This window comes from Scyliorhinus torazame, chromosome 24 (genome assembly GCF_047496885.1).
Source record: "Scyliorhinus torazame isolate Kashiwa2021f chromosome 24, sScyTor2.1, whole genome shotgun sequence".
In the NCBI taxonomy this organism is placed as follows: domain Eukaryota; kingdom Metazoa; phylum Chordata; class Chondrichthyes; order Carcharhiniformes; family Scyliorhinidae; genus Scyliorhinus; species Scyliorhinus torazame.
Window position 1 is genome coordinate 41,924,930 of NC_092730.1, and position 72,089 is coordinate 41,997,018.

General features: G+C 45.3%; 5 non-coding genes across 5 annotated transcripts; 3 read left to right on the forward strand and 2 right to left on the reverse strand.

Annotated features, from left to right (window-relative positions):
- Positions 1–1,747: 1,747 nt before the first annotated feature.
- On the reverse strand, positions 1,748–1,829 carry trnas-uga (transfer RNA serine (anticodon UGA)). Its single transcript has one exon. It is a non-coding gene; the product is annotated as a tRNA-Ser (tRNA).
- A 618-nt stretch (positions 1,830–2,447) lies between these two features.
- On the forward strand, positions 2,448–2,520 carry trnak-cuu (transfer RNA lysine (anticodon CUU)). The gene has a single exon. It is a non-coding gene; the product is annotated as a tRNA-Lys (tRNA).
- Positions 2,521–20,084: 17,564 nt separating this feature from the next.
- Positions 20,085–20,165, forward strand: trnas-cga (transfer RNA serine (anticodon CGA)). Its single transcript has one exon. It is a non-coding gene; the product is annotated as a tRNA-Ser (tRNA).
- Positions 20,166–27,290: 7,125 nt separating this feature from the next.
- On the reverse strand, positions 27,291–27,382 carry trnar-ucu (transfer RNA arginine (anticodon UCU)). The gene is given in 2 exon segments: positions 27,291–27,326; positions 27,346–27,382. It is a non-coding gene; the product is annotated as a tRNA-Arg (tRNA).
- A 16,946-nt stretch (positions 27,383–44,328) lies between these two features.
- trnar-ucg (transfer RNA arginine (anticodon UCG)) lies at positions 44,329–44,418 on the forward strand. The gene is given in 2 exon segments: positions 44,329–44,365; positions 44,383–44,418. It is a non-coding gene; the product is annotated as a tRNA-Arg (tRNA).
- The last annotated feature ends 27,671 nt before the right edge of the window (positions 44,419–72,089 follow it).

Here is a 72,089-nt window from a genome sequence, read left to right on the forward strand (position 1 = left end):
AATGTCGGGATGAGACTGCAAGAAATTTTCTGATAGGTATTTGCTGCAAAGCAAACAGGAACGTGCGTTATGTTTACTTTTCGTGTCAGGGAGGATGTAAATAGCAGAGAATAGCCTCGATTCCTCGACCTCGGGCTAATGGCCCAGCACGCTTCCGCTGCGGCACTCTGCTCCTTAAACCAGGAGCTACAACAGTACTGCCCTGCTGTAGCCACACAACTATTCACTTCCTCATTTTTTCTTTCAACAAGAACACATGTTTGAGCACACTGACTCTGGTCAGCATAGTTCAGATCATTTACTTTCGTGCTGAATGGTTGTTCTGTGAAGGTGATGTGATTTCTTCTGTGACGTTGTTCTGATGGGAAAGTTGGGAGTGACTGGAATCATCTTCATAGTAGGAAGTTCGGGGCGGCAGTTTCACCTCTCTGGGAACATTGATCAACCTGTTACTGAGTTCTTCAAACTTTGCCTCTATATATAGAACGAATACACAAACAATGAAGCGAGAGAATGTATTAAATCAGAGATTGGATATTCTTGTAACCAATATGGCTGTAATGGGAATCCTTCATTTTCCGATAAATCGGGATGAACTGATCGCTCAGTCAAAAATCAGATATCTGGGGATTTAAATGTGATTACTACAATGATAATATTTAACCATGTTAATGTTATTTTGCTCCAATTGAAACGTGTCACGATTACAACGTTACCTTTTTGCACAACTTGCTTTCAGCCAGGAGATGGCAGCAGTGCGCAATAGTTTGGATCTCCTGATTGTGTCCACAGATCTGGAAAGGAATGGAGCTGCTGCTTCCCGGGGAGCTGCCAAGCAAGAGGCACAGATACTGACCAACTGCACCCGCTCCAAATAGATTTCCAAATTACTGAACAAAACAAAAACAAGCACAAATCATATTTTAAGAAACTATGACAGTGACTCTGAAAACAACACACCAACACGTCTGAAAGAATCGATTTGCTGTAACTAATTACAGATGAACTGTCTCAATGTCAGCCGTAATTCCTTGCCAGTTCTCAGACAGGCACCGACTGGTTAGAAGTTTGCTTCACTTTTCAAGGTCCGGCTCAATAAAATCAATCACAGGCCCATGATCTGCTTTCCTCCTGTTCTCAGACACATCCACTTTGTACAAGGGCGCACTAACTGGTTTTCAGAGTAAGAGTCAGACTGCAGTCACCTCGTTCTCTCTCGATCCCTTTATCCCAGAGCCACCTCACAACCAGGAATGGAACTTCTCACAGAGCCAAGAATGGAATAGTTTGTCGATTCTTCCACTGATTCAGGACCGTCCATCACCAGGATGTATTCGTCCAAAAGAGTTGGGGTGAAATAGGGCTGAGTTTCACTGTATCCAATCAGTCCCCGGAGAAGCACAAAAACAATGAGTGAGGGAGAGAGAAAGAAACAAAGAAACAGATAGAGAGATAAAATATGTTCCATTTCTAACACGATCTTTTTACCCAAAAATACATTCAGCTGAATGAAACCAAACCACGTTTCCATTCGCTGCCGTTGCTGCTTCTCCTTCCAAACATTGCAGGAAACGTTATTATTTATTGATTGTTGTTTTGAGTGCGAGCTTCTTTATATTTCGTTCAGTTTCCCCAAAAAACATTAAATATCTGACTGAGCTCGATATAGGTTCATTTACAAACATTCCGATTCATTCTCGAGTCAGCGGCTTGCGCGGGTAGTTCAGCAAACACTTCGAATCACAGTCGGTGCGAGCAGGACTAGAACCTGCGCGGGGAAACCCCATTGGATTTCAAGCCCGACGCCTTAACCACTCGGCCATCGCAGCTGTGCCCAGGGTGTCATTCATTAGTAATTTGTTCGATAGAATACATTCTAAAACCAGCCTGGAATCTTTCCAGGAAGTTATCGCAATCAAACGATCAACGGGGCCCCGGGGTTTATGTGAGGAGGGATTGAACCTTCGTGGAAAATGACCATTGGATTTGGAGAGAGGCCTTGAGAGACTCGAAAACCTCAGCTCCCTAAACGCACAATTCCACCGATTAAATAGATTGTGGAACAACATCAGTTACATTGGAAATATATTAGAAATTCAAATGGAACAGGACCACACTTTACAGTCTGGAGGGAAATTTAAATGATGAAATCTAGAAATTACAGCACAGAGGGAGACCTGTGCAGGTCGAACGGTCACCTGATGACCTGATGACGCAACTAAAATGGTCACGTGTCGGGATTCCGGCAGTTCCCCGGATCGCGGTCAGAGCACAAGCCAGGAGGAGCTGCTCAATTATTAAGTCAGTTATTTTTTATTACATGTCATTGGTCGCCAGTCATTGAGAGACGAGCATTTCTACATGGTGTCAGGAGTGGGAAGTATGGCAGAAGGACTTAACCGCAGCAACTCTCTTCAAGAAGACGCTTAATAAATAGTGCACCAGCAGCCCGGCTAGCTCAGTCGGTAGAGCATGGGACTCTTAATCCCAGGGTCGTGGGTTCGAGCCCCACGTTGGGCGCTTCCGTGTTATTATCTGAAAATATTGATGCTGAATGAACTTTCTTCGTAACAGGAACGCAAGGTTATGACTGGGAATCCAGAGGTCTAAACGAACATTTCGTGACAAAATTTAATAAATATGGAATTAAAATGTCGTCTCAGTAACGGTTCTGCTTCCGATGGATCTTATTTCCACAACTGGGACCACATTACACAACAAGTAATGATTTGGCACAAACACAGATCTGTCACCGGCAGTGTCACGGTTCCACGGCAGAGAGCACGGTTACACAGCAGAGAGCTCAGTGACACAGCAAGATATAATTTTACAAACAGGGCCTCTCTGTGTGCAGCAGAAAACAACATTTTCCGAAAAAAACAGTTTCTCCATCTCGGCACCTTTTCTGTGTGTCATTGTGTGTGTCCTGATAGTCTCTTTCTGATTTTTTGTGTCTCTTTCTCTGTCTGTCACAGCCGTGCTGATGTTACGCATTGATCTCACTTTTCCCAAACGGTAATTGTGATTGATAGATACAGAAACATTTCCAAACTGACATTCAGTACCAATGTCTAATAGAGACTGAATCCCACCCTCACATACAGTCCCAGACATTGACTCATAATGAAGGAATTCTGCTCTCGCAAACTGTTGAGACTGAGGTGCAGAGTGTTCCCTCCACTCGCGAACACTACCTGTGATTTACAGATACAGAACAAATCTCAGTCAGGTGAGTAGCAGAGTTTGATGGGGACGACATGTATTCCACAATCACCTTCTCTGCGCCAGATAATCAGATGCAGACGACATGCGGCGTCTGTGTTGGTTTAACAAGGGTTTTACCCAAGAACAGGAACACATTTACACAATATCAGGGTATAAGACGTAGGAGCAGAAGCAGGCCATTCAGCCCATCGAATATGCTCCGCATTTCAATGAGATCATGCTTGATCTGATATATGACGTGTTATGACCTCATACGGTGGCACGTTGTCACAGTGGTTACCTCACAGCGCCCGCGATCCGGTTCAATTCCAGCCTTTAGCCACTGACTGTGTGGAGTTTGCACTTTCTCTCCGTGTCTGTGTGGGTTTCCTCCGGGTGCTGCGATTTCCTCGCACAGTCCAAATGTGTGCGGGTTAGGTGGACTATCCATGCTAAATTGACCCTTAGTGTTCAGAAAGTTGGGTGGTCTTACAGGGATGTGGTGGGGACACAGAGGCTCTTTCAGAATATCGTTGCAGAGTCCATTGGCAGAATGGCCTCCTTTTACATTTTAATGATCTCATGATAATACTCATGTCCACTTTCCCGGCTTTTTATCTCTAGATTTCATGATGAACCTTTAAAACCAGCAATCCCACCAAGCCTCAGGTAGCGGTAACTCCTCAATGGTCGTTAATGTCCCGGCTGTCAGTCATTTGGCCAGTCTTGAGTGAAGTCACATCCTGGAAATGTCATACATTGATCCAGTTCTAAAGTAAATTAAGTCACTCTAGTCCCTGATGACCATAGGCCCTTTGAGGGTAAGATCTGACTGGTGGTGATTTAACCTGAGGATCACCATACCTCAGGCGAGGAGCAATAATAATAATACTAATAATCTCTTATTGTCACAAGTAGGCTTCAATCGAGGTTCTGTGAAAAGCCCGGAGTTGCCACATTCCGGCGCCGGTTCGGGGAGGCTGGAACGGGAATTGTGAGATGGCGGGGTTTTCATGTTTCAGGTCTAGTATAACCGTGTGATCTGAATCTAATTAATTTGGTTTTCCTTCTGCTAATCTTGTCTCACAGTGAGGCCAACCTCACTGATTGGATAGACGAGTGATCGTTCTTCAGTCTTGTCATTGTCGGACCCGCTGAATATGGAGGCATATCCTGTGTGGCAGGATTTAGCTCCAACTCAATCTATAAGTTTGTGGATGATACCACTGCGGTAGGTCGTATCGCAAACAATGACGAATCAGATACAGAAGGTAGATAAATCACAAGGTGATTGTACCTTTAAGACCTAGCTGTTTAAGCAATGTACATTTAAGAAAACAGTGAGGTCAGAGAGTGGGTGGAGCTCGGTTTAGGTCAGCCATTTTGCAGATTTTTACTTTCAGTTTAAAAAGCACCTTGTGTGTGTCTGTGTGTTTCCAGAGAGCTGCAAGTTTGAAAAGAGATTGGGAGTGTCTTCGTTTGCAGGGAGCTGGATCTCTGGCATAAAAGACCATCTCTGGATCATTTGGGTGATTTAAACTGATAATTATAAAACCTTTAACCTGATGTGATTCTGTTTAAAGGTGTTAAGTCTCTTGGAAGTTTGAAGGAACATTTTAAGGAATTATTTACTGTTGCAATATTTTCTGAGTTATCTTTGAAGTAAGGGGTGTTAAGAGATCCTATGTTTATTTAAGATGTGAAGTTGAGTTCATGGAATAAACAGTGTTTTGTGTTTAAAAGCCCACGTGTCCATAATTGTATAATAACAATACACCTAGGGAAAAAGCCGTGTGCTAGGAAAAGCAACAAATCCATTAAAGGGAGAGGTTGGTTGAACTCCATGATACATTTTGGGGTTCTGAAAACGCCTCACCCATAAAAATTGGGGGCTCATCCGGGATAAAAGTCTATCTATTGGATTGGCTTTTGTGAACTTAAAGACAGTGAAGGATTGTTGCTTTTCCGGTGTGGTATTTTAGTTTACGTGGGGAGAGTGTTGTGAACAATGTCTCTTTCAGAGGCTCAGAAGTTTTTGGGGGTGGAGAATGTCACACGTAGTACTTTACGGGCAGAAACGAAAAGCAGACTGTTAGATTTGGCAAGAACATTGCAGTTAACCTTACCTGACAAAATGCGAAAAGATGAAGTAATTATGGCGGTGGTTAAGCATTTAAAGTTGCATGCGATAGAGTTTGACTCATTGGAAATGGCAAAAATTCAGTTGCAAATTAAACAAATGGAACATGAGAAAGAATTAAAGCGGCTTGAATACGAGAGGGAGAGAGAGGAAAAAGAAAGAGAAAGAGAGAGAGAGGAAAAAGAAAAGGAGAGAGCAGAAAGGAGAAAAGAAAGAATAGTCCTAGCAGAAAAAAAGAAAAAGAAATGGAAATACAGAGGAGGGAAAAAGATAAAGAGAGCGAGTTTGAACTTCAGAAAATGGCCATGAAACATGACAATCAGTTAAAATTGGCAGACGTAAAGGGAAACGTACAGTTGGATGATAGTGATGAGGATAGTGAGAAAGCGCGTCATAGTCAAAGGCTTGGTGGGAATCTATTTAAATACGTCCAAGCATTGCCACGGTTTGACGAGAAGGAAGTGGAAGCATTTTTCATTTAATTTCAGAAGGTAGCTAAACAAATGAAATGGCCACAGGACATGTGGGCGTTACTGATTCAAACAAAGCTGGTAGGTAGAGCTAGTGAAGTGTTTGCATCACGACCGGAGGTGGTATCTGGAACGTATGAGCAGGTGAAGAAACCCATCTTAAGTGCATCTGAGCGAGTGCCTGAAGCTTACAGACTAAGGTTTAGAAATTTAAGGAAAGAATTTGGTCAAACATACATGGAGTTTGAAAGGCTGAAACAGAGTAATTTTGATAGGTGGATAAGGGCTTTGAAAATAGACCAAATGTATTAAGTTCTCAGAAAATTATACTTTTGGAGGAGTTTAAAAATTCATTTCCTGATGTAGTGTGAACTCATAGAATCATAGAAGTTTACAGCATGGAAACAGGCCCTTCGGCCCAACCAGTCCATGCCGCCCAGTTTGTACCATTAAGCTAGTCCCAGTTGCCCGCACTTGGCCCATAACCCTCTATACCCATCTTACCCATGTAACTATCAAAATGCTTTTTAAAAGACACAATTGTACCCGCCTCTACTACTACCTCTGGCAGCCCATTCCAGACATTCACTACCCTCTGAGTGAAGAAATTGCCCCTCTGGGCCCTTCTGAATCTCTCCCCTCTCTCCTTAAACCTATGCCCTCTAGTTTTAGACTCCCCTACCTTTGGGAAAAGATGTTGACTATCTACCTTATCTATGCCCCTCATTATTTTATATACCTCTATAAGATCACCCCTAAGCCTCCTACGCTCCAGGGAAAAAAGTCCCAGTCTATCCAGCCCCTCCTTATAACTCAAACCATCAAGTCCCGGCAACATCCTAGTAAATCTTTTCTGCACTCTTTCTAGTTTAATAATATCCTTTCTATAATAGGGTGACCAGAACTGCACACAGTATTCCAAGTGTGGCCGTACCAATGTCTTGTACAACTTCAACAAGGCGTCCCAACTCCTGTATTCAATGTTCTGACCAATGAAACCAAGCATGCCGAATGCCTTCTTCACCACCCTGTCCACCTGCGACTCCACCTTCAAGGAGCTATGAACCTGTACTCCTAGATCTCTTTGTTCTATAACTCTCCCCAACGCCATACCATTAACTGAGTAGGTCCTGGCCTGATTCGATCTGCCAAAAGGCCATTCGTCGGCCCACTGGCCTAATTGATCAAGATCCCGTTGCAATCCTAGATAACCTTCTTCACTATCCACTGTGCCACCAATCTTGGTGTCATCTGCAAACTTACTAACCATGCCTCCTAAATTCTCATCCAAATCATTAATATAAATCACAAATAACAGTGGACCCAGCACCGATCCCTGAGGCACACCACTCCACAGGCCTCCAGTTTGAAAAACAACCTTCTACAACCACTCTCTGCCTTCTGTCGTCCAGCCAATTTTGAATCCAATTGGCAACCTCACCCTGGATCCCGTGAGCTTTAACCTTCTGCAACAACCTACCATGCGGTACCTTGTCAAAGGCTTTGCTAAAGTCCATGTAGACAACGTCTACTGCACTGCCCTCATCTACCTTCTTGGTCACCCCCTCAAAAAACTCAATCAAATTTGTGAGACATGATTTTCCACGCACAAAGCCATGCTGACTGCCCCGAATCAGTCCTTGCCTCTCTAAATGCTTGTAGATCCTGTTTCTCAGAATACCTTCTAGCAACTTACCTACTACAGACGTTAGGCTCACCGGTCTGTAGTTCCCAGGCTTTTCCCTGCTGCCCTTCTTAAACAAGGGCACAACATTCGCCACTCTCCAATCTTCAGGCACCTCACCTGTGGCTGCCGATGATTCAAATATCTCTGTTAGGGGACCCGCAATTTCCTCCCTAGCCTCCCACAACATCCTGGGATACATTTCATCAGGTCCCGGGGATTTATCTACCTTGATGCGCTTTAAGACTTCCAGCACCTCCTCCTCTGTAATATGCACACTTCTCAAGACATCACTATTTATTTCCCTTAGTTTCCTAACATCCATGCCTTTCTCCACCGTGAATACCGATGAGAAATATTCATTCAAGATCTCACCCAACTCTTGTGGCTCTGCACATAGATGTCCTTGTTGATCCTTAAGATGTCCTTGTTGATCCTTAAGAGGCCCTAGTCTGTCCCTAGTTACTCTTTTCCCCTTTATGTATCTGTAGAATCTCTTTGGATTCTCCCTTGCATTATTTGCCAAAGCAATTTCATGTCCCCTTTTTGCCCTCCTGATTTCCCTCTTAACTCTATTTCGACAATCTCTATACTCTTCAAGGGATCCACTTGATCCCAGTTGCTTATGTACGTCATATGCCTCCTTCTTCTTTTTGACCAGAGTCTCAATATCTCGAGTCATCCAGGGTTCCCTACTTCTACCAGCCTTGCCCTTCACTCTAAAGGGAATGTGCGTACCCTGCACCCTGGTTAACACATTTTTAAAAGCCTCCCATTTACCAGCCGTCCCTTTGCCTGCCAACAGTCTCCCCCAATCTACCTCTGCAAGTTCCTGTCTGATACCATCAAAATTGGCCTTGCCCCAATTAAGAATTTTAACTCTTGGGCAGACCTATCATTCTCCATAGCTATCTTAAAACTAATGGAGTTATGGTCACTTGTCCCAAAGTGATCCCTCACTAGCACTTCTGTCACTTGCCCTTCCTTATTTCCCAAGACGAGGTCAAGTTTTGCCCCCTCTCTAGTCGGTCCATCCACATACTGAATGAGAAATTCCTCCTGAATACACTCAACGAATTTCCCTCCATCCAAGCCCCTAATGCTATGGCTGTCTCAGTCAATGTTGGGAAAGTTAAAGTCCCCTACTACTACCACCCTATTATTCTTGCAGCTATCTGTAATCGCCTTACATACTTGCTCCTCAATTTCCCGCTGACTATTTGGGGGCCTGTAGTACAGTCCTACCAAGGTGATCTCTCCATTCTTATTTTTCAGTTCCACCCATATAGACTCAGTGGGCGAACCCTCGGACATATCCCCTCTAAGTACTGCCGTGATGTTCTCCCTAATCAAAAACGCCACTCCCCCTCCTCTCTTACCTCCTGTTCTATCCTTTCTATAGCATCTGTACCCCGGAACATTGAGCTGCCAGTCCTGCCCCTCCCTTAGCCATGTTTCAGTCATAGCTATAATATCCCAGTCCCATGTGCCCATCCATGCCCTGAGTTCATTCGCTTTGCCCGTCAGGCCCCTTGCATTGAAATAAATGCAGTTTAATGTAAACTTTCCTTGCTCTCTGCCCTGCTTTCTCTGGTCATGCTTTACACACTCTCCCTTCCTGCCTTTTGTTTCTGTCCCCACTGACTTCCTACTTCGGTTCCCATCCCCCTGCCACATTAGTTGAAACCCTCCCCAACTGCACTAGCAAACACACCCCCGAGAACATTGGTTCCGGTCCCACCCAGATGCAGACCGTCCGATTTGTACAGGTCCCACCTCCCCCAGAACCGGTCCCAATGTCCCAGGAATTTGAAACCCTCCCTCTTGCACCATCTCTCAAGCCACGTATTCATCCTAGCTATCCTGTCATTCCTACTCTGACTATCACGTGGCACTGGTAGCAATCCTGAGATTACTACCTTTGAGGTCCTACTTTTTAGTTTAACTCCTAACTCCCTAAATTCAGCTTGTAGGACCTCATCCCGTTTTTTACCTATATCGTTGGTGCCTATATGCACCACGACAGCTGGCTGTTCACCCTCCCCCTCCAGAATGCCCTGCAGCCGCTCCGAGACATTCTTGACCCTTGCACCAGGGAGGCAACATACCAACCTGGATTCTCGTTTGCGTCCGCAGAAACGCCTATCTATTCCACTTACAATTGAATCCCCTATCACTATAGCTCTGCCACTCTTTTTCCCGCCCTTCTGTGCAGCAGAGCCAGCCACGGTGCCATGTACATGGCTGCTGCCACCTTCCCCTGGTGAGCCATCTCCCCCAACAGTTTCCAAAACGGTAAATCTGTTTTGGAGGGAGATGACCGTAGGGGATCCCTGCACTGCCTTCCTACTCTTCCTCTGTCTGTTGGTCACCCATTCCCTATCTGCCTCAGTAATTGTAATCTGCGGTGTGACCAACTCACTGAATGTGCTATCCACAACTTCCTCAGCATCGCGGATGCTCCAAAGTGAGTCCATCCGCAGCTCCAGAGCCGTCAAGCGGTCTAACAGGAGCTGCAGTTGGACACACTTCTTGCAGATGAAGGAGTCAGGGACACCAGAAGGGTCCCTGACTTGCCACATCTCACAAGAGGAGCATGACACGGGTCTGAGCTCTCCTGCCATGACTTAAACCTGAAGTTAAATTTGAACTACACTACACAGCTAAGAGAAAGTCAAAGAGAGAGAAATCACTTACCAGTCACAAGCCAATCACTTACCTGCTGGCTGTGATATAATTGCTCCCGAGACTCCCTCACAGGTCTGCTTCTCTGCACCTCCTTAAGATGAGCACCAAATTCCCTTAACTAGTTAATTAATTTACTTAATTAATTGGATTTTTTTTGTTTTTGAAACTCAACCCCAAACACCAAACTCCAAAAAACACAGCCCTCACTCACCTCTTACCCGAACTCAGCCTTACCCAAACTCAGATACACTCTGTTTGCCTCCAGCACTCTGTTTCTATAGGCACTTCAGCCACACCCTTTGTATCCTTCCTGATTTAGTCAGCCAATAGGCCTGCTCCCGAAACTGATCTCCCGAAACTAACAGCTGACCTGCAAGGTAAGGAAGTTGTTAAGCAGTACTTACCAAATTCTCACTCGGTCTGTATCTCTCTCACTCAGGCTGTGTCTCCTTGACCTGCGCAATGCTTACTAATGTGCGCTTTCTGTCTGTCTTTTACACAGACTTTAGGATGACTCACACTAAAACTTCAAAGAGAAGAATACAATGTGTACCTTTGTGCCCCTCAACAGGCCTCAGGTGACTGCCAGATAACTGCCTCTCAGCAATTAGGGTGGGGGCAGCTTCAGCCAATCAGACACTAATCTACACTGCACTTTTAACTGAAAAACAGCAAAATTAGATGAACCACTTACTTTTCCTGGTTACCTCACTGCACCAAATTACCAAATTCTCACTCTGTCTGTGTCTCACTAACTCTGGCTGTGTCTCCTTGACCTGCGCAATGCTTACTAATGTGCGCTTTCTGTCTGACTTTTATACAGACTTTAGGATGACTCACACTAAAACTGTATCTCATGTGGAAGAACAGGGGGTTAAAACTGCGAGATTAGTAGCAGAAATGGCAGATGATTATGAATTAGTTCATAATTCAAAGATTGTTTTCCGACATCAGTTTCAGCCGATGAGGGATAGAAACTGGGGACATGAGAAATACTCAAGTGGTAAAGGTAAAGCTGATATGATGGGAGACAATAAAGGGAGTGTACCTCTGATTGAAAAAGATATCCAGGAGGGTGGAAAAGAAATGAAAAGTTTCAAATGTTTTCACTGTAATAAACTAGGCCATGTAAAGTCACAGTGTTGGTGGTTGAAGACAAGCACTGAGAAGGGTGATGTGGTAAAACAGGATAAGACGGTGGGGTTTGTAAGAGTGGTAAAGGAAATCCCAAGGGACGCGAAGGAGGTGCAAACAATTGTACAGCCTGTTCAAGAAGCAATTGTTAAGAAGGTGCCAGATGTATTTAAAGAATTTACTTGTGTGGGTAAACTTTACTTATGTGTATCAAGAGGAGCAGGTGAAGAAGTCACAATGTTAAGAGATACAGTGGCTAGTCAATCTTTAATGGTAAGAGATGAGGAATTATGTAGTTTGGGAAGAATGTTGCCAGAAAAGGTGGTGATATGTGGAATTCAGGATGAAAGGAGTCGCGTTCCCTTGTATAAGGTGAGGTTGGAAAGTCCAGTGAAGAATGGTGAAGAGGTAGTAGGAGTAATAGATAAACTATCTTGTCCAGGAATACAGTTTATCTTGGGTAATGATATAGCTGCATCGCAGGTGGGAGTGATGCCTACTGTGGTTGATAAGACAGTGGAAAATCAGTCAACTGAAGTGTTGAAGGACGAATATCCTGGGATTTGTCCGGATTTTGTAGTAACAAGGTCGCAAAGTTACAGGTTAAGGCAAGAGGAGAAATCAAAGAGTAAAGATGAAGTTGAAGTGCAATTATCAGCAACAATGTTTGATCAGATGGTTGAAAAAGAACAGGAAGAGGTGGAGGATGAGGCGGATATTTTTAGTTCAGGAAAATTGGCGGAGTTATAACAGAAAAATATAGAAATAAAACGGATATATCAGAAAGCAGATACAGAAGAGGAATCTGAGAGTATACCAGTGTGTTATTACCGTAAAAATGATGTCCTGATGAGAAAATGGAGACCAGTACATATGCAGGCAGATGAAAAGTGGGCAGAAGATCATCAAGTAGTATTGCCGGTAGGGTATAGAAAGGACGTGTTGCGAGTTGCACATGAGGTACCAGTGGGAGGTCATTTGGGAATAGGGAAAACACCAGCTAAAATACAGAATTTTTTTATTGGCCTGGACTACATTAAGATGTAGTTAAATTTTGTAAATCATGTCGCACATGTCAAGTGATAGGGAACTCTCAAGCAGTGACAAAACCAGCGCCCTTAATACCCATTCCAGCATTTAAGGAACCTTCTAAAAGAATCCTAATCCATTGTCTAGGACCTCTTCCTCGAACAAAAAGTGGGAATCAATATCTTTTGACTGTAATGGATGTGTCTACTAGGTTTCCAGAGGCCATTCCAGTACGTAATATTACAGCTCAAAGGATTGTGGAGGAGTTACTTCAATTCTTTACTAGATATAGACTACCACCAGAAATTCAATCCGATCAAGGAACTAATTTTACTTCAAAGTTATTCAAAGAAGTTATGGATAGCTTAGGAATAAAGCAATTTAAATCAACTGCGTCCCATCCAGAATCGCAGAGAGCGTCAGAAAGGTTGCAACAGACATTAACGCCAATGTTGAGGCCGTACTGTCAAGATTATCCAGAGGATTGGGATAAATGAATCCCATTCGTATTGTTTGCAATTAGGGATGCACCTAATGAGTCTACCAAATTTAATCCTTTTGAACTAGTTTTTGGTCATGAGGTAAGAGGACCGCTTAAATTGATTAAGGAAAAATTGGTGGGTGCGAAATCGGAAGTTACATTATTGGATTACGTGTCAAATTTTAGGAAACGATTAAATAGAGCAGGTGAATTGGCTAGACAACATTTGAAAGTTGCACAAAATGGAATGAAACGGGTAGCGGACAAGAAATCCAAAGTTCGTAGTTTTGCCAGTGGGGATAAAGTTGTTACCAGTGGCAGGGGAGCCTTTAAAAGCTATGTTTTGTGGGCCGTATCAGATTGAAAGGAAATTAAATGAGGTGAATTAAGTGGTAAAAGCACCAGATAGAAGGAAGACTCACCGAGTGTGTCATGTGAATATGCTTAAAAGGTACTTTGAAAGGGAAGGAGAGAAAAATGAGATTTTAATGATTCTAACTCAAAGTGACGAACCAAATCCAGATGACTGTGAACTTCACATACCTCAAATTAAATTGGAAAATGAGGATGTTCTTAAAAATTGGTATGAATTGTTAAGTTACCTTCCAGAGGAAAAACGAACTGACCAGAAAGAGTTATTGAAATCACATGGGCAAGTTTGTAGAGATAAATTGGGTAGTATTAAAATGGCTATACATGATGTAGATGTAGGAAATGCTGTTCCTATCAAACAACATCCATATAGACTTCATCCGTTAAAATTGGCACAGGTTAACAAAGAGATTGAGAGTATGCTTAAAAATGGCATAATTGAAGTGGGTCGCAGCCAATGGAGCTCACCCATATTGATGGTACCTAAACCAGACGGTACCCAACGGTTGTATGTGGACTATAGAAAGGTGAATGCAGTTACAAGAACTGACTCTTATCCTATCCCACGTTTGAATGATTGCATTGAGAAAGTGGAACAATCTGCTTTTATTTCCAACTTCCAGATATGGAAAGAACATTTAAAGCATCGTATGGAGTTCTTCGATCGACTTCAGGTGGCGGGGTTGGTAATGAAACTAGCCGAAAGTGAATTTGCAGGAGCCCGAATCACTTTCCTTGAGGAGTTTCTGATACCCTCAAGAGGAAGGGAAATAATGCGATTTCTTAGAATGAGTGGATTTAATCGAACTTTAGTGCAAACGTTTTGTGGCGTGATTACTCCACTGATGGAATTGCAGAAGAAACGTAAAAATATTCAATGGACTGCGGACTTTCAACAGGCATTTGACTGCCTGAAAGCTGTGATCACCAATGTTCCTGTATTGGAGAATTGCAAGGGACTCTGTGGTCAGATTGAACTAAAGTGTCTGATTCTAAAGAGAAATGCCGAGGAGTAGAGGAATGGATGGATCGTGCAGAGATTTTGTTCAAAGAGACTGTCAATCGAGAAGGATTTCGGTCGGAGGAAGAAGAACAAAGAAAAATGGACTATATTCTTATACCTGTTTGCATGTGTTGTTATTTTTTTTAAACGAAAGTGTATATTTACTGTGTATATTTCTTAGTGAATGGTGCAAAAGTGAAAAATGAAACCATCTTGAAGTTGAAGGTTTTTTTTTGCTTGGGTGGAGGTATCATGGAAGAGTTCCTTTAAGACATGGATGTTTGAGCGATGTCCCTTTAAGAAAACAGTAATGCCAGAGAGTGGGTGGAGCTGGGCTTTAGGTCAGCCATTTTTCAAATTTTTGTTTCAGTTTAAAAAGCAGCTTGTGTGTGTCTGTGTGTTTCCAGAGAGCTGCCAGTTTGAAAAGAGCTTGGGAGTGCCTGTGTTAGCAGGGAGCTGGATCTCTGATATAAAAGACAATCTCTGGATCATTTGGGTGATTTAAACTGATAATTGTAAAGCCTTTAACCGGATATGATTCTGTTTCAAGATGTTAAGTCTCTTGGAAGTTTGAAGGAACAGTTTAAGGAATTATTTACTGTTGCAATATTTTCTGAGTTATCTTTGAAGTCAGAGATCCAATGTTTATTTAAGATCTTCAGTTGAGTTCATGGAATAAACAGTGTTTTGTGTTTAAAAACCCACGTGCCCATAATTGTAATCCCACATCTAGGGAAAAAGCCATGTGCTAGGAAAAGCAGCAAATCCATTAAAGGGAGAGATTGGTTGAACTCTCTGATACATTTTGGGGTTCGGAAAACGCCTCGCTCATAACAGTACCTAAAACAGCCTGTCTCTAAATATCGGAAAGACCAAGGAACTGATCATCGACGCCATGAAGCGTTGCACAACACACACACCCGTCTGCATCAATGGGTGCGAAGTGGAGATGGTCGATAGCTTTACATCTCTGGGGGTCGCCGTCATCAACAGTCTGTCCTGGTCCACTCACGTTGATGCAACAATCTAGAAAGCCCAACATCGTTTCTACCTCCTAAGGAAGGACAAGAAATTCGTCATGTCTGCTTCGACTCTCACAAACTTCTACAGATGCGCCATAGAGAGCATCCAATCGGGCTGCATCATAGCTTGGTATGGCAACTGCCCGGTCCAACTTCGCAAGAAACTGCAATGTGGTGAACTCAGCCCAACCAATCACACAAGCATGCCACCCGCACAGTGTTTCTGCCTACAACTCCCGCTGCCGCAGGACAGCAGACAACATTATCAGAAACCCTCCCACCCAGGTTCTGACTTTTTACAGACTATTTCATCAGGCAGAAGGCACTGAAGTCTGAAGACCCGCACATCCAGACATAGGAACAGCTTCTTCCCCACAGCTACTAGACTCCTCAACAACTCTCCCTCGGACTGATCTGTTCCCTGTAAGAACACTACTCACGACGCCCTATGCTACTCTTGCTCATGGATTTACTTTGTTTGTCTACTTGTTCCGCACTGTGACCAATCACTGTTTGTCGATGTACCATTTGGCAATGCACTGTGTCGATTATTCTTTTTTTGCCCACTCTGTATGTAATGTGTATGTTCCTTGGTAGCAGAAAAATACTTTTCACTGTACTTCAGTACATGTGACAGTAAGCCAAATCAAAGTGGTTCCTCTCTCACGACCCGATCAATTCATTCAATCAGAACAAGACTGAATTTTGAATTCTCGCTTTTCCAACACAGCTCGATGCAATCCGGCCTCACAACTTGGAATAGATTTGCACGTCAGTGATTGCAGATCCATCATCGAAAAATGAGCCCCACTTCCGAGAAAACAGCGTATGAAAAATCGACGAGGATGGGATTCGAACGCCGTTACAGAGCACAATGGACTAGCAGTCCATCACCTTCACCACTCGGCCACCTCAACCGACAAGCGCATGCGTCAAAAAGTCTTAATTCGTTTTGCATTCATGAACTGATGGACAATATCCGCCTCTTTGTCTTCAGCCCCGTGTTCAATGTTGGGAATGCAGTTTTTTTCAGTAAAATGAATTCCCATCACATTCAGGGACTTTTATGAATGGACTGATGTGAAACACTTCAATATCATGTCCAAGATATTTCCACACAGTGTGAAAGCCTCCCGCTGAAAGACTGGAATCAACCAGCATTTGACAGCAAAAACAAACGCTCCCGGCTTCACCGAGGAATCCGTCGATCATCGGAACACACATTTCACGATGGACATTTTCTGATCATTCAGTTGCAGGTTTCTACACCTGCCTGGCTTCATTCCCCAGGAAATAGGGATTATATTCTTTCAGCGAGTCGTGAAAGTATACTTGGAACAGATTAATGATAAATTATTGTGGTACGATGAGACTATTCCTGTTTGAAAGGTAAACTGTCCAGAAAGTGCCTTCATATGAAATGAAAAATGAAAATCGCTTATTGTCACGAGTAGGCTTCAATGAAGTTACTGTGAAAAGCCCCTAGTCGCCACATTCCGGCGCCTGTTCGGGGAGGCTGGTACGGGAATTGAACCGTGCTGCTGGCCTGCCTTAAAAGCCAGCGATTTAGCCCAGTGAGCTCGGATTCGTCCATGACAAGACTGAAGAACGATCACTCGTCTATCCAATCGGTGAGGTTTGCCTCAGCATGAGACAATATTACCAGAGTGAGAACCAGGTTAATTAGATTCAGATCACACGGTTACAATAGAACTGAATCAGGAAAACCCCGCCTTCACAGCCTTGCCACTCGCCTGAGGTATCGTGATCCTGAGGTTAAATCACCATCAGTCAGATCTCACCGTCAACGGGGAAAGCAGCCGATGGTTATCAGGGACTAAAGCACCTTAATTTATTTTGGAACTGGATCAATGTATGATGTTTCCAGGATGTGACTTCCCTCAGACTAATCAAATGATTGGCAGCCGGAAAATTAACGCCCATTGAGGAGTTACTGGTACCTGAGGCTTGGTTGGAGTATTGGTTTTAAAGGTTAATCATGAAATCTAGAGATGAAAAGCCGGGAAAGTGGGCACGAGGATTATCATGAAATCATTAAAATGTAAAAGGTGTCCATTCGGCCCATCGACTCTGCACCGAACTCTGAAAGAGTCCCTATGCCCCAACCACATCCCTGTAACGCACTACCCAACTTTATAAACACAAAGGGGCAATTGAGCATGGGCATTCCACCTAACCCACACACATTTGGACGTGCGTGGAAATCGCAGCACCCGGAGGAAACCCATAGACACAGAGAAAAAGTGCAAACTCCATACAGTCAGTGACCAAAGGCTGGAATTGAACCCGGATCGCGGGCGCTGTGAGGTAACCACTGTGACAACGTGCCACCGTATGAGGTCATAACACATCATATATCAGATCAAGCATGATCTCATTAAAATACGGAGCATATTCGATGGGCTGAATGGTCTACTTCTGCTCCTCCGTCTTATACCCTGATATTGTGTAAATGTGTTCCGGTTCTTGTGTAAAACTCTTGTTAAAACAACACAGACACCGCATGTCGATTGCATCTGATTATCTGGCGCAGAGAAGGCGATTGTGGAATACATGTCGTACCCATCAAACTCTGCTACTCACCTGACTGAGATTTGTTCTGTATCTGTAAATCACAGGTAGTATTCGCGAGTGGAGGGAACACTGCACCTCAGTCTCTGGAACAGGTTGTGAGAGCAGGATTCCTTCATTATGTGTCAATGTCTGATACTGTATGTGAGGGTGGGTTTCAGTCTCTATCAGACATTGGTACTGAATGTCAGTGTGAAAATCTTTCTGTATCTGTCAATCACAATTACCGTTTGGGAAAAGTGAGATTAATCCGCAACATCATCACGGCTGTGACAGACAGAGAAAGACACACAGAAATGCAGGTAGAGACCATCAGGACACACGCACAATGCCACACAGAAAAGGTGCCGAGATGGTGAAACTGTTTTTTTCGGAAAATGTGTTTTCTGCTGCACACAGAGAGGCCCTGTTTGTAAATGTATATCCTGCTGTGTAACTGTGCTCTCTGCTATGTAACTGTGCTCTCTGCTGTGTAACTGAGCTCTCTGCTGTGTAACCGTGCTCTCTGCTGTGTAACCGTGCACTCTGCTGTGTAACTGACCTCTCTGCTGTGTAACTGTGCTCTCTGCTGTGTAACTGTGCTCTCTGCTGTTTAACTGAGCTCTCTGCTGTGTAACTGTGCTCTCTGCTGTGTAACTGTGCTCTCTGCTGTGTAACTGACCTATCTGCTGTGTAACTGAGCTCTCTGCTGTGTAACTGAGCTCTCTGCTGTGTAACTGGGCTCTCTGCTGTGTAACTGAGCTCTCTGCTGTGTAACTGGGCTCTCTGCTGTGTAACTGACCTCTCTGCAGTGTAACTGAGCTCTCTGCTGTGTAACTGAGCTCTCTGCTGTGTAACTGTGCTCTCTGCTGTGTAACTAAGCTCTCTGCTCTGTAACTGACCTCTCTGCTGTGTAACTGAGCTCTCTGCTGTGTAACTGAGCTCTCTGCTCTGTAACTGACCTCTCTGCTGTGTAACTGTGCTCTCTGCTGTGTAACTAAGCTCTCTGCTGTGTAACTGACCTCTCTGCTGTGTAACTGAGCTCTCTGCTGTGTAACTGTGCTCTCTGCTGTGTAACTGTGCTCTCTGCTGTCTGCTGTGTAACTGAGCTCTCTGCTGTGTAACTGTACACTGCTGTGTAACTGAGCTCTCTGCTGTGTAACTGATCTCTCTGCTGTGTAACTGTGCTCTCTGCTGTTTAACTGAGCTCTCTGCTGTGTAACTGTGCTCTCTGCTGTGTAACTGTGCTCTCTGCTGTGTAACTGACCTATCTGCTGTGTAACTGAGCTCTCTGCTGTGTAACTGAGCTCTCTGCTGTGTAACTGGGCTCTCTGCTGTGTAACTGAGCTCTCTGCTGTGTAACTGGGCTCTCTGCTGTGTAACTGACCTCTCTGCAGTGTAACTGAGCTCTCTGCTGTGTAACTGAGCTCTCTGCTGTGTAACTGTGCTCTCTGCTGTGTAACTAAGCTCTCTGCTCTGTAACTGACCTCTCTGCTGTGTAACTGAGCTCTCTGCTGTGTAACTGAGCTCTCTGCTGTGTAACTGAGCTCTCTGCTGTGTAACTGAGCTCTCTGCTGTGTAACTGTACACTGCTGTGTAACTGACCTCTCTGCTGTGTAACTGAGCTCTCTGCTGTGTAACTGTGCTCTCTGCTGTGTAACTGTGCTCTCTGCTGTCTGCTGTGTAACTGAGCTCTCTGCTGTGTAACTGTACACTGCTGTGTAACTGAGCTCTCTGCTGTGTAACTGATCTCTCTGCTGTGTAATTGTGCTCTCTGCTGTGTAACTGTGCTCTCTGCTGTGTAACTGTGCTCTCTGCTGTGTAACTGTGCTCTCTGCTGTGTAACTGAGCTCTCTGCTGTGTAACTGTTCTCTCTGTTGGAACCGTGACTCTGCCGGTGACAGATCTTCAGTGTGGTTGTGCTAATCATTCCCTGTTGTGTAAATGTGTTCCCAGTTGTGGAAATATGGTCCGTCTGAATAAGAACCTTTCTGCGCCATTACTGAGACGAAATTTCAATTCCAGATTTATCAAATCTTGTCACGAAAGGTGAGTTCAGGCCTCTGGATTCCCAGTCCAGCGACATAATCTTGTGTTCCTGTTATCAAAACAGTTCGTTCTCCTTAACATTCTCAATACTGTGAAGGTTCATCTAATGGTTTTTTCCCCACGCAGTTTCAATCCCTACTCAAAGAAAGACTGGGACACCGTTCATCGCATTACTGCAATCCCGCGTGTCTGATTTTACAATGCTTTCTATAGAACGAATTGGTTGCATAGCTGTCAGCCGCGATGGCCGAGTGGTTAAGGCGTTGGACTCGAAATCCAATAAATTTCCCCGCGTAGGTTCGAACCCTACTCGCAGCGAAATAACGGCCATGTTGGAGCCATTTGTTCGAAAAATGCAGTTTTGTGTCATCATTCAATGTATTCTGATGAAATGTCATTACATTAGAATCTTCTTGTGCCCTGAAGCTGTTTTTCTTATTCTGTTTTCGCTCTGAATTTTCTTATTTGTCAGGACAAGATCATCACCTCAGTAACGTTCATATTAACTTCGTCAGGAAGCAGAATTGTGAAAATGTCTGATCACAAAGCAATGTGAAATTTATTTTTGTCACATCTTTTGCCAGAATTCATCATATGTCAGAATTTTTAATGTCTCTCATTGTGAAACTGACCAGCCGAACTGAAAGTTCTAAATAAAGCAGCGCAACAAATTGAAGGCTTGTCAACAGCCGGGAAGGGAGCAATGCTCCCCATATACCGTCCCTGCTGACTCACCATGGCCCAACTATTGTTTATCTTCACTTTTCATTTGCTTGAGAGACTGTTTTTAATCATTCTTACAATGTTTATGCTATTTCACTCCAATTTAAAAATGTTCCTGAAAGTGTCAGGAACCATCCAGGAGATGGCACCAGTCCACAATACATTTATTGATGCTATTTATTTCTGATGTTCTGTGTGTAACAACAATCGCTTATTGTCACAAGTAGGCTTCAATGAACTTACTGTGAAAAGCCACATTCCGGCGCCTGTTCAGGGAGGCCGTACGGTACCATTACATAGGACTCTTACTCCGGCCTGAGACCTCAACTTGTCCTTGTGTCCCGATGCTGCCGTTTGTAACCTGCTTTGTAACCATCACTTTTATGAATTAGTCATCATTTTGTAAGTAACTTAGGTGCTAATTTCACCAGGTACCAGGTGTGTCCATAACACAGTTTGTAAACTGAAATGTACTTGTCTCATTTTTCTGGCCCGGATAACCCAGCTGTTTACTATTGTTTCTAACTGAGAACTCATGTGTTCAAAAAACATTTGTACTGAAAAAGAATGAAGGTGGATTTTAAGAAAGAAGCGCACAAATGAAGGTTATTTTGTTTATTGAATTTGAGGAGTGTCCAAATTTAAAATGCTCATGAATGAAAGTGTCTTTGCCGAACGCCTCCCGTTCAGCCAGGAGATGGCACCAGTCCACAATAAATGTATTTATGCAGTTTATTTCCAATGTTAGGAATCATTACATAGGGCTCTTACTCTGGCCTGAGAGCTTACCTTGTCTCTGTGTCCTGAGGCTGCCATCTTCACCCTGTTTAAGCAATCATAGAATACTTCTTGTGCAGAAGGAGGACATTCGGCCCATCGAGTCTGCACTGATCATCCGAAGGAGCACCCAACCTACGGCCCATACCCACGTAAACGTTTGGACTCTAAGGGCTAATTTAACATGGCCAATCCACCTAAACTGGACATCTTTGGACAGTGGAGGAAACTCACGCAGACACGGGAAGAACGTGCAAGACTGTAACCCAAGGCTGGAATTGACCCCGGGTCCCTGAGTGTTAACCACGGTGACACCCAAAAGCCGACTCTGGTGGGATTTGAATCTACCGCCTCATGGCCACGAATTGCATGTTTTTGTATTAGTCGTCATAATGTAAGCCATGATGTGGTGATGCCGGTGTTGGACTTGGGTGGGCTCAGTAAGAAGTCTTACAGCACCAGGATTAAGTCCAACAGGTTTCTTTCGATTCACCTGAGGAAGGAGCTGCGCTCCAAAAGCTAGTGATTCGAAAGAAACCTGTTGGACTTTAACCTAGTGTTGTAAGACTTCTTATCACAATGCAAATACATCAGTTGCTGATCTCATCAGGCTCCAGGAGTGTCCGTAAACTGAATGTTGCTTGTGTCATTTTACTGACGCGATTAACCCAACTTTTCACTCTTGTCTCTATTTACGATTTGCTATTGTTTACTAATATTACTTACATTTATTATTACTGTTATTATTATTTACATTGTGTATTTATGCATGTCTTATCAATGACCTAGAGGAAGGCACAGAAGGGTGGGTGAGTAAATTTGCAGATGATACTAAAGTCGGTGGTGTTGTCGATAGTGTGGAAGGATGTAGCAGGTTACAGAGGGAGATAGATAAGCTGCAGAGCTGGGCTGAGAGGTGGCAAATGGAGTTTAATGTAGAGAAGTGTGAGGTGATTCACTTTGGGAGGAATAACAGGAATGCGGAATATTTGGCTAATGGTAAAGTTCTTGAAAGTGTGGCTGAGCAGAGGGATCTAGGTGTCCATGTACATAGATCCCTGAAAGTTGCCACCCAGGTTGATAGGGTTGTGAAGAAGGCCTATGGAGTGTTGGGCTTTATTGGTAGAGGGATTGAGTTCTGGAGTCGGGAGGTCATGTTGCAGCTGTACAGAACTCTGGTCCGGCCGCATTTGGAGTATTGCGTACAGTTCTGGTCACCGCATTATAGGAAGGACGTGGAGGCTTTGGAGCGGGTGCAGAGGAGATTTACCAGGATGTTGCCTGGTATGGAGGGAAAATCTTATGAGGAAAGGCTGACGGACTTGAGGTTGTTTTCGTTGGAGAGAAGAAGGTTAAGAGGAGACTTAATAGAGGCATACAAAATGATCAGGGGGTTGGATAGGGTGGACAGTGAGAGCCTTCTCCCGCGGATGGATATGGCTGTCACGAGGGGACATAACTTTAAACTGAGGGGTAATAGATATAGGACAGAGGTCAGAGGTAGGTTCTTTACGCAAAGAGTAGTGAGGCCGTGGAATGCCCTACCTGCTACAGTAGTGAACTCGCCAACATTGAGGGCATTTAAAAGTATATTGGATAAACATATGGATGATAATGGCATAGTGTAGGTTAGATGGTTTTTGTTTCGGTGCAACATCGTGGGCCGAAGGGCCTGTACTGCGCTGTATTGTTCTATGTTCTATGTTCTATGTTATGTTTTACATGTATGAACCGATCTGTCTGGACTGTATGTAGAACAATACTTCTCACTGTACCTCGGTCCACGTATTATGGGCCAGGGTTTAGAGAACCCCAAAGTATATCACGGAGTTCACCTGACCCACAACTTTAAATACATTTTGGTTATGGGGAGCACAAGGGCCCATTTTACAGGTGTGATGCAACAGAGATCTAAAGTATGTTTAAAACAAAAGTATTTTTATTACATGAATCCAGTTAACATTTTATAAACACACAGTAAACAGTATATCAACTACAAATCCTGACCACTCCCCAAAAGATACAGGACTCTATAGACAACCCTTCATAACTTTCCAAACACCATCTGGCCTTTGCTTGCGAAATCCAACCAACTGTCCTGGCTTGAAACAATTCACACCTCTTTAACCTGGGGTTATCCCTCTCTCTGGCTCTGTAAAGACTTAATTACCTGCAAATGCTCGCATTTAAAGTCTTGCATCTTTGACTTTGTCTGTATAAATGTTTCTGGAACCTACCTCTCCATTCAGCTGGGGAAGGAGCAGCGCTCCGAGAGCTAGTGATTTGAAACAAACCTGTTGGACTTTAATTTGGTGTTGTAAGACTTCTTACTGTATGTGAGAAGGGATAGAATCTCCGTGAAAAAAGACCATTGGATTTGGAGTCCAACCCTTGAACTATTCGAAAATCTCAGCTCCCTAAACGCACTGTTCGACTGATTAAATTGTTGGTGTAACAATATCAGTTACAGATATTCCAGAAATTCATGTTTTTTTAAAAAACATTGCGGTCAGTTGGGCGCAGTTGGTGAAGAAGTGAAGTATTGACTGCGGTGCATTATCTAACCAATCAGAAAAGGTACCAGCTTACACCTGACTAAAGTTAACCAGTTCTGATGCCTTTCAATTCCAGATTTATTAAATCAGTGAATTTAACTGTCACCAGAGGCCGTGTTGGGATTTATTCTCTGTCCCAAAGATTAGTTCGGGCCGCTGGTTTCCCAATCCAGTGTCATAACCTTTCACCCCAGTTAACAAAACCGTCCATTCAGCTCATTACTAAACACCTTCCTGAGTAGATTAGAATTCCCGCCACAGAATCTTATTGAACCGATTGACACAAAACATTTTGTTCTGGATGGAGCTTCGATTGTTTATCCAGATCAAACAGAAATTGTGGATTCCTTAGGATCTAAGCAGAGTACCAAGATGAGAAACAATTGAATGAACAAAATAGCAAGAAAATAGATTCTGAGACAAGTCGGGAAATGTTTAGACGGAAACGCGGAACTTTGAGCTGAGGAAGGAAAACCAGCAATGTGATTTCGGTTTGAAACGGCCGCGGCAGGACTCGAACCTGCAGTTTTCTGATATTATCAGTAGATTCACCTTATCCGTTAGGCCACGCAGCCACCTGCTGCGCTGAGATAACTGATGTTAACATCATGTGAGAAAATACTGTGACTAGACGTGTTTCATTTCTGTGTTTTGATGATCCGCTGATTCCCAGATTCCATAAAATACAAGGGAAAGCTCCAGCTGCCGGAATTTGGTCATTTTCGATGTCGAAAACTCCTTTCACCCTGTGAGCCGTGAAGATTCATGGAGCAACATCCACAAACTCGGCTGCTTCCGGACATGTGTCACATCCTCTGCCTGCTCCACAATCACATACAGTCAGTGATCCTCACCAAGTGAACGAACACAAACTCCCCTCAATAAAAACTGCAGAGAAAGAAAGGGAGCGTCATTGCACCAATTCACTTTTCCATTTTCCTCACTTCAATATTGTACCTGCCACCCAGCAACTTCCCCACAGGCCTGGAGAAAATCAAAGGAAGGACAGGAAATTGTTCACACTCCAACCATCTTCATTGGAAAGACAAACTCGATCTTCAGTCATTGAGCTCTAGGCTGTAGGTAATGTTTGTGTGGGTGCTGACTCAGAAACTTAGCCCAGGTCACTGCAGTTATGGATTTGATATCATTTGCGCTGGGAGTTTCTGATAGTGCGTCGTGTGTCAGGATGGCCGAGTGGGTCTAAGGCCAGTTCGTAGTTCAGGTCGCAGTCTCCTCTGGAGGCGAGGATTGAAATCCCACCCCTGACATTGACAGTTCCTCCGCGAGGGTCCATCCAACCCCGCGGGATCTCTCACCTGGAAACACAAGGGGAGCAGATACAGAGAAACAGCGACCACCTGCAAGTTCCACTCCGAGACACACACCATCCTGGGAAATATATCACCCTTTCTGTGGCTGGCTCACAATCCCGGAACTCCCTCCCTAACGGCACTGTGTGTGTGCATACACCACATGGACTTGCAGCGGCTCAAGATTCACGTCACCGCCAAATTCTCAAGGGTAATACATTTTGGACAATAATTGTTGACGGATTCAGCGACACTCACATCCCGTCAAATATTTTAAAAAATATTTTGGAAACCGAGTCCCCTGAACTCAGCTCAGAAAGTTCACAAATCACAAAGCAAATTACTTCAAATATTGATCATCATAAATAATAAACACAGGAAATGCTGCAAATGCTCAGAATTAAACAGCATCTGTGGGGAGAAAACTAGAAGCAGCGTTCCAGCTCTGTGATTGGATCATTTCCTTCTCTCTCAATGTGAAATCCTGGACTCAGCTGATAAACAGCAAGATGCCAATCACCAGTCATCAGTATCAGAAACAATGAACCTTTAGGATAGCGAGGCCGAGCGGTCTGAGGAGATGGGTTTAGGTTTCAGTCTCTTCGAGGATGCGGGTGGAAGTCCAACCGCTGCCAACATTTGTAGGAAAAGCGGCTAAGGTGGGAAATGGAAATAAAAGTGAACGATGTTGCAAAACTCTTGCTCTTCTCCCAAAATATCTTTCCGTTACTGACATTGTTGTGTCCTGTGTAAGTCGAGCTGAACTGATTTGGTGCCGCTTGTTCTCACCTTGCAGCCCGTCAGTCTCCGTATTCCAGGGACCATTTATGACATCATCAAAAACGCCCTCCCCTGCTCTCCCCATTCACCAGACTGAAGGGACAATCCCCTCCGCGACCGCTGCTCCACCGCCAATATCCGCTCACTTTCTATCTGCACCTTTCTTTGCAAGTGCAGGAGATGCAACTCCTGTCTTTTTACCCCCTCCCTCCTCATTATCCAAGGGCCCAAAACACTCATCCCAAGTGAACCAGTGAGACACTTGTGCTTTTCAGTTTAATCTCCTGTATCATAGATTATCATCGAATTCACAGTGCAGAAGGAGGCCATTCGCCCCCAACGGTATTTGCTGCCACAATTTGGTCTCATCTACTTCAACAGGTCAGATAACAGACTGTGACCGCTTTGATAAATCTCTGTTCAATCCACAATCATGACTTTGAGTTTCCTGCCACTTGTCATTTCAATTCTCCACCTCCCCACTCTGACCTTTCTGTCGTTGGTCATCCGTGTTCCAATGGCGATTAACGGAAACTCGAGTAAAACCACCTCAACATTTAAGTAGCCACCCACAGAACTCCGTCCTCAACATCGAGCTCAGTAATTTTAGATTATGTTTTGTTTGGTGTGTTTCTTGCCCGTCCCCGTTTTTTTGCTTCTAATTGCATTCATTCATTTTGCACTTGGACGGCGGAGAGACAGCTGGAGATTTTTCTAGAATGAATTGTAGAGCTCAAGGCTCAGACAGCTGAAGACGCGGCCGCCATTGATGGAAAAATGAAAAGTGCAAATGACAAGAGGACAAGGAAAGAGAAAGGTCTGGGAATGGAACCGGAACTCCAGTGAGAAATCTCCCCCTGAACCGCTAATGTTCACACGGCCGCTCATTCCACGTGTCCAGTCGGAAACATGTCTGAAGGACCATGCAGTCTGACAGAGCGCCTGTGATCATCCTCCACTGTCTGATCTAAAGCTGCAACATGAGCTGTTCATCACAGCTGTGATAAACGTGTTGGTGTTAGATTCACATCATCCAGTGGTGTCGATTCACATCATCCTTGTTTGGAGCTGCCTGTGAGGAACAAACTGCCCGCTGATATATCTGCACGGTTTGCAATCTGTCTGAGGAGGGAACAGACTGACTCTGGTCAGCAGCTTTCAAAGATTTTATTTATGGGATTTCTTCTGTGACGTTGTTCTGATGGGAAAGCGGAGAGTGACTGGAGTCGCCTTTCAGAAGGACCTGGAGACATTGATAAACCTGTTGCTGATTTATTCAAACCTTGCCTAAAAACCGACTCTGGTGGGACTCGAACCCACAACCTTTGAATGTCTCATCACGACAGCGACTAGAAGCCCAACGCGCTATCCGTTGCGCCACAGAGCCACACCTGCAACGCTTTCCCATCCCCATATGAGGATTTCTGTAGTTGTCCAACAGGCAGTTCAAAAGTTCAGTAATTCGCAGAGTGACGACATTTCAAAACTACTTCATTGTCTGGGAATGTTTTGGACCGTCCTGTGGCTGTGAAAAGCGCTACAGAAATTCTAGTAAAACTCCGAAAGCACACAGCCAGGTTGGTGCAATGGGAGGACATGTAGCAGACAAGGAATGAGGCGATTTATTTTTGTAGGAAGAACAGAAGTAGACAATATAAAATAAAGTGTCTATTTACAAGAAAGAGTGCAGGAACAGCGGGACATGTGTCCAAATCATTGAAGGTGACAGGGCAGGCTGTAAGAGTCGTTTATAAATCAAACAGTGTCATGACTTTATTAATAGCGGCACTGAGTACAAGATGACAGAGGGGTCATCTCTCCCTTTTCAGCTCCTGACTGCAGAGGCTTTTCTTGTGAAACCGTTTATTGGAAAACCTCTTTCCCTGGAGGGAGGCGGGAGTTTGGAACTCCCTGCCTGAAAGGTTGGTGGAGCAGATCCCCTCATAATATCTAAGAAGTGTTTAGATGGGCATTTGCGATCCCAGGGTACACGAGGCGATGATCCAAGTGCTGGGAAATGGGATGAGAATGGTTCGGTGGTTGTTTCTGACCGGCACAGATGCGATGGGCTGAAGGGCCATTTCTCTGCTGTCTGATTCGATGACTTTCTGAATGAAATGCAACATGTGTTTGCAGCTGTCTCTGTCTATATCCTGTTGTATTCACAGGAACAAACAAACTAGGCTGGTCGTTGAGCACCTCGAGACTGTTCTGCCCTACATTTAGATTGAGTAAGGGCTCCGTGTATTTTAACTCCAGCTCCCTGACTGGATTTCAGAAACCCTCCACAAACGGCAGTCTTATTGAATAATACAGATCCCAGAGATGGATAATCAGCGATAATCACAGCCAGAGAGACCTGCAATAACCCTCAGAGCAGGAAAGACAACTCATTGTCCTTTGGCCCAACAGCAAAATACTGCGGATGCCGCAAATCTGAAACAAAGACAGAAAATGCTGCAAATATTCAGCTGACCCGGCAGCTTCTGTGGAGAGAGGAACAGGTCGTTCCAATGAAGGGTCAGGATCTGAAATGTTAACTATTTCTCTTGTCAGTGATACCACAGATTCGTAAAATATTTCAAGCATTCCGGTTTGTTCAGCTAAACATCCTCACACTCTGTAGCTTAGATCAATCCCAGCAGGGTGTCACTGCGTTTGACCTGATCTGTGTGATTGAACACTTCCTCCATAAAGTCACAGAGTCATAGATGTTTACAGCATGGAAACAGGTCCTTCGGCCCAGCTTGTCCATGTTGCCCAGTTTCTATCACCAAGTTAGTCCCACTTGCCCACATTTGATCCATGTCCCTCTATATTCACCCTGCCCAGGTAAATTTGATTTGATAAAATTAGCATTTGATAAGGTTCCCCATGGTAGGCTTATGCAGAAAGTAAGGAGGCATGGGATAGTGGGAAATTTGGCGAGTTGGATAACGAACTGGCTAACTGATAGAAGTCAGAGAGTGCTGGTGGATGGCAAATATTCAGCCTGGATCCCAGTTACCAGTGGCGTACCGCTGGGTCCTCTGCTGTTTGTGATTTTCATTAATGACTTGGATGAGGGAGTTGAAGGGTGGGTCAGTAAATTTGCAGACGATACGAAGATTGGTGGAGTTGTGGATAGTGAGGAGGGCTGTTGTCGGCTGCAAAGAGACATAGATAGGATGCAGAGCTGGGCTGAGAAGTGGCAGATGGAGTTTAACCCTGAAAAGTGTGAGGTTGTCCATTTTGGAAGGACAAATATGAATGCGGAATACAGGGTTAACGGTAGAGTTCTTGGCAATGTGGAGGAGCAGAGAGATCTTGGGGTCTATGTTTATACATCTTTGAAAGTTGCCACTCAAGTGGATAGAGCTGTGAAGAAGGCCTATGGTGTGCTCGCGTTCATTAACAGAGGGATTGAATTTAAGAGCCGTGAGGTGACGATGCAGCTGTACAAAACTTTGGTAAGGCCACATTTGGAGTACTGTGTACAGTTCTGGTGGCCTCATTTTAGGAAGGATGTGGAAGCTTTGGAAAAGGTGCAAAGAAGATTTACCAGGATGTTGTCTGGAATGGAGAGTAGGTCTTACGAGGAAAGGTTGAGGGTGCTAGGCCTTTTCTCATTAGAACGGAGAAGGATGAGGGGCGACTTGATAGAGGTTTATAAGATGATCAGGGGAACACATAGAGTAGACAGTCAGAGACATTTTCCCCGGGTGGAACAAACCATTACAAGGGGACATAAATTTAAGGTGAAAGGTGGAAGATATAGGAGGGATATCAGAGGTAGGTTCTTTACCCAGAGAGTAGTGGGGGCATGGAATCACTGCCTGTGGAAGTAGTTGAGTCGGAAACATTAGGGACCTTCAAGCAACTATTGGATAGGTACATGGATTACGGTAAAATGATACAGTGTAGATGTATTTGTTCTTAAGGGCAGCACGGTAGCATTGTGGATAGCACAATTGCTTCACAGCTCCAGGGTCCCAGGTTCGATTCCGGCTTGGGTCATTGTCTGTGCGGAGTCTGCACGTCCTCCCCTTGTCTGCGTGGGTTTCCTCCGGGTGCTCCGGTTTCCTTCGGGTGCTCCGGTTTCCTCCCACAGTCCAAAGGTGTGCAGGTTAGGTGAATTGGCCAATGATAAATTGCCCTTAATGTCCAAAATTGCCCTTGGTGTTGGGTGGGGGTGTTGAGTTTGGGTAGGGTGCTCTTTCCAGGAGCCGGTGTAGACTCAAAGGGCCGAATGGCCTCCTTCTGCACTGTAAATTCAATGATAATCTATGATTAATCTAGGACAAAGGTTCGGCACAACATCGTGGGCCGAAGGGCCTGTTCTGTGCTGTATGTTCTATGTTCTATGTAAATATTTCACTGTATTTTAAAGGAAAACATTGTACCGATTCTACACTGCCTCTGGCAGCCCATTTCGGATGCTCACCACCCTCCGCGTGAAAGCAAATCCTCTCTGGTCTCTTTTGCATCTCTCCCCTCTCACCTTAAACATATAGGAACATATAGAACATAGAAAATACAGCACAGAACAGGCCCTTCGGCCCACGATGTTGTGCCGAACCTTTGTCCTAGATTAATCATAGATTATCATTGAATTTACAGTGCAGAAGGAGGCCATTCGGCCCCCCGAGTCTGCACCAGCTCTTGGAAAGAGCACCCTACCCAAACTCAACACCTCCACCCAACACCAAGGGCAATTTGGACATTAAGGGCAATTTATCATTGGCCAATTCACCTAACCCGCACATCTTTGGACTGTGGGAGGAAACCGGAGCACCCGGAGGAAACCCACGCAGACACGGGGAGGACGTGCAGACTCCGCACAGACAATGACCCAAGCCGGAATCGAACCTGGGACCATGGATCTGTGAAGCAATTGTGCTATCCACAATGCTACCGTGCTGCCCTTAAGAACAAATAAATCTACACTATATCATTTTCCCGTAATCCATGTACCTATCCAACAGCTGCTTGAAGGTCCCTAATGTTTCCGACTCAACTACTTCCACAGGCAGTGCATTCCATGCCCCCACTACTCTCTGGGTAAAGAACCTACCTCTGATATCCCTCCTATATCTTCCACCTTTCACCTTAAATTTATGTCCCCTTGTAATGGTGTGTTCCACCTGGGGAAAAAGTCTCTGACTGTCTACTCTATCTATTCCCCTGATCATCTTATAAACCTCTATCAAGTCGCCCCTCATCCTTCTGCGCTCTAATGAGAAAAGGCCTAGCACCCACAACCTTTCCTCGTAAGACCTACTCTCCATTCCAGGCAACATCCTGGTAAATCTTCTTTGCACCTTTTCCAGAGCTTCCACATCCTTCCTAAAATGAGGCGACCAGAACTGTACACAGCACTCCAAATGTGGCCTTACCAAAGTTTTGTACAGCTGCATCATCACCTCACGGCTCTTAAATTCAATCCCTCTGTTAATGAACGCGAGCACACCATAGGCCTTCTTCACAGCTCTATCCACTTGAGTGGCAACTTTCAAAGATGTATGAACATAGACCCCAAGGTCTCTCTGCTCCTCCACAATGCCAAGAACTCTACCGTTAACCCTGTATTCCGCATTCATATTTGTCCTTCCAAAATGGACAACCTCACACTTTTCAGGGTTAAACTCCATCTGCCACTTCTCAGCCCAGCTCTGCATCCTATCTATGTCTCTTTGCAGCCGACAACAGCCCTCCTTACTATCCACAACTCCACCAATCTTCGTATCGTCTGCAAATTTACTGACCCACCCTTCAACTCCCTCATCCAAGTCATTAATGAAAATCACAAACAGCAGAGGACCCAGAACTGATCCCTGCGGTACACCACTGGTAACTGGGATCCAGGCTGAATATTTGCCATCCACCACCACTCTCTGACTTCTATCGGTTAGCCAGTTCGTTATCCAACTGGCCAAATTTCCCACTATCCCATGCCTCCTTACTTTGTGCAGAAGCCTACCATGGGGAACTTTATCAAATGCCTTACTAAAATCCATGTACACTACATCCACTGCTTTACCTTCATCCACATGCTTGGTCACCTCCTCAAAGAATTCAATAAGATTTGTAAGGCAAGACCTACCCCTCACAAATCCGTGCTGACTATCCCTAATCAAGCAGTGTCTTTCCAGATGCTCAGAAATCCTATCCTTCAGTACCCTTTCCATTACTTTGCCTACCACCGAAGTAAGACTAACTGGCCTGTAATTCCCAGGGTTATCCCTAGTTCCTTTTTTGAACAGGGGCACGACATTCGCCACTCTCCAATCCCCTGGTACCACCCCTGTGGTATGTTGACTATCTGCCTGATCTATGCTCCTCATTATTTTATAGACCTCTATCAGTTCACCTCGAAGCCTCCGACGCTCCAGGGAAAAAAGTCCAAGCCTGTCCAGTCTCTCCTTATAACCCAGAGGACCAAGTCCTGGTAGCATCCTCGTAAATCTCTTCGGCACTCTTTCTAGTTTACCAATATACTTCCCATGATAGGGTGACTAGAACTGAACATAGTATTTCATGTGTGCTCTTACCAATGTATTGTACAACTTCAATAAGACGTCCCGACTCCTTTATTCAATATCCTGACCAATAAAACCGAGCATGCTGAATGGCTTCTTGACCACCCTGTCCACCTGCGACTCTACTTACAAGGAGCTCCGAACTTGTACCCCTAGATCTCTTTGTTCTGTAATTCTCCCCAAAGAATACAACAGCGCAAAATCAGTCTTTGTTCCAGAATTGCAGGTTTAACTTGTCCTTCACTTTCCAGTGGATAATTTACAGACATTTTAACAGAAGGACTGAATTCAGTCCAATGGTTAATGCTTTCGACTAGAAATCAACTGGATTTTTCCCTTTGACTTCAGTCCTGCTCCCAGAGAATCTGTTCAGTCGTTAAAATAATGTTTTCTTTTGAATCCTTTATTTCCACCGAATGTTGACGCTGAAATTCCTCACAGTTCTCTCCATTGTTATCTACTCTGCGGGTATTGACTGCACCGTCTATTTGAGACATGCTCACAGGGCTGTGAGAGAGGCTTTCTTTCAGGTTTTAGGCCTCTTTTGGTCATTAAACAAAAACCGGATATCTGCAGAGGAACTCGGAATACCAAACCTCTCTTCCCAGGATGAACTTAGTCAGGGGACAAAATGTTGTTTGAATACAGAATAAAAGGTTTGAGGATTTGGGGTGAGATTCCTGGAGATTTGGGAAGAGAGCGATGTTGTGGAGCATTGTGACAATAGCAGGATACGAGTTTGGGAGATTACCCAGTCTTTGTGGGGGGCTGTGGGAAGGAAATTGTCTTGCCTGCCCACTCAAGCTGAATGTTGGGGTTGAGGTGGTGATCAGATTCCGTGCGGAGGGTGAAATCCTTTCACTGAATTTCACGTTTACAGCTCAGGTCCTCGAGAAATCGCTGCTGTATTCCCAGGAGGTGGTGGTCTCATTCTTAAAGCAAAAAATTTCAATCCAGGACCGGTTTGTCAATAAGAACAAGCTGGAGGATTGGGATGATAGAAACTGTTCAGCACTGATTCATTTTATTCATTGTTGTGTCCTGGAATAAGCAAGTGGATTGTAGCTGTCCATTAAAAACGCAAATAGAATTCGGAAGTTTCTGGCCAGTAACTTCACAATGTCCACTATTACATCACTCAGCATCCTCAGCTGCATCTCATCTGGTCCACATGACATGTCACCATTACCTACAGCCAGTCTTTCTCATTCCTCTTTGACATAAGTTTTATACAAAAGAAAAGAATTACGAATGGTCGATGAGGAAAGTGAGCACTTTTATTGAAGGGAGTTTAAAGAAACCTTTGTGATAAAGAAGTGGGATTCGGGAAATGAAAGTAACAATAAGTGGAATGAAGGCACGGGTTGTTCCTGAACTGATTGTAGAATTTGCTGTTTATTTATTCAATAGAGATTTCAGGCCCATTGTATTTGATGTAATTAAGGAGATTAACATTGAAGGAAGCATGTCATTGTCTATAATGTGTGATTACCTCCTTTTATCAAAATTGCTCTGATAGATGGGATTCAAAGAATTGGAGTCATATGGCATTCCTGTGGATTGTTAGATCCTTGCGAGGATTCAAACAAACCCTTTGGAAAACCGCCAAGACCGAGGAGGTTGTGCAGTGGAGATTGACTGGAGTGGTATCAGTGGTGAAGAGTGTGCTTCCGGAAGATGTATTTCCAATATTGCAAACCAGGCTGCACATTCAGAACCTTCTTACCAACTTCTCATCGATGAAAAGGATGCACTGGTGAAAATCTTCCATGAATCCTTAAATTCTGGAAAATTGCAGCGTGTTTACTTCAGACAGGCATCATAATGAGCGCAGGCTGGTAGTGCCGGAGAGCCTGTTCCTGTGCTGTACTGTTCTTTATGGAAAACTGCCAACATAACACCCTTATTCGAAAAGGGAGGGAGACAGAAACAGATAACTAAATGCTAGTTAGCATAATATCTGTCATGTGGAAACTGTTAGAATCCATTCTAAAGGATATAATAGCAGAACATTTAGCAATATATAACATAATGAAACAGATTCGGCATGGCTTCAAGAAGGGCACATCATGCATGACAATCTGTTCGAATTATTTGAAGTGGTAATGATCAGGATAAATAAAGGGGAATCCTGCCTCCAGCTGCCTCCCTACCTCCAGTTCCCTCCATCTGTTCCTCTCACAATATCACCCATTGTGTCACTCACCTCTTTCCCCCCCTCTCACCCTTCCTCGCTTTTCCTAGCCGCCCTCTATCTCTAATCCAATTCCCTTTCTCTGGGATCTGCCTTGTCTCCAGGCTCCCACTGACCCCGGGTTCGGGGACTCTCAGGCCGGCCAGGGCTCTTTAACCGGCTCCATTCACAGGAAAAGTAACTTCAGTTTCCACAATATCATCCGCTCTCTCGGAAACCCCCAAACTGAAATTCAGACTCACCGTGAAGGTGGAGACTGCGAGGGCAGCATGGCGGCACAGTGGTTAGCACTGCTGCCTGACGGCGCCGAGGTCCCAGATTCGATCCCGGCTCTGGGTCATTGTCCGTGTGACGTTTGCACATTCTCCCGTGTTTGCGTGGGTTTCGCCCCAGAATCCAAAGATGTGCAAGCTAGGTGGATTGGCCACGCTAAATTGCCCCTTAATTGGGAAAAATGAATTGGGTACTCTAAATTCTTTTAAAACAAGGTGAACACTGCGGGTCCCGCTCCTGCTGTTTAATACAGATCACTATAACTGGGCACAGTGAGCAGAAAGAAATTCGTGTTCTTTGTGTAAATTTCACTCCAATTTGAAACGCCCCTGAATGAAAGTGTCCGTGTCACACGGCTCCCGTTCAGCCAGGAGATTGCACCAGTCCACAATAAATGTAGTTATGCAATTTATTTCTGATGTTCTGTGTGTCATTACATAGGACTCTTACTCTGATCTGAGACCTTACCTTGTCCTTGTGTCCTGATGCTGCCCTTCTCATCCTGTTTCGGTAATAACTTTTTACTGGTATTAATTATGTAACTTACTTAGTGATTAATTTATTCAGCCACTAGGAGTGTTTTAAGCTCATTCTGTGAACGGAACTTTGCGTGGCTCGTATTTCCGGCCCGTTTAACCCACCTATTTACTATTGTTTCAGACTGAGAACTTAGTTATTAATGTTGAAGATTGTTGTTTATTTAAACTATGTTTCCACTCAAAACAAATTGATGCGGGTTATTAGATAAGAAACCCATGTGTGATGAGAACAATTGGTGAATTTTATTTGAGGAGTGTCCCCTCCTTTTCTGTCCTGACCTGCGATATTTACAAAGAACAAAGAACAAAGAAATGTACAGCACAGGAACAGGCCCTTCGGCCCTCCAAGCCCCTGCCGACCATGCTGCCCGACTAAACTACAATCCCTGGGTCCGTATCCCTCTATTCCCATCCTATTCATGTATTTGTCAATATGCCCCTTAAATGTCACTATCGTCCCTGCTTCCACCACCTCCTCAAGGCAGAAGGAGGCCATTCGGCCCATCGAATCTGCACCGACCCTCTTAAGCCCTCGCTTCCACCCTATCCCCGTAACCCAATAACCCCTCCTAACCTTTATGGTCACTAAGGGCAATTTATCATGGCCAATCCACCTAACCTGCACGTCTTTGGACTGTGGGAGGAAACCGGAGCACCCAGAGGAAACCCACGCTGACACGGGGAGAACGTGCAGACTCCACACAGACAGTGACTCAGTGGGGAATCAAACCTGGGACCCTGACACTGTGAAGCCACAGTGCTAATCACTTGTGCTACCATGCTGCCCTAGAATTAGGCCACTCGACCCATCGAGTCTGTTCCGCCATTCAATCATGGCTGATATGTTTCTCATCCCCATTCTCCTGCCTTCTCCCCATAACCCCTGATCCCCTTATTAATCCAGAACCTATCTGTAAGATAGATCCAATTCTCACTCCTAGCCCCGTAACCCCACCTAATCTTTTTGGGGCAATTTCCCCCACAAAGTTACCCAATTCACCTAACCACATCCTTGGACCGTGGGAGGAAACCGGAGCACCCGGAGGAAACCCACGCAGGCACGAGGAGAACGTGCAAAGTCCACACAGACAGTCACCCGAGGCCGGAATCGAACCAGGGAACTGGCGCTGTGAGGCAGCAGTGAAGACCACTGTGCCACCGTGCCGCCTCCAAATAAATTCCACCAGTTGCCATGGAGGGATTTTGAACCTGTGTCCCTCGAGAATTAGCCTGGGCCTCTGGATTACTAGCCCAGGAACATCACCATTACACCACAACCACTTATTTAATTAAATAATTCACCACTGTGATGGCCAGGAACTGAAGCTGGGTCAAATGCTGGGACAGTCACCACTATACCACCACCTGCCCCCCGGGCAATGTCACCCCCTCTGTATTTATAGAACGAATACACAAACAATGAAGCGGGGGAATGTATTAAATCAGAGATTGGATATTCTTGTAACCAATATGGCTGTAATGGGAATCCTTCATTTTCCGATAGATCGGGATGAGCTGGGTCGCTCAGGCAGAAATCAGATATCTGGGGATTTAAATGTGATACTACAATGATAATATTTAACCATGTTAATGTTATTTTGCTCCAATTGAAACGTGAAGGCAGGAGAATACATCGTTGCCTTGCTGCACAACTTGCTTTCAGCCAGGAGATGGCAGCAGTGCGCAATAGTTTGGGTCTCCTGTTTGGCCCACAGATCTCGATAGGAATGGAGCTGCTGCTTCCCGGGGAGCTGCCAAGCAAGAGGCACAGATACTGACCAACTGCACCCGCTCCAAATGGATTCCCCAAATTACTGAACAAAACAAAAACAAGCACAAATCATATTTTAAGAAACTATGACAGTGACTCTGAAAACAATACACCAACACCTCTGAAAAAATCGACTTGCTGTAACTAATTCAAGATGAACCGTTTCAATATCAGCCGTAATTCCTTACCAGTTCTCAGACAGGCACCGACTGGTTAGAAGTTTGCTTCACTTTTCAAGGTCCGGCTCAATAAAATCAATCACAGACCCATGATCTGCTTTCCTCCTGTTCTCAGACACATCCACTTTGTACAAGGGCGCACTAACTGGTTTTCAGAGTAAGAGTCAGACTGCAGTCACCTCGTTCTCTCTCGATCCCTTTATCTCAGAGCCACCTCACAACCAGGAATGGAACTTCTCACAGAGCCAAGAATGGAATAGTTTGTCGATTCTTCCACTTATTCAGGACCGTCCATCACCAGGACGTATTCGTCCAAAAGAGTTGGGGTGAGATGGGGCTGAGTTTCACTGTGAATCCAATCAGTCCCCGGAGAAGCACAAAAACAGTGAGTGAGGGAGGGAGAAAGAAACAAAGAAACAGATAGAGAGATAAAATATGTTCCATTTCTACCACGATCTTTTTACCCAGAAATACATTCACCTGGATGAAACCAAACCACGTTTCCATTCGCTGCCGTTGCTGCTTCTCCTTCCAAACGTTGCAGGAAACGTTATTATTTATTGATTGTTGTTTTGAGTGCGAGCTTCTTTATATTTCGTTCAGTTTCAAAAACAAATGTTGAATATCTGACTGAACTCGATATAGGTTCAAACCGTTCATTTACAAACATTCCGATTCATTCTCGAGTCAGCGGCTTGTGCGGGGAGTTCAGCAAACATTTCGAATCACAGTCGCTGCGAGCAGGGCTCGAACCTGATATTTAACAATATCCAGTAATACCCCACAGAGGGGCAATAAGGATGTTGAACAATATCTAGTAATACCCCACAGAGAGGCAATAAGAATGTTAACAATATCTAGTAATACCCCACATAGAGGCAATAAGGATATTTCACAATATCCGGTAATACCCAACAGAGGGACAATAAGGATATTTAACAACATCCAGTAATACACCACAGAGGGACAATAAGGGTATTTAACAATATCCAGATATAAACCACAATAAAACTCGAGACACCAGTTTCCCCTCTCGGACGGGTGTGAACAATCCAACCAGACTATTTACAACCAGAGAAGAGGAGATTTACCCGGAGTCCTGCCTCCAGCTGCCTTTCTTCCTCCAGCTCTCTCCCTCTGTTCGTTCTTCACTCTCACACATTGTGCCATCCTTCGATTTCCCTCCCTTTCCCCCTCCCTGTCTCTTCCTACCCCACTCCCTCTCTCTAATGTCTTTCTCTTTCTCTGGGCTCTCCCTTGTCTCCGGGCTCCCACTGACCCCGGGCTCGGGGACTTTCATCCCGGCCAGGGCTCTTTAACCGGCTCCATTCACAGGAAAAGTTTCCACAATAACATCCGCTGTCTCTGAAACCCCCAAACTGAAATTCAGACTCACCGTTAAGGTGAAGACTGCGGACTGCGGTTCCCGCTCCTGCTGTTTAATACAGATCACTATAACTGTGTACAGTGAGCAGAAAGAAATTGCTGTTGTTTGTAAACATTTCTTACTGACATCACTGTCATTCTGCTTTAACAGGACGAGGTTGTGTCTTCTGATATTTCAATCGATATAAAACTGTGCAAAGATATAAACTGAACGGGTAAATCTGAAATATCCTGAAAAGATTATTTACATTATGCTTCTAAACGGAGTCATTTCATTTCCACACAATGAACTTTGTCCAAATGTAAAATTGTGGAATCAGCTGTAGATAAACTCAGTCAGCCTGACGTGATTTGAACAAGCAACCTCCTGATGTGACAAAGAGTCATTAGACTCAAAACATTAGATTTTACTCTCCCTACAGATGCTGCCAGACCTGCTGTGATTTTCCATCATTTTCTCTTTCGTATCAAGCAACCTTCTGATCTGGAGTCAGACGCGCTACCGTTGCGCGACACGCTCAAGTACTGGTCACTGAACCTTTCTCCTCATAGATTTATTCATTATCAGTCAATGACTGGTACTGCACGTGAGGGTGGAATCCAGTCTCTGTCAGATATTGGTGCCGAATATCAGTGTGGAAATCTTTCTGTATCTACCAATCACAATTACTGTTTGGGAAAAGTGGGATTAATTCAGTATCGGTGGGTATGAGTGTTTTTTGGGCTGTTGGGGCACTCAACAGCGGATCAATGGTTTCCTGCTTGAACCAAGCATAGAATTCATTGAGTTCATCGGAGAGGGGTGCTCTGCTGCTGGAGACGCTGCTCGGCGTCGCTTTGTAGCCCGTTATGTTGTTTAAACCTTGCCGCAACCGACGAGAGTCTGTAACGCTAGGCTGTGACTCTAGCTTGGTCTGATATTCTCTCTTGGCATACCGGATGGCTTTACCGAGGTTGTACCTGGATTTATTGTATAGGTCAGGGCCGCCTGACTTGAACACCTCAGACCTGCCCTTCTGTAGGGAGTCAATCTCCCGATTAAGCCATGGTTTCTGTCATGATATCCTCATTAACATATCTTGGTGCAATAACACACAAACACTGATAAGCAGGTAGATGGACCAACCAACACACAAACAACATCGCAGCCAATCAGCAGTGAGAGCACACGCACTATAAAACAGGGAACACCACAGTTCCCGCTCATTCTACCAGGAGAGAGCTCAGAGCACAGATCTCACAGCGTGCCACTCAGACATACACCATGTGCTGAGTGTCTCACTAAGATAGTGTTGGGCTGGGTCCACAGGTTTGCTGGTGAAGTACGAACCACAGCCAGAAGTTAATAGTTATTATTGTACAGAATAATAAAACAGAGTTGTACCATCTACAACCGTGTTGGTTTGTTTGTTTATCGGAACACCCAACACGACATGATACCAGGTCTGGATACTCGCCAGCAACTGTGAGACCTACCGGCACCTCTTCAGAAACCCGCCATCCTGCGCCATTGAAACCATCATCCCGCCACATCGGATCGCTGGAAACCTTCATATTCCGGATCGCTGGAAATCTTGGCGTCAACTGGAAGCTGTTTAAACAGAGCTTCCAACTCTTCCTAGAAGCCACAGGCAGGGAGAATGCATCGGACACCAGGAAGATCGCCCTCCTCCTCTCCACGGCAGAGCAACACGCCATCCACATCTACAACTCCCTGGCATTCACGGAAGGCGAGGACAAGACGAAGTACAAGACGGTCCTTCTAAAATTTGAGCAACACTTCAGCGTGGAAATAAATGAGAGGTTCAAGAAGTAGCTCTTCCAGCAGCGCCTGCAGGGTATGGATGAGCCTTTTCAGTCTTATTTGACATATCTCCATATCCTCGCGCAGTCCTGTGGCTATGAGGCCACCTCCGACTCCATGATTCGGGATCAGATAGTTTTTGGGGTCACCTCGGACACCCTACGCCAGCAGCTCTTCAACATAAAGCGCCTCACCCTAGCCACCGCCATCGAGACCTGTGTCCTCCACGAAGACGCAACCAGCCGGTACTCCAAATTCCAGGCAGCCGAATCGGCACGGCAGGGTTCCTATGAGCCGAGCAGGTCCAGTCGATTGAGTTCCTCCCGGCCCGCGGCCCGGACGGGGGCGGCCATTTTGCGCGCTTTCCGAGGCCTCCCGCGCTTGTACACGCCAAAAGAGGGGACATCGACACAGAGGGACGGGATGCGCAGGCATGCTCTATGCAGGACCGCACCATGCATGCACGGTGGCGCGACGAACGCCATGATGTCACGACGTGCGGCAACTGTGGATTCGCACACTTAAAGCGGCAATGTCCAGCCAAAGCGCGACAATGCCTCTGCTGCAGCAGGATGGGCCACTACGCTGCCTGCTGTCGAGCAGCTCAACGTGCCAACTCTCTGCAATTCTGCCAACCTCGCAGGGACGTGCGGGCCATTTAGCCCCCATACACCGAATCATACCCTGACGACGTGCAGACCGGTGATACCGACGACCGGGAAACCTTTTGTGTTGCGGTAATAAACAAGAACTGGATGTCCCCAAGTCGGACCCACCAGCCGATGCCAGTGCACAGCATTAATCCGGGCGATGAATGGTGTGCCATCCTAACGGCCAACCCAAATCCGTCGCCCACCTAATAGACTGGACTTATGAGCCTGTTTGCACATTGGACTCACTGAATTGTTTTGCAATACTGTTAACGTGTTTCTTTCTTGTTGTTCCAGAAGTTCTGTTTCGATATTTGCTGATTGCACTTGTTTTGTTTGTGCTACAACCTCGTTGCTCTGTTGCACCTGACACCTTCCGATGTATATAGTTTAGCCTCATGTACATGTTGTAAATATTGCACACACATATTCATATGCACTCAGTACACACCAATATTTATTACCATGTCGGCACATTTCCTTGTGAAAAGGGGGGATGTCATGATATCCACATTAACATATCATAACATATTCTCTGAAGGTAAACTTGCAGGTTGAGTTCGTAATTAAGAAAGCAAATGCAATGTTGTCATTTATCTCAAGAGGCTTGGAATATAAAAGCAGGGATGTACTTCTGAAGATTTATAAAGCACTAGTTATTCCCCATTTATTCTTCTGGGCCCCACATCTCAGGAAGGACATACTGGCAGTGGAGCGGGTCCAGTGGAGATTCACACGGATGATCCCAGGAATGGGAGGCCTAACATACGATGAACATCTGAGGATCCTGGGATTATATTCATTGGAGTTTAGGAGGTTGAGGGGAGATCTAATAGAAACTTACAAGATAATGAATGGCTTAGATAGGGTGGACGTAGGGAAGTTGTTTCCATTAGCAGGGGAGACTAGGACCCGGGGGCACAGCCTTTGAATAAAAGGGAGTCACTTTAGAACAGAGATGAGGAGAAATTTCTTCAGCCAGAGAGTGGTGGGTCTGTGGCATTCATTGCCACAGAGGGCGCTGAAGGCCGGGACGTTGAGTGTCTTTAAGACAGAAGTTGATAAATTCTTGATTTCTCGAGGAATTAAGGGCTATGGAGCGAGAGTGGGTAAATTGAGTTGAAATCAGACATGATTGAATGGTGGAGGACTCGATGGGCCGAATGGCCTTACTTCCACTCCTATGTCTTATGGTGTTATGGTGCAATCACACACACACACTGATGGACAGGTAGTTGGACTAATCAACACACACACAACATCGCAGCGAATCACCAGTGAGGGCACACGCACTATAAAACAGGGCACACCACAGTTCCCGCTCATTCTACCAGGAGATAGCTCAGAGCACAGAGCTGACAGCGAGCCACTCAGACATACACCATGTGCTGAGTGCCTCACTAAGATAGTGCTAGGGCTGGGTCCACAGGTTAGCTGTTGAAGTACGAACCACAGCCAGAAGTTAATAGTTATTATTGTACAGAATAATAAAACAGACTTGTACCATCTACACCCGTGTTGGTTCATTTGTGTATCGCAACACCCAACACGACAGTTTCTGGTTGGGAAACGTACGTACTGCTTTCTTTGGCACGCAGTCGTCCACACATTTGCTGATGAAGTCTGTGACAGTGGTGACATACTCATTTCAGTTAGTCGCTGAGTTCTTAAATATGGACCAGTCCACTGTCTCCAAGCAGTCACGTCAGAGCTCTTCTGCTTCCTCGAACCAGCACTGCACGACCTTCTTAGCTGGATTGTCCCACTTAAGTTTCTGCTTGTATGCCGGGAGAAGGAGCACCGTCCTATGGTCTGATTTTCCAAAGTGCGGCCACGGGATGGAACGGTAGGTGCCCTTGATTTTTGAGGAGCAGTGGTCAATCGTGTTGTCTCCCCTGGTGGGACAGGAGATGAGCTGGTGGAATTTTGGCAGTACACTCTTGAGGTTGGCCTTGTGGAAGTTTCCGGCCACGATGAATGTGCTTTCAGTATGGACAGTGTTTGACTATTCACCACCCAAGCCCTCAAACAAAAGCTAAAAATCACAGCATTTTCACTTCACCCACATCAAGTTACCCAGAGACACAACAGACACGTTCCAGACAAGGATGGGATTTGAAGCCACGTGTACAGAGCACAATGGATTATTGTGCATCACCTTAACAACGTGGTACAGCTGCTTTACTTCAGGGCCCTGTAGTATCCCTCAATCAGACTTCTTTGAGTTTCTTTCGCACAGGTGCTGATTTACAGTGTACCGTCAAAGTGTAAATAAAAAATAAATATCTGAGGAGAAAGGTTCAGTTATTAGAACTTGGGCTTCTGGCGCTAAGGTAGCGCGTCTGACTCCACATCAGAAGGTTGCGTCCAAATCACGTCAGGCTCCCGGAGATTTTCTGCAGCTGGTTCCAGGAATTTCTCTCTGTGTTGGAATGTTTTTGAAATGACTCCGTTCAAAAGCGCAATTCAAATAATCTTTTCCGGATATTTCTGATTTACCTGCTCAGTTTATATTTTTGCAAGGTTTAATATCGGATCAAATATCACGAGACTCAAACTCGTCCTGTTAATGCAGAATGACAGTGAGTTCAGTAAGAAATGTTTACAAACAACTGCAATTTATTTCTGCTCAATGTACACAGTTACAGTGATCTGTATTAAACAGCAGGAGCGGGAACCGCAGTCCGCAGTCTTCACCTTAACGGTGAGACTGAATTTCAGTTTGGGGGTTTCAGAGAGAGCGGATGTTATTGCGGAAACTGAAGTCACTTTTCCTGTGAATGGAGCCGGATAAAGAGCCCTGGCCGGCCTGAGAGTCCCCGAGCCTCCATGAATCTTCACAGCTCACAGAGTGAAGGGCTTTTCCACTTTGAAAATGACCATGTCCGGCAGCTGGAGCTTTCCCTTGTATTTTCTGGGATCTGGGAAACAGCGGATCACCAAACAATAGAAATGAAACACATAGAATCGCAGTATTTATTCACAAGAGATAAACATCAGCTCACGTATCGGAGCCAGTGGCCGCGTCGCCTAATGGATAAGGCGTCTGACTTCGGTGAATTTCAGTGATGATATCAGAAGATTGCAGGTTCGAGTCCTGCCGCGGTCGTTTTTTACAGAAATCCGGTGCAACTTGCTGACAGCCGAGTTTTCCCTCCTCAGCTCAAACTTCCACCTGTCCATCCAAACACTGTTGGGATTTTTTGGAATGTAATTTCTTGTAACTTTGTTCATTCAATTGTCTCTCATATTTTGTTTAGCCCCTAATGAATCCACAATATCTGTCTAATTTAGATAAAGTATTGAATAAATTATTATGCATCAATCGGTTAAATACAATTCTGTGGAGGAAATTCGAATGTCCTCAGGAAGATGGATAGAGGCATAGATGTTTACAGCATGACAACAGGCCGTTCGGCCCAGCTTGATCATGCCGCCCAGTCTCTATCACTAAGCTAGTCCCACTTGCCCGTGTTTGGCCCTCTCTTATCCACCCTGCCCATGTAACTGTCCAACTGATTTTTTAAAGATTAAATTGTACACGCCCCTGCCTCTGGCAGCCCGTCCCAGATACTCACCACCCTCAGCGTGAAGAAATGTCCTGCCTGGTCTATTTAGTATCTCTCCCCTCTCACCTTATACAAATGTCCTCTAGTTCGAGACACATGTACCTTTGGGGAAATGTGTCGACTACCTACCTTATCTATGCTCCTCATTATTTTATAGATCGCTGTAAGATCACCCGTAAGCCTCTCAAGCTACAGGGGGAAAAGTCCCATCCTATCCAGCCTCTCCTTATAACGCAGACTATCAAGTCCTGGTAGCATCCTCGTAAATTGCTTCTGCACTCTTTCTAGCTTAACAATATCCTTCCTATAATAGGGTGACCATAACTGAACACAGCATACCGTGTGTGGTCTTACCAATGTCTTGTACAACTTCAACAAGGCGTCTCAACTCCTGTGTTCAATATTCTGACCAATAAAACCTAGCATTCTGAATGCCTTCTTCACCATTTTGTCCGACTACGACGCTATCTTCAAGGAGCTATGGACCTGTACACTCCTTGATCTTTTTGTTCTATAACTGTACCCAACTCCTTACTCTTAATTGAGCGAGTCCAGCTCTGTTTGGATCAACCAAAATGTATCTCCCCACATTTATCCAAATTAAACACCATTTGCCATTCATAGGCCCACTGGCCCAAGATGTTAACAATGAGCTGAATCAACTGTTTTATGTCCAGAGGGATGAAAGATTATGTCACTGGATTGGGAATCCAGAGGCCTGAACTAAACTTTGGGACACGTAAGAAATCCCACCATTCAAATTCACCGATTTAATCGATTTACAAGGGGATTAACAGGGTGGATGCTGAGAGGTTGTTTCTTCATGTGGGAGAGTCTCGGACCAAAGGGAATGATCTCAGAGTAAGGGGCCGCCCATTCAAACCAGGGATGATGAGTAATTTCTTCTCTCAGACTATAGTGTATCTGTGGAACCATTTTTGTAACCGAATAGGGCTGTCAGGCTGGGTCAGTTAATATGTTCAAGGCTGATACAGACAGATTTTTAATCAGTAAGGAAATCAAGGATTATGGGGATGATGTGGGAAAGTGGGTTTGAGGATTATATCAGATCAGTTAAAACCTATCTGAATGGTGGAGCAGACACGATTGGCCGAATGACCTACTTCTGCTCCCACGTCTTACAGTGCAATGAGATCATCTGACTAACTTGTTTTCACAGCTGTGCTGCCGGTTCCGGAAAGACAAAATCTGCCAGCAGTGCCCCAGATGATCTTATACATCTGTTTTGGAGCTTCTGAAGCCGCAAGTTTTCATGGTGCCAAACTCCTGCCCAAAACTGGTGTCGTGATTTAAATCGATTATCAGACAGATGATTAGGAATATCGGTATGGAGATTGGTGCAAGAAGATTCATTCCTCAGGCCTGTTGAACTCCGAATCTAACCTTCATCCTCGTTCCGCGTCGACGAGAATGGATTCAAACCCGCAGATGCAAAGCACAATGGATTAGCAGCGCATCACCTTCACCTCTCGGCCAACTCGCCATGTAACCTGACTTCACCAAACCACCTCATGGACTTTTAACATCCCCAATAACTAACGGAAGAAGGTTGTCTTTGTGCATTGGTCCAGATGTGCAGCCAGATGTGAAGTGTTGGAAATGTTGTTCCTGTCAGCAAATTACATTTCCATCATGTCAACTCAGGGATTGTTCTGATTGGACTGATGGGAAACACTTCAACACCATGTCCAACATGTTTCTACACATTGTAAATAAAACACCGCGGAAAGACTGAAAGATACAAACAATTGATCGCATCATGATGGACATCACTCGGACGCATCAAACATCCCGTCAATGTCGGAGTTCTGACGATTCTAATTTGTTATTCACAGAAACCCTGCAGGACATTCGGCCTCTTGAGTCTGCACCGAACTTCGGAAGGCACACTCGACCTGGACCCCCTCTTCCGCTTCTCCTCATAACCCCGCACTTGCTCATGACGAATCCACCCAACCTACACTGTGGGACGAAACAGGAACACACTGAAAAAACCCATGCAGACACGGGGATAAAGTGTAAACTCCACACAGATAGTCACGCAAGCTGGAATCCAACTATAATGAAATGCGAACTGACAGGATGAATTGCTCTAACTCCACATGTGTTGAGTGAGTGGGAAAATGAATGGCAGATGAATGTATAATATGTATAAATGTGAGGTTATACACATTGGGAGCACAAACAGGAAGGCAGATTGTCATCTGAATGTCCATTAATAGGAGAGGGGAATGTGGAACGAGACCTGGCGGTCCTCGTACACCTGTTGCTGAGGGTGAGGTTGCAGGTGCAGCAGGCGCGAAAGGAGGTCAATAGTATGTTGGCCTTCATCGCGAGAGGATTTCAGTGCAGGAGCAGGAATATTCTTGGTGCAATTATCCAGGGCCCTGGTGAGGCCACGTCTGGAATATCGTGTGCACATTTGGTCTCCTTCTCTGAGAAAGGGTGTTCTTGCTGTAGAGGGAGCGCAGCGGAGGTACAGCACACTGATTCCTGGGATTAAAGGTCTGACGTATGAGGAGAGACTGGCCGGTTGCGATTGTATTCGCTGGCGTTCAGAAGAATGAGGGGATTTCATAGAAACCTGTCGAATTCCAAAAGGACTGGACAAAGTTGATGCAGGAAGAATGCTCCTGATGGCGGGATGTTCAGAACCAGGGGTCACAGTCTGAGGATATGGGGTAGACCGTGTTGGACGGAGAAGAGTATAAATGTCTTTACGCAGAGTTTGGTCAGATTGGAATTTGCTCCCACAGCAATTTGCTGAGGCAAAACCACTATAATTTCAAGAAACAGTTTGATGAAGCACATGGGGAGAAGGCAATCAACAATACGGGAGGGGAGGCGGGGAAGGAGGGATCAGCCAATTGGGTTGGATGATCAGCCATGATCACAATGAATGGCAGAGAAGGCACGACGGGCCGAAGGGCCTCCTTCTGCTCCAATTGTTTATGTTTCTATGATTGGCGCAGAGCAACGTAAAGGCTGCTAGGCGGGAGGTGCCGCTGATCTTCACAGGAACAGACAGTGAGACGGAACATTGATCATAAACAGACAGTGAGAGAATACAACACAATAAACACAGGAAGCAACAATGGGAAATAACAAATCCATTCGATTGGAATGTTCAATACCGTTTGGAATTGACAAAACACCGCCTGAAAAGGAAATTAAATTGGAATTCCCAACATTTTAGCACCTCGGAGAGAAAGGAGAAACGGAGAGAACAATGTAGGAAGGAAGAAAAGAAAGGATGGAACTGCTCCCTTGTACTTGGGGAACTGCTGGCCCACAATTTGCAGCATCTCACCGATTAGAAACAAAAGGACATAAAACTCTATCATTCGTGGATTCAATCAGATTCAGATTCATTTTGAACTCTAAAGGCTAAAGTATTTCTCACTCACTCAATATATTGACACATTTGAGAATAAATTGATCCCACAGGGTAATGTTGTGTTTCTGCTCTCTGGTTATTTGTTTTTCCTGTTACTCTTCCATTCGATGTAAATCAACAGGAAGTAAAGAGGGAAAGGAGCGAGGGAGCGAATATTCTGTTTCCTTACATGATTCTCTTCTGATCGTCACTTTACAGAATATTATCAAGGTGTAAATGAGGAAATCTGTCAGCATTGAAATTTAATCTTCGACAGGAGGTCTTGTGGCGCCCGATAGCGCTTCTGAATGCCGATCCGAATGCTGCGTGTTAAATCACGTCAGGCTCACAGAGCTTTTCTGCTTGTTCCAGGATTTTATATCTGGACAAAGCCCATTGAGTGGGGAAGTTTTGAAAATCACACAAAGATAGGGAGTGAAGTATGTTGTGAAGAGGACAGAAGCAGATTACAGACGGATACAGAGAGATTGAGTGAGTGACAGAAACCTGGCAGCTCCAAAGCAATGTTTAAAAAGCGCAGGGTTTCGCTTTGGCAGGTAGAGTAAAAATAAACAGAGCTTTACTTCGATGTCCAACGGCTGCAGAATTACGAGGGATCTCGGTTTGCTGATGCATGAATCACGAAAACTGAGTGAGTCAGTGCAACAAGTAATTAAGAAGGTGAGTAGAATTCTATCCTTATTACGAGAGGAGTTGAACATAAAAGTAAGGGAGTTATTCTTGAGTGACACAGTGAATTGGTGCAACCACATCACAGAATCAGAGAATGGTTACAGCGCAGAAAGAGGTCATTTGGATAATCGTGTTTACACCGTGTCTCCAAACAAGCATTACGACTTCGTGCCATTCCCCGGCCCTGTCCCCGAACTTCTACAATTGTTTTCTATTCAAGTAATCACCTGATGCCCTCTTGAACGCTTCAGTTGAACCTGCCTGCACCACACTCCCAGTCAGTGCATTCCAGACCCGAAGCACGCGTTGTGCAAAAGTGCTTCTTTTTCAAACATCTGCTTCCTTTGCAAATCAACTGAAATCTGTGCCCTCACGTTTTTGCTCTTTTAACTCAGGGGAACTGTTTCTCTCTATTTACTCCGCCTCGTCCGCTCATGATTTTGAACATCTCCATCATATCTACCCTCAGCCTTATCCTGTCGAAGGAGAACATTCCCAACATCTCTAATCTATCCTTATAAATGGAACCAATCCTGTAAACCTCTTCTGCACGCTCCCCAAATCGACCACAGCCTTCCAATATTGTGGCTCCCAGAGCTGTGCAAAATATTCCATATGGTGTCTAACTGGCGCCTTGTACAGATTCAGCATAACCTCCTTCCTCTTGTTCTCTTTTCCATTCGGAATAAACCCAGAATAAGATCTGCTTTATTGTCTGTTCTCTACACCTGTCCTGCTACCATCGATTATCTATCCACACATACACCCACTTCTCTCTGCTCCTTCATCCCATAAATATTTGAATGGCAGCACCGTAGCATAGTGGTTAGCACTATGGCTTCACAGCGCTGGGTCTCAGGTTCGGATCATGCTTGGATCAGTGTCTGTGTTCTCCCTGTGTCTGCGTGGATTTCCTTCGGGTCCTCCGGTTTCCTCCCACCCTCCAAAGGTGTGCAGGTTAGGTGGATTGGCCATGCTAAATTGCCCTTAGGTTAGATGGGGTTGCTGGGATACGGGGATAGGGTGGAGGTGTGGTTTTCAGTGGGGTGCTCTTTGAAGAGCCGGTGCAGATTCCATCGTCCGAATGGCCACCTTCTGCACTGTAAATTCTATGATTCTATATTCCCTACCAAAATGCATCATCTCACACGTCTCCAGATTGAAAATCTTCTTTTGTTTTTTCAAGTTCTATCTAGATTGTCCACGTCTCAGTTTACAAAATTTCCAAGTTTGTACCATCATCAAACTTTGAAACTGTTCCCTGTGCACCATGATCTAGCACATTGTTATATATCAGGGAAAGCAAATATGCCAGCAGGAACCCAGGTGGAACACTACAAACCTTCTTCCAGTCCGAAAAGTTTCGATTGACCATTGTATTCTGTTTCTGATTATTCAACCACATTTATATCCATATTGCTACTGTCCCTTTTATTCCAGGAGCTGTAACATTTCGCTAATTCTGTGCAGTTTGGGTTTCCTTATTTGGGGAAAGATGTAAATACGCTGGAGACGGTTCAGAGGAGGTTTCCTCGATTGGTGCCAGGAATGAGCGGGGTTTCTATTGAGGAAAGGTTAGACAGACTGCACTTGTTTCCAGTGGAGATGTGAAGACTGACAGTTAATTTGATTGAAGTACATCAGATTTTGAATGGTCTTGACAAGGTGGACGTGGAAAGGATGTCACTGCGTGTGGGTGAGAGCAGAACTACTGGGCAGTTACAAACAAGGATTTCGCCCTTTTCGGATGGAGATGTAGAAATTTCTCCCTCTCAGAGACTTTGGAACTCTGCCTCAGAAGGCGACGGAAGCGGGACATTGATTATTTCTAAGGTGGAGATTGAAAGATTCGTGTTCAGCATATAAACCAATGGTTTATCGGGGTTACATACAAACATTGCATTCAGCCAACTACCTGGATGCACAAGCGTTCGTTTGTTTTACTTGATATTTGAGGATGAATTCAGAGTCCGACACCATGGTTAAACAGTCTTTAAATGTCGTGTTCGTGTCTTCACATGTTCAGCACTGATATATTATCTGGAGCTCAAACCTGCTCCCGATTTCAGTCAATGACACCCTATCGATTGTCCTTATTAAAAAAATACAAGACTCGTCCATGATTTGAACACGTGACCTCTCCCATTTTATCGCAAATGGAAGCTTTCTCAGAGATAATCATACCCCAAGAACAACGAGCTAACCGACGATCACGATTCACTCAAACCAGCTTCTCATTGCCTCCCGAAGCTTATTGTATCAGCTCAAAGCGCTTCTTTATTCCTGTTCAATTTGGTTTCGTTGTTAAAATAAAATCAAAAGAAACAATTTTTGTCTCTTGCTTTTCGTACTGGGATCATTGGGTAAATTGGGGTATTTTCATAGAATTTACAGTGCAGAAGGAGGCCATTCGGCCCATCGAGTCTGCACCGGCTCTTGGAAAGAGCACCCTACTCAAGGTCAACACCACCACCCTATCCCCATAACCCAGTAAACCCCACCCAACACTAAGGGCAATTTTGGAAACTAAGGGCAATTTATCATGGCCAATCCACCTAACCCGCACATCTTTGGATTGTGGGAGGAAACCGGAGCATAGAATGTGATTCTTTCATGTCGCCCCTCACCCTTCTCTGTTCATGTTGGGTTTGTTGGCCTCCACTGCGAACAGAATAAAACAGGACCTGAGGAAGGAGCAGTGCTCCGAAAGCTAGTGTTTGAAACAAACCTGTTGGACTTTAACCTGGTGTTGTCAGACTTCATACTGAACAGAATAAAAGACATACGGGCCCAGTCGTTGCTCTTGCTGAGTATTTCGCAGGCCCAGGCCAGATGGTGGGGGGGTGAATGTAATGCGACATGAATCCAAGGTCCCGGTTGAGGCCGTACTCATGTGTGCGGAACTTGGCTACATGTTTCAGTTCGGCGGCTCTGCGATGTCGCGCGTCCTGAAGGCCGCCTTGGAGAACGCTTACCCGGAGATCAGAGGCTGAATGTCCTTGACTGCTGAAGAATTTTCCGATGTGTTCTCCGGTGTGACATGTGAATATTCGATTCATTCTTTATCTGCAGTCTCTGTTCCTGTTTATGGCACAGGTCTCCCCAGGCCAACTAGCCAGCCGCTGATTTGATCTCAGTTAAAATAACTTTTAATTGCGTCCCAAAGCCCATCAGTTTCCCCACAATTATAAATCAGAAATGTGAATGAACAATGTGACATTTATCTCTCTGTTCTGGTGATGATCAGAAGCAGTGATGTCAGTTTTCACCACTCGCCAAGTCAGCCTGTGGATGCGTCTCGCCAATCACGTGGGTAATGTAATTCTGCCAGTCAGTGTGTTCAGTTGGCATTTTAGGAGAAATTCGAAGTCATCATGACTTCATCAGTGGCCTCATGGTTAAGGTGTGAGTGATAGAACATTACAGCACAGAACAGGCCCTTTGGCCCACGATGATGTGCCGACCCTTTGTCCTAGATTAATCATAGAATTTACAGTGCAGAAGGAGGCCATTCGGCCAATCGATCTGCACCAGCCCCCGGAAAGAGCACCCCACCCTTGGACTGTGGGAGGAAAACGGAGCATCCGGAGGAAACCCATGCACACATGGGGATGATGTGCAGACTCCGCACAGACAGTGATCCAAGCCGGAATCGAACCTGGGACCCTGGAGCTGTGAAGCAATTGTGCTATCCACAATGCAACCGTGCTGCCCTTAAGAAGAAATTAATCTACACTATATCATTCTACCGTAATCCATGTACCTATCCAATAGCTGCTTGAAAGGCCCTAATGTTTCCAACTCAACTACTTCCACAGGCAGTGCATTCCATGACCCCACTACACTCTGGGTAAAGAACCTACCTCTGACATCACCCCTATATCTTCCACCATTCACCTTAAATTTATGTCCCCTTGTAATGGTTTGTGCCACCCAGGGGAAACGTCTCTGACTGTCTACTCTATCTATTCCCCTGATCATCTGTCAAGTCGCCCCTCACCCTTCTCTGTTCTAATGAGAAAAGGCCGAGCACCCTCAATCTTTCCTCGTAAGACCTACTCTCCATTCCATGCAACAGCCTGGCAAATCTCCTTTGCACCTTTTCCAAAGCTTCCACATCCTTCCTAAAATGAGGCAACCAGAACTGTACACAATACTCCAAATGTGGCCTTACCAGGGTTTTGTACAGTTGCATCATCACCTCACGGCTCTTAAATTCAATCCCTCTGCTAATGAATGCTAGCACACCATAGGCCTTCTTCACAGCTCTAACCACTTGAGTGGCAACTTTCAAAGATGTATGAACATAGACCCCAAGATCTCTCTGCTCCTCCACATTGCCAAGAACCCTACCGTTAACTCTGTATTCTGCATTCATATTTGTCCTTCCAAAATGGACAACCTCACACTTTTCAGGTTTAAACTCCATCTGCTACTTCTCAGCCCAGCTCTGCATCCTATTTATGTCTCTTTGCAGCCGACAACAGCCCTCCTTACTATCCACAACTCCACCAATCTTCGTATCGTCTGCAAATTTACTGACGCACCCTTCAACTCCCACATCCAAGTCATTAATGAAAGTCACAAACAGCAGAGGACCCAGAACTGATCCCTGCGGTACGCCACTGATAACTGGGATCCAGGCGAAATATTTGCCATCCACCACCACTCTCTGACTTCTATCGGTTAGCCAGTTCGTTATCCAACTGGCCAAATTTCCCAGTATCCCATGCCTCCTTACTTTCTGCATAAGCCTACCATGAGGAAACTTATCAAATGCCTGACTAAAATCCATGTACAGTACATCCACTGCTTTACCTTCATCCACATGGTTGGTCACCTCCTCAAAGAATTCATTAAGACTTGTAAAGCAACACCTACCCCTCACAAATCCGTGCTGACTATCCCTAATCAAGCAGTGCCTTTCCAGGTGTTCAGAAATCCTATCCCTGAGTACCCTTTCCATTACTTTGCCTACCACCGAAGTAAGACTAACTTGCCTGTAATTCCCATGGTTATCCCTATTCCCTTTTTTGAACACGGGTACGACATTCGCCACTCTCCAATCCCCTGGTACCACCCCTGTTGACAGTGAGGATGAAAAGATCATTGCCAACGGCTCTGCAATTTCATCTCATGCTTCGCAGAGAATCCTTGGATATATCCCGTCAGGCCCGGGGACTTGTCTATCCTAAAGTTTTTCAAAATGACCAACACATCTTCCTTCCGAACAAGTATTTCCTCGAGCTTACCAGTCTGTTTCACACTGTCCTCTCCAACAATATGGCCCCTCTCATTTGTAAATACTGAAGAAAAGTACTCGTTCAAGACCTCTCTTGTCCCTTCAGACTCAATACACAATCTCACGCTACTGTCCTTGATCGGTCCTACTCTCACTCTAGTCTTTCTCATATGTCTCACATGTGTGCAAAGGACCTTGGGGTTTTCCTTGATCCTACCCGCCAAAGATTTTTCATGCCCTCTCTTAGCTCTCCTAATCCCTTTCTTCAGTTCCCTCCTGGCTATCTTGTATCCCTCCAGCGCCCTGTCTGAACCTTGTTTCCTCAGCCTTACATAAGTCTCCTTCTTCCTCTTAACAAGACATTCAACCTCTCTTGTCAGCCATAGTTCCCTCACTCGACCATCTCTTCCCTGCCTGACAGGGACATACATATCAAGGACACGTAGTACCTGTTCCTTGAACAAGTTCCACATTTCACTTGTGTCCTTCCCTGACAGCCAATGTTCCCAACTTATGCACTTGAATTCTTGTCTGATAACATCGTATTTACCCTTCCCCCAATTGTAAACCTTGCCCTATTGCACGCACCTATCCCTCTCCTTTACTAAAGTGAAAGTCACAGAATTGTGGTCACTATCTCCAAAATGCTCCCCCACTAACAAATGTATCACTTGCCCTGGTTCATTGCCAAGTCCCAAATCCAATATGGCCTCCCCTCTGGTCGGACAATCTGCATACTGTGTTAGAAAATCTTCCTGGACACACTGCACAAACACCACCCCATCCAAACTATTTGATCGAAAGAGTTTCCACTCAATGTTTGGGACGTTGAAGTCACCCATGTCTACTATCCTGTGACTTCTGCACCTTTCCAAAATCTGTTCCCTGATCTGTTCCTCCACATCTCTGCTACTATTGGGTGGCCTATAGAAAAATCCCAACAAGGTGACTGCTCCTTTCCTACTTCTGACTACAACCGATACTACCTCAGTAAGCAGATACTCCTCGAACTTCCTTTCTGCATCTGTTATACTATCTCTAATTAAAAACGCCCCCCCCCCCTCTTTTACCACTCTCCCTAATCTTATTGAAACATCTACAACCTGGGACCTCCAACAACCATTTCTGCCCTTCTTCTATCCAAGTTTCCGTGATGGCCACCACATCGTAGTCCCAAGTACCGACCCATGCCTTAAGTTCAACCACCTTATTCCCGATGCTTCTTGCGTTGGAGTATATACACCTCAACCCATCTCCGTGTCTGCAAGTACTCTCCTTTCTCAGTGTTCCCTTCCCCACTGCCTCACTGCACGCTTTGGAGTCCTGAATATCGGCTACTTTAGTTGCTGGACTACAAATCCGGTTCCCAATCCTCTGCCAAATTAGTTTAAACCCTCCCGAAGAGTACTAGAAAATCTCCCTCCCAGGATATGGGTGCCCCTCTGGTTCAAATGCAACCCATCCTGCTTGTACAGGTCCCACCTTCCCCAGAATGCACTCCAATAATCCAAATACCTGAGAAATACCCTCCTGCGCCATTCCTGCAGCCACGTGTTCAACTGCACTCTCTCTCTATTCCTAGCCTCGCTATCATGTGGCACCGGCAACAAACCAGAGATGACAACTCTGTCTGTCCTGGCTCTTAACTTCCAGCCTAACTCCCTAAACTTGTTTATTACATCCACACCCCTTTTACGACCAATGTCGTTGGTACCAATGTGCACCACGACTTCTGGCTGCTCACTCTCCCCCTTAAGGCTCCTGAAGACACGATCTGAGACAACCCTGTCCCAGGCACCCGGGAGGCAACATACCTTCCGGGAGTCTCGCTCGCGACCACAGAATCTCCTATCTATTCCCCTCACCATTGAATCGCCTATTACTATTGCTTTTCTATCCTCCCCCTTCCCTTCTGAGCGCCAGAGCCAGACTCAGTGCCAGAGACCTGGTCGCTAGAACCTTCCCCCGGTGGTTCATCCCCCCCCCCCCAACAGCATCCAAAATGGTATACTTGTTTTGAAGGGGAACGGCCACGAGGGATCCCTGCACTGTCTGCCTGTTTGTTTTCTTTCCCCTGACTGTAACCCAGCTACTCTTGTCCTGTACCTTGGGTGTGGTTACCTCCCGTTAACTCTTCTCTATAACCCCTTCTGCCTGCCAGATGATCTGAAGTTTATCCAGCTCCAGCTCCAGTTCCCTAACACGGTCTCCGAGGAGCTGGAGTTGGGTGCACTTCCCGCAGGTATAGTCTGTGGGGACACCTGTGGTATCCCTCACTACCCACATCCTACAGGAGGAGCATGCAACTGGCCTAACCTCCAGCCCCTCTTACCTTACAGAATATAGCTGCCCTGTGGACCAACTGGACCTCGCCCTCCGACTCTGCTCCCAGTCAGCTGCACTCTCTGTAAACTCCTGGATCCCTTCTCGCTCTTTGCGGAAATGTAGGAAACGAAATGAAAGGAGCACCTTACTCCCTCCTCACCTAACTCCCTCAGTCACCAAACTCTCACTATAGCACTCAAATGCATCAAATTCAGTACTCAGTGCAAACCATGATGTTTATCATGATGTGATCAAATGAGCCTCTGTTTCAGTCTTTCTGCGGGGAGTTTTCATGCTGAGGAGAAACATGTTGGACATGGTCTGGGAATGTTTCACTCCGGTCCATTCCCAACATTTTCTGCCCGGGTGGGATGGGCGTTTCCTTCCAAACGCTGCAGGACACTTTATTAATATTGGTTAATGATCATTTATTAAGTATTGTTTCATATGTTTCGTGTAGTTTATTTCGAAATATTAATTATCAGACGCGATCAATTTTTACTTTCATTCCCCAAACAGCTAAATTGGGTGAAAACCATGAATGAGAGGCAAAGGGAGCCCCGGTCATTTGTGTGGTCAGTGGTTTGTTTCTGGAGCTGAGTAAATATTCCGGAGCAGAGCCGCTGCGAGCGGGGTTCGAACCTCCGCGGGGATACAATAATGTGGGTTTGCCGTTTCTGTCCACACATCTGGATAGGAATGGAGCTGCTGCTGCCCGGGGAGCTGGACAAGCAAGAGGCACAAATATTGACCAACTGCACCCGCTCCAAACAGATTCCCCAAATTACCGAACAAAACAAAAACAAGCGCATACTGATCTTGTAAGAAACTATGACACTGTCTCTGAAATCAATCAACCAACACCTCTTAAAGATTCGATTTGCTGTCACAATTCACTCTGAACTGCCTCAATATCAGCCGTAATTCCTTCCCAGCTCTCAGACAGGCGCTGACTGGTTAGAAGTTTGCATCACTTTTCAAGGTCCGGCTCAATAAAATCAATCACAGGCCCATGATCTGCTTTCCTCCTGTTCTCAGACACATCCACTTTGTACAAGGGCGCACTAACTGGTTTTCAGAGTAAGAGGAAGACTGCAGTCACCTCGTTCTCTCTCGATCCCTTTATCTCAGAGCCACCTCACAACCAAGAGTGGAACTTCTCACAGAGCCAAGAATGGAATAGTTTGTCGATTCTTCCACTGATTCAGGCCCGTCCATCACCAGGACGTATTCGTCCAAAAGAGTTGGGATGAGATGGGGCTGAGTTTCACTGTGTATCCAATCAGTCCCCGGAGAAGCACAAAAACAAGGAGTGAGGAGAGAAAAAGAAACAAAGAAATATATAGAGAGAAAGGAAAGAAAACGAGAAAAAACATTTCAAATATGTTCCATTTCTGCCTCGATCATGTTCCCCAGAAATACATTCAGCTGAATGAAACCAAACCACGTTTCCATTCGCTGCCATTCCTGCTTCTCATTCCAAACGCTGCAGGAAACGTTATTATTTATATATTGTTGCTTTGAGTGTGAGTTCCTTATTTATCTTTATATTGAAGAATGAAATGAAAATCGCTTATTGTCACAACTCGGCTTCAAATGAAGTTAACGTGAAAAGACCCTAGTCGCCACATTCCGGCGCCTGTTCGGGGAGGCTGGTACGGGAATTGAACCGTGCTGCTGGCCTGCTTGGTCTGCTTTCAATGCCAGCGATTTTGCCCTGTGCTAAACCAGCCCCGTTTAGTTTTCAAAAAGAACGTTTTTCGAAAAAACTGAATTCGATAAATGTTCACACCGTTAACAGACAACCAACCGAAATTCCGATTAATTGTCGAGCCGGCAGCTTCCCGGGGGAGTTAAACAAACATTTCGAATCACAGTCACTGCGAGCAGGATTCGAATCTGCGCGGGAAAACACTCTTTCATTTGAAGTCCAACCACTCGCCCATCACAGCTGCGTCATTCAACATCAATTTGGTCGATAGAAAAATTCTAAAACCAGCCTGGAATCACTCCAGGAAGTTGTTGCATTCAAGCGACCAACGGGGCCCCGGGGTTTATGTGAGGAGGGATTGAATTTTCGTTGAAAATGACCATTCGATTTGGAGAGACTCGGAAATCTCAGCTCCCTAAACGCACAATTCCACTGAATAAATATTTTGTGTCACGACATCAGTTACATTGGAAATATATTAGAAATTCATGTTTCTTTTCAAATGCAGCAGCACTGCCCTTCCCAGTCTGGAAGAAAATTAAAATGATGAAATCTAGAAATTACAGAGGGAGACCTGTGCAGACCGAATGGTCACATGATGACCTGATGACGCAATTAAAATGATCACGTGTCTGGATTTCGGCAGTTCTCCCCGGATCGCGGTCAGAGCACAAGCCAGGAGCAGCTGCTCAATTATTAAATCAGTTATTTTTTATCCCAACTCCTTGGTCGCCAGTCATTGAGAGAGAAGCATTTCTACATGGTGTCAGGAGTGGGCAGTATGGCAGAAGGACTCCACCGCATCAAACTCCTTGGATCATAGAATCGTAGAATCGCCAGCGCAGAAGGAGGCCATTCGACCCAACGAGTCAGCACTGACCCTCCGAATGAGCACCGCAGCAACTCTCTTCAAGAAGAGGTTTAATAGATATTGCACCAGCAGCCCGGCTAGCTCAGTCGGTAGAGCATGGAACTCTTAATCCCAGGGTCGTGGGTTCGAGCGTATATGTTATTATCGGAAAATATTGATGCTGAATGAACTGTCTTCACAACAGGAACACAAGGTTATGTCGCTGGACTGGGAATCCAGGGGTCTGAACTAACCCTTGGTGACATCATTTAATAAATCTGGAATTGAAATTTCGTCTCATGTTCTGCTTCAGACGGATCATATTTCCACAACAGGGATTGATTTGACTGAACCACAGTGAAGATCTGTCACCGGCAGACTCACGGTTCCACGATGGAGAGAGAACAGTTGCATTTCAGAGAGCTCAGTTACACAGCAGGATATACATTTACAAACAGGGCCTTCTCCACCTCGGCACCTTTTCTGTGTCATTGTGTGTGTCCTAATAGTCTCTTCCTGCTTTTCTGTGTGTCTTTCTCTGTCTGTCACGGCCGTGCTGATGTTACGTATTAATCTCACTTTTCCCAAACAATAATTGTGATTGATAGATACAGGCAGATTTCCACACTGACATTCAGTACCAATGTCTAATAGAGACTGAAACCCACCCTCACATACAGTCCCAGACATTGACTCATATTGAAGGAACCCTGCTCTCACAAACTGTTCCACAGACTGAGTTGCAGAGTGTTCCCTCCACTCGCGAACACTACCTGTGATTTACAGATACAGAACAAATCTCAGTCAGGTGAGTAGCAGAGTTTGATGGGGACGACATGGATTCCACAATCACCTTCTCTGTGCCTGATAATCAGATGCAGTTGACACGCGGTGTCTGTGTTGTTTTAACAAGAGTTTTACACAAGAACCGGAACTATAAGACGTAGGAGCAGAAGTAGGCCATTCAGCCCATCGAATATGCTCCGTATTTTAATGAGATTATGATTGATCTGATATATGACGTGTTATGACCTCACACGGTGGCACGTTGTCACAGTGGCTACCTCACAGCTCCAGCGATCCGGTTCAATTCCAGCCTTTGGTCACTGACTGTGTGGAGTTTGCACTTTCTCTCCGTGTCTGTGTGGGTTTCCTCCGGGTGCTGCGATTTCCTCGCACAGTCCAAATGTGTGCGGGTTAGGTGGACTGTCCATGCTAAATTGCCCCTTAGTGTTCAGAAAGTTGGGTGGTGTTACAGGGATGTGGTGCAGAGATAGTGACGCTGTCACGGGGTCGGTGCAGAGTCGATGGGCAGAATGGCCTCCTTTTACATTTTAATGATTTCATGATAATGCTCATGTCCACTTTCCCGGGTTTTTATCACTAGATTTCATGATGAACCTTTAAAACCAACATTCCAACCAAGCCTCAGGTAGCGGTAACTCCTCAATGGTCGTTAATTTCCCGGCTGTCAATCATTTGGTCAGTCTGAGGAAGTCACATCCTGGAAATATCACACATTGATCCAGTTCTAAAGTAAATTAAGTCGCTCTAGTCCCTGATGACCATAGGCTGCTTTCCCCTTTGAGAGTGAGATCTGACTGGTGGTGGTTTAACCTGAGGATCATAAGACCATAAGACAGAGGAGCGGAAGTAAGGTCATTCGGCCCATCGAGTCCACTCCACCATTCAATCATGGCTGATTTCAACTCCATTTACCCGCTCTCTCTCCATAGCCCTTAATTCCTCGAGAAATCAAGAATTTATCAACTTCTGTCTTAAAGACACTCAACGTCCCGGCCTCCACCGCCCTCTGTGGCAATGAATTCCACAGACCCACCACTCTCTGGCTGAAGAAATTTCTCCTCATCTCTGTACTAAAGTGACTCCCTTTTATTCTAAGGCTGTGCCCCCGGGTCCTAGTCTCCCCTGCGAATGGAAACAACTCCACTACGTCCACCCTATCTAAGCCATTCATTATCACCATACCTCAGGCGAGGGGCAAGGTTGTGAAGGCTGGGTTTTCATGATTCCGTTCTATATTTACCGTGTGATCAGAATCTAATGAACCTGTTGTTGTCTCTGTTAATATTGTCTCATGGTAAGGCAAACATCACCGATTGGATAGACGAGTGATCGTTCTTCAGTCTTGTCAAGGACGGACCCGCTGAATATTGAGGCACTTTCTGAAAAGTTTACCTTTCTACCAGGAATAGTCTCATCCCAACACAATAATTTATCATTAATCTGCTCCAAGTATACTTTCATGACTCGCTGAAAGAATATACTCTATTTCCTGGAGATACCTGTAACTCAATGATCAGACTATGTCCATCGTGAAGTGTGTGTTCCGATAATCGACGGATTCCTCTGTGAAGCCGGGAGCGTTTGTTTTTGCTATCAAATGATGGTTGATTCCAGTCTTTCAGCGGGGGCCTTTCACACTGTGTGTAAACATCTTGGACATGATATTGAAGTGTTTCCCATCAGTCCATTCACAAAAGTCCCTGAATATGCTGGGAATTCGTTTTACTGACAAAATCTGCATTTCCATCATTGAACACCGGGCTGAAATGAAATGAAAATCGCTTATTGTCACAAGGAGGCTTCAAATGAAGTTACTGTGGAAAGCCCCTAGTCGCCATAGTCCGGCGCCTGTTCGGGGAGGCTGGTACGGGAATTGAACCATGCTGCTGGCCTGCCTTGGTCTGCTTTCCAAGCCAGTGATTTAGCCCTGTGCTAAACCAACGCCTGAAGACAAAGAGGCGGATATTTTCCATCAATTCATGGATGCAACACGAATTAAGACTTTTTGACGCATGCATTTGTGGGTTGAGGTGGCCGAGCGGTTAAGGCGTTGGACTGCAAATCCATTGTGCTCTCTGTGCGTTCGAATCCCATCCTCGTCGATTTTTCATCCGCTGGTTGCTCGGAAGTGGGACACATTTGTCCAAGATGGGTTTGCAACAACTGATGTGACAATCCAGTCCAAGTTGTCAGGCCAGATTGCAGCGAGTTGTGTTGGAAAAGCGAGAATTCAAAATTCAGTCTTGTTCTGATTGAGATGAGTTGATCGGGTAGTGAGAGAGGAACCACTTTGATTTGATTTATTGTCCCATGAAAAGTATTTTTCTGCTACCAAGGGAACATACACATTACATAGATAGTAGACAGAAAAAGAATAATCGACAGAGTACATTGACAAATGGTACATGGACAAACAGTGATTGGTTACAGTGCGGAACAAGGGGCCAAACAAAGCAAACCCATGAGCAAGAGCAGCATAGGACGTCGTGAATAGTGTTCTTACAGGGAACAGATCAGTCCGAGGGAGAGTTGTTGAGGAGTCTAGTAGCTCTGGGGAATAAGCTGTTCCTATGTCTGGATGTGCGGGTCTTCAGACTTCTGTACCTTCTGCCTGATGGAATAATCTGTAAAAAGGTAAAACCTGGGTGGGAGGGTCTCTGATAATGTTGTCTGCTGTCCTGCGGCAGCGGGAGTTGGAGACAGAATCACTGTGCGGGTGGCAAGCTTGTGTGATACGTTGGGCTGATGTCACCACACTGCAGTTTCTTGCGACCTTGGGCCGAGCAGTTGCGATCCCAAGCTATGATGCAGCCCGATAGGACGCTCTCTGTGGTACATCTGTAGACGTTTGTGAGAGTTGATGCAGACATGACGAATTTCCTCTCCTTCCGTAGGAGGTAGAGACGATGTTGGGTTTCTAGACTGTTGCATCAACATGAGTGGACCAGGACAGACTGTTGGTGAGGGTGACACCCGGAAATGTAATGCTATCCACCATCTCCACTTCGCAGCCATTGATGCAGACGGGTGTGTGTGTTGTGCAACGCTTCCTTGCGTCGATGATCAGTTCCTTGATCTTTCCGACATTTAGAGACAGGCTGTTTTAGGTACACGATGCAACCAAGTGATTTATCTACCTTCTGTGTCTGATTCGTCATTGTTTGCGATACGACCTACCACCGTGGTATCATCCACAAACTTATAGATTGAGTTGGAGCTAAATCCTGCCACACAGGATATGCCTCCATATTCAGCGGGTCCGTCCATGACAAGACTGAAGAACGATCACTCGTCTATCCAATCAGTGAGGTTTGCCTCACTGTGAGACAAGATTAGCAGAGAGAAAACCAGATGAATTAGATTCAGATCACCCGGTTATACTAGAACTGAATCATGAAAACCCCGCCTTCTCACAATTGCCGTTCCAGCCTCCCGGAACAGGCGCCAGAAGGTGGTGACTCGGGCTTTTCACAGTAACTTCATTGAAGCCAACTTGTGACAATAACAGATTATTATTATTATTATTTTTATTGCTCCTCGCCTGAGGTATGACTGACCAAATGATTGACAGCCGGGAAATTAACGACCATTGAGGAGTTACTGGTACCTGAGGCTTGGTTGGAATGTTGGTTTTAACGGTTCATCATGAAATCTAGAGATAAAAACCCGGGAAAGTGGACATGAGGATTATCATGAAATCATTAAAATGTAAAAGGAGGCAATTCTGCCCATCGACTCTGCAACGATATTCTGAAAGAGTTTCTGTGTCACCACCACATCCCTGTAACACCACCCAACTTTCTGAACACCAAGGAGCAATTTAGCATGGGCAGTCCACCTAACCCGCACATATTTGGACTGTGCGAGGAAATCGCAGCACCCGGAAGAAACCCACACAGACACGGAGAGAAAGTGCAAACTCCACACAGTCAGTGACCAAAGGCTGGAATTGAACTGGATCGCTGGCGCTGTGAGGTAGCCACTGTGACAACGTGCCACCGTATGAGGTCATAACACGTCATGTGGCGGATCAATCATAATCACATTAAAATACGGAGCATATACGATGGGCTGAATGGCCTACTTCTGCTCCTCCGTCTTATACCCTGATATTGTGTAAATGTGTTCCGGTTCTTGTGTAAAACTCTTGTTAAAACAACACAGACACCGCGTGTCGACTGCATCTGATTATCTGGCGCAGAGAAGGTGAGTGTGGAATACATGTCGTACCCATCAAACTCTGCTACTTACCTGACTGAGATTTGTTCTGTATCTGTAAATCACAGGTAGTGGAGGGAACACTCTGCAACTCAGTCTCAACAGTTTGTGAGAGCAGGATTCCTTCATTATGAGTCAATGTCTGGTGCTGTATGTGAGGGTGGGATTCAGTCTCTATTAGACATTGGTACTGAATGTCAGTGCGGAAATCTGTGTGTATCTATCAATCACAATTACTGTTTGGGAAAAGTGAGATTAATACGTAACAACAGCACGGCCGTGACAGACAGAGAAAGACACACAGAAAAGCAGGAAGAGACTATCAGGGCACACACAATGTGCCGAGGTGGAGAGGGCCCTGTTTGTAAATGTATCCTGCTGTGTAACTGAGCTCTCTGATAGGCAACTGCTGGAACCGTGAGTCTGCCGGTGACAGATCTTCAGTGTGGTTCAGTCAAATCAATCCCTGCTGTGGAAATGTGATCCGTCTGAAGCAGAACCTTTCATGAGACGAAATTTCAATTCCAGATTTATTAAATCTTATCACCAAGGATTAGTTCAGACCTCTGGATTCCCAGTCCAGCGACATCACCTTGTGTTCCTGTTAGGAAGACAGTTCATTCAGCATCAATATTTTCAGATAATAATATAGACGCACCCAACGTGAGGCTCGAACACACGACCCTGGGATTAAGAGTCTCATGCTCTACCGACGGAGCTAGCTGGGCTGACGCTGCGCTAGTTATTAAACCTCTTCTTGAGGAGAGTAGCTGCGGTGCTCATTCGGAGGGTCAGTGCTGACACGTTGGGCCGAATGGCCTTCTGTGCTGGACATTCTACGATTTGATGATACAAGGAGGTTGATGCGGTGGAGTCCTTCTGCCATACTGCCCACTCCTGAAACCATGTAGAAATGCTTCTCTCTCAATGACTGGCGACCAAGGAGTTGTAATAAAAAATAACTGATTTAATAATTGAGCAGCTGTTCCTGGCTTGTGCTCTGACCGCGATCCGGGGAAATGCCGGAATCCCGACACGTGATCATGTTAGTTGCGTCATCAGGTCATCATGTGACCATTCGGTCTGCACAGGTCTCCCTCTGTAATTTCTAGATTCATCATTTTAATTTTCTTCCAGACTGGGAAGTGTAGTGCTGCTGCATTTGAAAAGAAACATGAATTTCTAATATATTTCCAATTTAACTGATGTTGTTACACAAAATATTTATTCAGTGGAATTGTGCGTTTAGGGAGCTGAGATTTCCGAGTCTCTCCAAATCGAATGGTCATTTTCAACGAAAATTCAATCCCTCCTCACATAAACCCCGGGACCCCGTTGGTCGCTTGAATGCAACAACTTCCTGGAGTGATTCCAGGCTGGTTTTAGAATGTATTCTATCGACCAAATTGATGTTGAATGACGCAGCTGTGATGGTCGAGTGGTTGGACCTCAAATGAAATAGTGTTTCCCCGCGCAGATTCGAATCCTGCTCGCAGCGACTGTGATTCGAAATGTTTGTTTAACTCCCCCAGGAAGCTGCCGGCTCGACAATTAATCGGAATTTCGGTTGGTTGTCTGTTAACGGTGTGAACATTTATCGAATTCAGTTTTTTCGAAAAACGTTCTTTTTAAAAACTAGACGGGGCTGGTTTAGCACAGGGCTAAATCGCTGGCTTTGAAAGCAGACCAAGGCAGGCCAGCAGCACGGTTCAATTCCCGTACCAGCCTCCCCGAACAGGCGCCGGAATGTGGCGAGTGGGGTCTTTTCACAGTAACTTCATTTGAAGCCTACTTGTGACAATAAGCGATTTTCATTTCATTCTTCAATATAAAGATAAATAAGGAACTCACACTCAAAGCAACAATCAATAAATAATAACATTTCCTGCAACGTTTGGAAGGAAAAGCAGCAACGGCAGCGAATGGAAACGTGGTTTGGTTTCATTCAGGTGAATGTATTTCTGTGTAAAAACATCGAGGCAGAAATGGAACATATTTGAAAATTATTTTCTTGTTTTCTTTCCTTTGTCTCTCTCTATCTATTTCTTTGTTTCTTTCTCTCTCCCTCACACCTTGTTTTTGTGCTTCTCCGGGGACTGATTGGATACACAGTGAAACTCAGCCCCATCTCACCCCAACTCTTTTGGACGAATACATCCTGGTGATGGACGGTCCTGAATCAGTGGAAGAATCGACAAACTAATCCATTCTTGGCTCTGTGAGAAGTTCCATTCCTGGTTGTGAGGTGGCTCTGAGATAAAGGGATCGAGAGAGAACGAGGTGACTGAATTCTGACTCTTACTCTGAAAACCAGTTAGTGCGCCCTGGTAGAAAGTGGATGTGTCTGAGAACAGGAGGAAAGCAGATCATGGGCCTGTGATTGATTTTATTGAACAGGACCTTGAGAAGTGAAGCAGACTTCTAACCAGTCAGCGCCTGTCTGAGAATTGGCAAGGAATTAAGGCTGATATTGAGACAGTTCATAGTGAATTGTTACAACAAATCTAATCTTCAAGAGGTGTTGGTATATTGATTTCAGAGAGACTGTCATAGTTTCTTTAAAGATCAGTAGCGCTTGTTTTTGTTTTGTTCGGTAATTTGGGGAATCTATTTGTTGCGGATGCAGTTGGTCAATATCTGTGCCTCTTGCTTGTCCAGCTCCCCGGGCAGCAGCAGCTCCATTCCTATCCAGATGTGTGGACAGAAACGGCAAACCCACATTATTGTATCCCCGCGCAGGTTAGAACCCCGCTCGGAGCGGCTCTGCTCCGGAATATTTACTCAGCTCCATAAACAAACCACTGACCACACAAATGATCGGGGCTCCCTAGCCTCCCATTCATGGTTTTCACCCAATTTAGCTGTTTGGGGAATGAAAGTAAAAAATTATCGCGTCTGATAATTAATATTTCTAAATAAACTACACTAAACATATGAAACAATACTTAATAAATGATACTTAACAAATATTATTCAATATTAATAAAGTGTCCTGCAACGTTTGGAAGGAAATGCCCATCCCATCCGGGCAGGATATGTTGGTAATGGACCGGAGTGAAACATTCCCAGACCATGTCCAACATGTTTCTCCTCAGCATGAAAACTCCCCGCAGAAAGACTGAAACAGACGCTCATTTGATCACATCATGATAAACATCATGGTTTGCACTGAGTGCTGAATTTGGTGCATTTGAGTGCTATAGTGAGAGTTTGGTGACTGAGGGAGTTAGGTGAGAAGGGAGTAAGGTGCTCCTTTCATTTCGTTTCCTACATTTCCGCAAAGAGCGAGAAGGGATCCAGGAGTTTACAGAGAGTGCAGCTGACTGGGAGCAGAGTCGGAGGGCGAGGTCCAGTTGGTCCACAGGGCAGCTATATTCTGTAAGGTAAGAGGGAATGGAGGCGAGGCCTGTTGCATGCTCCTCCTGTAGGATGTGGGTGGTGAGGGATACCACAGGTGTCCCCACAGACTATACCTGCGAGAAGTGCACCCAACTCCAGCTCCTCGGAGACCGTGTTAGGGAACTGGAGCTGGAGCTGGATGAACTTCGGATCATCTGGGAGGCAGAAGGGGTTATAGAGAAGAGTTAACGGGAGGTAACCACACCCAAGGTACAGGACAAGAGTCGTTGGGTTACAGTCAGGGGAAAGAAAACAAACAGGCAGACAGTGCAGGGATCCCTCGTGGCTGTTCCGCTTCAAAACAAGTATAACGTTTTGGATGCTGTTGGGGGGGGGGGGGGGATGAACTACCGGGGGAAGGTCCTAGCGGCCATGTCTCTGGCAATGAGTCTGGCTCTGGGGCTCAGAAGGGAAGGGGGAGTATAGAAAAGAAATAGTAGGAGGAGATTCAATGGTTAGGGGAATAGATAGGAGATTCTGTGGTCGCGAGCGAGACTCACGGAAGGTATGTTGCCTCCCGGGTGCCAAGGACAGGGATGTCTCGGATCGTGTCTTCAGGATCCTTAAGGGGGAGAGTGAGCAGCCAGAAGTTGTGGTGCACATTGGTACCAACGACATTGGTCGTAAAAGGGGTGTGGAGGTAATAAACGAGTTTAGGGAGTTAGGCTGGAAGTTAAAAGCCAGGACAGACAGAGTTGTCATCTCTGGTTTGTTGCCGGTGCCACATGACAGCGAGGCTAGGGATAGGGAGAGAGTGCAGCTGAGCACGTGGCTGCAGGAATGCTGTAGGAGGGAGGGCTTCAGGTATTTGGACAATTAGCATGCATTCTGGGGAAGGTGGGACCTGTACAAGCAGGATGGGTTGCATTTGAACCAGAGGGGCACCCATATCCTGGGATGGAGGTTTTCTAGTACTCTTCGGGAGGGTTTAAACTAATTTGGAGGGGAATAAGAACCGGATTTGTAGTCCAGCAATTAAGGTAGCCGATATTCAGGACTCCAAAGTGTGCAGTGAGGCAGTGGGGAAGGGAACACTGACAAAGGAGAGTACTTGCAGGCACGGAGTTGGGTTGAAGTTTGTATACTTCAACGCAAGAAGCATCAGGAATAAGGTGGGTGAACTTATGGCATGGATTGGTACTTGGGACTACGATGTGGTGGCCATCACGGAAACTTGGATAGACGAGGGGCAGGAATGGCTGTTGGAGGTCCCAGGTTGTAGATGTTTCAATAAGATTAGGGAGGGTGGTAAAAGAGGTGGAGGGGGGGGCGTTTTTAATTAGAGATAGGATAACAGATGCAGAAAGGCAGTTCGAGAAGTATCTGCCTACTGAGGTAGTATGGGTTGAAGTCAGAAATAGGAAAGGAGCAGTCACCTTGTTGGGAGTTTTCGATAGGCGACCCAATAGTAGCAGAGATGTGGAGGAACAGATTGGGTAACAGATTTTGGAAAGGTGCAGAAGTCACAGGATAGTAGACATGGGTGACTTCAACTTCCCAAACATTGAGTGGAAACTCTTTCGAGCAAATAGTTTGGATGGGGTGGTGTTTGTGCAGTGTGTCCAGGAAGATTTTCTAACACAGTATGTAGATTGTCCGACCAGAGGGGAGGCCATATTGGATTTGGGACTTGGCAATGAACCAGGGCAGGTGATAGATTTGTTAGTGGGGGAGCATTTTGGAGATAGTGACCACAATTCTGTGACTTTCACTTTAGTAAAGGAGAGGGATAGGTGCGTACAATGGAGCAAGGTTTACAATTGGGGGAAGTGTAAATACGATGTTGTCAGACAAGAATTCAAGTGCATAAGTTGGGAACATTGGCTGTCAGGGAAGGACACAAGTGAAATGTGGAACTTGTTCAAGGAACAGGTACTACATACCCTTGATATGTATGTCCCTGTCAGGCAGGGACGAGATGGTCTAGTGAGGAAACTATGGTTGACAAGAGAGGTTGAATGTCTTGTTAAGAGGAACAAGGAGACTTATGTAAGGCTGAGGAAACAAGGTTCAGACAGGGCGCTGGAGGGATACAAGATAGCCAGGAGGGAACTGAAGAAAGGGATTAGGAGAGCTAAGAGAGGGCATGCAAAATCTTTGGCGGGTAGGATCAAGGAAAACCCCAAGGCCTTTTACACACATGTGAGACATATGAGAATGACTAGAGCGAGGGTAGGTCCGATCAAGGACTGTAGCGAGAGATTGTGTATTGAGTCTGAAGAGACAGGAGAGGTCTTGAACGAGTACTTTTCTTCAGTATTTACAAATGAGAGGGGCCATATTGTTGGAGAGGACAGTGTGAAACAGACTGGTAAGCTCGATGAAATACTTGTTCGGAAGGAAGATGTGTTGGTCATTTTGAAAAACTTTAGGATAGTCAAGTACCCCGGGCCTGACGGGATATATCCAAGGATTCTATGGGAAGCCTGAGATGAAATTGCAGAGCCGTTGGCAATTATCTTTTTGTCCTCACTGTCAACAGGGGTGGTACCAGGGGATTGGAGAGTGGCGAATGTCGTACCCGTGTTCAAAAAAGGGAATAGGGATAACCATTGGAATTACAGCCAAGTTAGTCTTACTTCGGTGGTAGGCAAAGTAATGGAAAGAGTACTGAGGGATAGGATTTCTGAACATCTGGAAAGACACTGCTTGATGAGGGATAGTCAGCACGGATTTGTGAGGGGTAGGTCTTGCCTTACAAGTCTTATTGAATTCTTTGAGGAGGTGACCAAGCATGTGGATGAAGGTAAAGCAGTGGATGTCATGTACATGGATTTTAGTAAGGCATTTGATAAGGTTCCTCATGGTAGGCTTATTCAGAAAGTAATGAGGCATGGGATAGTGGGACATTTGGCCAGTTGGATAACGAACTGGCTAACCGATAGAAGTCAGAGAGTGGTGGTGGATGGCAAATATTTCGCCTGGATCCCAGTTACCAGTGGCGTACCGCAGGGATCAGTTCTGGGTCCTCTGCTGTTTGTGATTTTAATTAATGACTTGGATGAGGGAGTTGAAGGGTGGGTCAGTAAATTTGCAGACGATACGAAGATTGGTGGAGTTGTGGATAGTGAGGAGGGCTGTTGTCGGCTGCAAAGAGACATAGATAGGATGCAGAGCTGGGCTGAGAAGTGGCAGATGGAGTTTAACCCTGAAAAGTGTGAGGTTGTCCATTTTGGAAGGACACATATGAATGCGGAATACAGGGTTAACGGTAGGGTTCTTGGCAATGTGGAGGAGCAGAGAGATCTTGGGGTCTATGTTCATACATCTTTGAAAGTTGCCACTCATGTGGATAGAGCTGTGAAGAAAGCCTATGGTGTGCTAGCATTCATTAGCAGAGGGATTGAATTTAAGAGCCGTGAGGTGATGATGCAGCTGTACAAAACCCTGGTAAGGCCACATTTTGAGTACTGTGTACAGTTCTGGTTGCCTCATTTTAGGAAGGATGTGGAAGCTTTGGAAAAGGTGCAAAGGAGATTTGTCAGGATGTTGCATGGAATGGAGAGTAGGTCTTACGAGGAAAGATTGAGGGTGCTTGGCCTTTTCTCATTAGAACCGAGAAGGATGAGGGGTTACTTGATAGATGATCAGGGGAATAGACAGTCAGAGACGTTTCCCCCGGGTGGACAAACCATTGCAAGGGGACATACAGTTAAGGTGAATGGTGGAAAATATAGGGATGATGTCAGAGGTAGGTTCTTTACCCAGATTGTAGTGGGGTCATGGAATGCACTGCCTGTGGAAGTAGTTGAGTCGGAAACATTATGGACTTTTAAGCAGCTATTGGATAGGTACATGGATTGCGGTAGAATGATATAGTGTAGATTAATTTCTTCTTAAGGGCAGCACGGTGATATTGTGGATAGCACAATTGCTTCACAGCTCCAGGGTCCCAGGTTCAATTCCGGCTTGGATCACTGTCTGTGCGGAGTCTGCACATCCTCCCCGTGTTTGCATGGGTTTCCTCCGGGTGCTCGGTTTTCCTCCGACAGTCCAAGGGTGGGCTGCTCTTTCCGGGGGCTGGTGCAGACTCGATTGGCCAAATGGCCTCCTTCTGCACTGTATATTCTATGATTAATCTAGGACAAAGGGCCGGCACAACATCGTGGGCGTAAGGGCCTGTTCTGTGCTGTAATTTTCGATGTTCTATCACTCACACCTTAACTATGAGGCCACTGATGAAGTCATGATGACTTCGAATTTCTCCTAAAATGCCAACTGAACACACTGACTGGCAGAATTACATTACCCACGTGATTGGCGAGACGCAACCACAGGCTGACTTGGCGAGTGGTGAAATCTGACATCACTGCTCTGATCATCACCAGTACAGAGAGATAAATGTCACATTGTTCATTCACATTTCTGATTTATTATGTGGGGAAACTGATGGGCTTTGGGACGCAATTAAAAGTTATTTTAAGTGAGATCAAATCAGCGGCTGGCGAGTTGTGTGCCACACACAGCAGCAGAGACTGCAGACAGAGAATGAATCGAATATTCACATGTCACACCGGAGAACACATCGGAGAACACTTCAGCAGTCAAGGGCATTCAGCCTCTGACCAC